General features: G+C 36.8%; 1 protein-coding gene and 2 pseudogenes across 4 annotated transcripts; 1 reads left to right on the top strand and 2 right to left on the bottom strand.

Moving 5' to 3' along the window:
- Positions 1–22807: 22807 nt before the first annotated feature.
- Positions 22808–27727, bottom strand: LOC145041172 (uncharacterized). 3 transcript variants are annotated; one of them, XM_078989123.1, is made up of 11 exons: positions 27557–27727; positions 26403–26658; positions 26220–26297; positions 25743–26110; positions 25055–25630; positions 24816–24970; positions 24513–24715; positions 24284–24423; positions 23910–24196; positions 23715–23815; positions 22808–23041 (listed from the first exon to the last, which is right to left on the bottom strand). In XM_078989123.1, the coding sequence occupies exons 2-11, from the start codon at positions 26590–26592 to the stop codon at positions 22953–22955; spliced, it is 2187 nt and encodes a 728-aa protein (XP_078845249.1). In that variant the 5' UTR covers positions 26593–26658; positions 27557–27727; the 3' UTR covers positions 22808–22952. The 3 variants fall into 3 exon arrangements, with proteins under 3 accessions (XP_078845249.1, XP_078845250.1, XP_078845248.1); XM_078989124.1 differs by lacking the exon at positions 27557–27727 and adding an exon at positions 27045–27521 and having other exon boundaries at positions 26403–26622; XM_078989122.1 differs by having other exon boundaries at positions 22809–23041; positions 26403–26622.
- A 28700-nt stretch (positions 27728–56427) lies between these two features.
- On the top strand, positions 56428–58493 carry LOC145039259 (aldehyde oxidase GLOX pseudogene; annotated as a pseudogene).
- A 1179-nt stretch (positions 58494–59672) lies between these two features.
- LOC145044327 (protein NRT1/ PTR FAMILY 4.6-like) lies at positions 59673–61013 on the bottom strand (annotated as a pseudogene). Its single transcript, XR_013681288.1, has 2 exons — positions 60647–61013; positions 59673–60574 (listed from the first exon to the last, which is right to left on the bottom strand). The product of XR_013681288.1 is annotated as a protein NRT1/ PTR FAMILY 4.6-like (transcript).
- Positions 61014–72089: the final 11076 nt, after the last annotated feature.

Below are 72089 nucleotides of genomic sequence, written 5' to 3'. Positions count from 1 at the left end.
TGAACAAACAAAACAAGTTAGTTACCTTAATGTGTATAAAAAAAAAAGAACATTACCTATATATGGACAATTGAAATAGTTAGTTACCTTAATAAGTCATTTTCCCATATATGCACCATGCCACGTAATGCCAGGTGGATGCCACATAAGCAAAAACAGGTGATAGCCGGTCATATTACCTAAATGTGAACAAACAAAACAAGTTAGTTACCTTAATATGTACAAAAAAAAGAACATTACCTATATATGGACAATTGAAATAGTTAGTTACCTTAATAAGTCATTTTCCCATATATATATATATATATATATATATATATATATATATATATATATATATATATTATTAACAAAAATTATAATAATAATAGAGAATAGAGAAATTACTATTTTAGTTTTAGTTATAATAAATTTACTTTATTTTATAATTTCACCGTATAAATTATAAATATATTATTATTATTTATAGTTGATTTCGTTAATAATAATAATAATAATAATAATAATAATAATTTATTATTATAGCTTACTTTTGGTATGATGTTTAGTTTGAACATATAAATTGCAAACTTTGTCTCGTCCATTTGACAAAGTAAAAGTAATTCTAACAATGTATTTTTGATTTTATAAATTGATAGATGTTGAAATAGGATAAGTGGAGCATATTTAAAAATAAAAGGAGGTACATTATAATATTACTTTAGAAATGCTAAATGGAGTGTTGTTGCCCATATGACAGGAACCGGAGCTGAAATTTCCAATTATACCCTCGACTACGAAGGGTAATGCAGGTGGCCAGGAAGGAGTTAATAGGAACAGCATAAAACAAAGCGGTCAGTATCGTGAGAGGAAGTGGGAAAAGCGGGCAGTCTGGGCAGGAGAGAGAAAGAGAGAGAGCTTGAAAATTATTGCTGCATACTTGGTGACGTGTTGTTTTGTGACGTCATATGCTGTCATGCTCATGTTCAGTATATACTTTTTCAATAGGAAATGATTCGTACACAACAGTTTTTATCCGTACACAACATTTTATGCTTAATAGAGTTGTACAATACAACAATTTAAAGCACAAATTGTTGTGTATGTAAAAATTTTGTCTTGGCATTATTATAACTTCATTTAACGGTAAAATCATATGTCTATTTAACTTGTCCATTTAATTATATTTAGGTTATTTAACTTGTCTATTTAATTATATTTAGGTTGTGTTTGGTAAGTCACAGTAAGCTGATAAATTAATTTTTTTCTTTTTATTTATTTATTTATTTATTTTTATGTTGTAGTGTTTTGATAAGCTAAAAAGTAGCTTATAAACTAACTTTTTAAGAAGTTACTTAAGCTATGTTTGACAGACTAGCTGAAAAGCTAGCTGACAAAACATAACGTTTGGTAAAAATTAGTTAACAAACTAGCTAAAAGATATATAACATAACATAAAAGGATATTTAAAAAAATACGTTTTTTGGAATTAAATAAGGGTATATTTGAGAATTTTTAAAAACCTCCTAAAAAGCTACTCAAAGTAGTTTTTTAAAAAGCTACTCAAAGTAGTTTTTTTTAAAAGAACTAGTTTATCTGCTACTATTTGGCTTGCCAAACATGACAAATTAAAAAAGCTAGAAAGATAAGCTAATCAACTAGCTGTGACGCGCCAAACACAACCTTAGACTAGTTTTTTGAAAAGCTACTTAGGCTGTGTTTGGCTCGCCATAACTAGCTGATAAACTAGCTTATTTTTCGAGTTTTTTATGTTGTCATGTTTGGTAAGCTAAAAAGTAGCTGATAAGCTAGAATTTTGAAAAGCTACTTAGATTAGCTTTTTAAGAGCTTTTTTAAAAATTTCCAAATACACCCCTTAATTAATTATAGAAGCACATACTCTTACATGTCCTTTTATGTAATTTTATATATTTCAGATAGCTTTTCAGCTAGTTTTACCAAACGTCATTTTTTATCAGTTAGCTTTTCAGCTATTAGCTAGCTTTTCATTTAACAGTTAGTTTTTCAGCTATCAACTAGCTTTTTAGCTAACAGTTAGCTTTTCAGCTAGCAAGTCAAACATAGCCTTAGACTAACTTTTTAGGAGCTTTTAAAAATTTTCCAATACACCCCGTAAATAATTATAAAACCACACACTCTTACATGTCTTTTTATGTAATTTTATATATTTCAGCTAGTTTTACCAAACGTTATTTTTTATCATCTATCTTTTTAGCTATCAGCTAGCTTTTTATTTAACAGTTAGTTTTTCACCTATCAACTATCTTTTCAGCTTACACCTAGCTTTTCAGCTAGTACGTTAAACATAGTCTTATAAGACAAAACTTCATAAATGGTTCCTGTGGTTTTATAAAATATGAAGTTTACTCCCTAAGTTCAGAAAACCTTACAAATGGTCTCTATGGTTTCAAAACTTTTAACAAATGATCCTTTTAGCTGACGTCGTCATCTTTTGACCATTAAAAGAAGGACATTTCCGTCATTTCACAAAACATGGACAATTTATGAAGTTTTTTGTTATATAATATATATATATATATATATATATATATATAAAAGAAAATATAACCGTTGGTTATGCTTCGGTTTTGGTTTTATTGGTTTCGTTTTCGTCGATTTCTTGGTTTGGGTTTGCTCACCCTTATCGGATACACCCGATCTTCTCAAAACTGTGTCACATATCTTACTTGCGACATGGTCTTCATTTAGGCCACCAAACCAAAAGAACAGTCGGGTCTCAAACATTCCATTGTTGTAAGACAAAAATGATTCACCACGAACCGAATAATACCCCCGGGTCTCGAACATTCCATTGCTGTAAGACAAACATGATTCACCATGAATCGAATAGTACCCCCTCCCCTTGCGACAAAAATTTATGTTGTTGGAGCATGAAAATGTTCTACAATGATGAATGATTTTGTTTTGGTAGAATATTCCCTAGTATAAGAGTATATATTCCTTCCACTAGTATATATAAAGTGGAGATGAGTGATCATTTATGTATGAGTGCACTTATGTAGACTTTAGACAAGAGAAAATTTGGATGGGGTCTCTCCCCGTCTATGAGTGTTCTTAATGTAATATGTTGTTTCTCTCTATCTATTCATCACAATTTATTCACATATTTTGTTCATCATTGTTCATACAAATATCTTCGTTCAAATTAATTTTGTCCAAACAATTTTTTGTTTACCCATTATTTCTAAAACCAATTTATTTTTTTGTTCACAATTAATTTTTTTCCATTATCCATTTATTTTAAAACCAATTAATTCCTTAATTTTTTAAACCCATTATTTTTTTAATAGAAACTTTTTAATTAAAACCAATTATTTTTTTAACACCAATTTTAATCTCATTGTTCAAAGCTTCATTATTCTTACTAATTATGAGTAAAGACACAATTATTTTAGAGATTATTGTTTGTGTGTTCTTCTTCATACCGAACGACTCACATTTGCAGCTTTTAATTTTTATGCTTTAGAGATTTAGATCCACATATTTTCATTCGGAAACTTGTCTGATTAACAATGTTTTCCGAGGTTTGGATCTTTTCCGATGTTTGCATTTTACTTCCTTTAGACTAGTTACATATGATCTCGGACCATTATTTAGACCGATTAGAGGTCTAGACCGGTTCACTTTAACCTTGATTGACGAATCATTGGTTGTGCTTCGGGAGTTCGGGTTTGCATTTCAGTTCAACATTATGGTTCTTCAACAACGAGTTTATCATATATTCTACAGTGTTTGTTCAGTTCGACAATACAACACCAAGTTTATCCATGACCCAAAAAAATATCCTCGTTTTTACGGGTAGATGCTCACATAAAGGGGGAGTGTGCGATGCTCCATCATATATGACGTATTCTCTTGCCCGATTTCATGATTATTTTTTATCTTTATCGCATTTTCGATCAAAAATAATAGGAGAATCATGAGCATCCATTTTGAGTTTATTATTGGAGTTTTGACATTTGAAAACGAATATTGATCTAGTAATGTGAAGTGGTACTGATTTTTTATCTTTACATATCGATTTTTTGTCATTACTATATGTAACGTCTGTATTTTTGGGCTTGTCATTAATAGCAATGTAATAGTCTAGGTTAACCTTTGTAACATATTTAGAAATAATAAGAATGTATTATTTGAGTATTATATGTTTTGTGCTTAGTTGTGTGGCTTAAATGAATTAAGAATAAAGATAAGCGTCAAAATAAAATGTTAAGATAATCTCGATATCTTTGGATAATGTTGTAGTAGTTGAAAAGAGGTTTCTAAATATATAAAAAATACCGAAATCCGAGTTATAACGAAGAAGTTATGATCTGTTGTATTTTCGTGACAGAACCGACACTATGTCGAATGATGTAAAATACGAATTTAAGATAGAACGATATCTAGCCTTAGTAATCTAAATGAAAGTTGAAGAGTTCGTTAAACCGAGAGCGTGCATAAAAAGAACGCCAAAATCTGACTTCGTATGAGGAAGTTATGCTTTTCTGAAGTTTCGACTTAGCAATATGCATCCCGAATACTCGATTTGAGATCAAGCGGTTTTTAGCCGAAACAATCTAAACGAGAATCGAAGATCTAGTTAATAGTAGTGAAACGATAAAAAGATAGGCGAAAACGGACGTCGGGTGAAGACATTATGAATTTATAACGGAGTTTTCCTATCCCGGCCTACTAAAAATAATATATAAGTAATATATTTATAATATATTAAAAATAAAGTTAAAATTAGCCAATGGAGACTAAACGAGAGTTTTAGATCATAATCTCACCTACGCGTCGATATAAAGAACGTCGAAAACGAAGTTCGTATGCGAAAGTTATGAATTTATGAAGTTCGGGGCGCGAAACCCCAAAACTGTCAGATACCATGACGTGGCAAGCAGTGTCACGACGTGGTAAATCTTCTGACACCTCCTGGAGTCCCCCAGACGCAACTTGCGATGACGCATGCAGTGACGACCAAGCCCACGATGTGGAAAAAGGTCCCATGATGTGGCAATGGCAAAATTTTCCCTATAAATAGATTTGAAGGGCCAGCCGTTTAGGGTTGCTATTTTCTCTCCTCTCTCTCGTTCTACCTTGATTTACGTGCAAAGAAGTACCCCCTAAGCCCCGGTATCATCCCGAGACCCGAAGCGAGTCCCAAAGCCCGAAGATCCCGAGAAAAAAAGAGTTTCCGAGCCGAAGCTCTGCCCGCGAAGAGCCCGGTTTTTGTGAAGATCTTCCAGATCTACCGAAGAGTACTACTTCTACAAGTCGTAGTGCTGTCCGATCATCTTCTGATCAAGTGAGTGTGTAGTCACTTTCTTCTAACACATAGTTATGAAGTGTTTTATACGAAATACGTGTTATGTGTATATTTTGTTGTTATATGTGTGAGTGTATATTCACTTTCTTCTATCTCATATATATAATTTATTCTCTATGAAATACGTGTTATGTGTATGTGTCTCATCTGTTGTTTGGAATATGTATTGAATGAGAATGTTATACAGGTTTTAAACTGTATAAAAATATATATTTTTATCTAATAATATGTTGGGTAGAACATGGGTAGATAGTTGATGTGTGATAAACAGATGAGAGGCCTCGATGTTGTTGTTGACCTAGTCATCTAGCGGAGTATGGATGACGACCACATACTCTTTCTAGACAGTCCCGTGGAGCGCTAACAGGTTCAAAACCTGTAGGTGTTGTGAACTATGTGTTCACTGATGTACTCTATCCCCCTCATAGTTGCCTTTAGGACATCTATTGTTGAGGAAAACCCTTTGCAGTAATGTCCATCCCGATGAAAATCCTAGATTAGGTCCCTGGTAATAGATGTTGTCTTAGGAACGTAAAGTGAGGATAACGGGAATGTGTAATCGGGTTATTGTTAGTTGGTGAAATTAAATATAATTATTTATTGTGGGTTGAAAACCCTATATGCTCATCAGGCTCCCAAGCCTGACCCACTCAGTTTTGTTGTATTACAGGTAGTGGCGCGAGAGCATAAGTTGGATGACTTATCAAGATCTTTTGATATTAGACCAGTTGTTATATGTAACTGTTGTATGGTCTACCTTCTGTTGTTGTTGCTTTTGGTCTGTTTATCGGAACATGACATCCCAAATATTTTTATATAATGAAAATGCATCTCTTGATGAAATGTTTTGATAAACTTTATTTTATCATATTTTGTTTTGGGAACAAATTTCGCAACTCTTTTAAATCAAAAATATTTACTCTGAGATTATTTTAAAAGTATAAATGAAACCGGTCTTTTCTGGCCGTGATTTTAGGGATGTCACACTATATGTTCGTCGGATTATTGTTATTTATCTTCAGACTCTACATTTTGGGATGTCTTATTTGTGTTTGCATCCCGAATTGTCAAATAATAATAAATACTAGGTTAATACCCAATATTACCCCCTTGATTAAGTGTCCTCATAACTCATTAAGTCCATTCCCTTTTTTTGGGCCAAAGCCCCACACCAAGTCCTTAACTTGAAAGTCCATATTCACAAGTCCACTATTTGCCCAATTTACTAAATTTGGCCCAACCTCCTTATTGGGCCTAACCCCATGATCCACTACCACTAATTGGCCCAAAACATCTTATTTACAAAGTCCAGCAAAGGCCCAAACCCATTAATCCATAAACAACCCAAAACCCGAAACCCATTTGTCAATAGCCCATCAGAAGATGTACGTGGGGCGTACTCCTCTGGGTACGCGGGGTGTAATCATCCAAATGGTTGGCCACCATCGGGGTGGTTGACCCAATATGTTGAGCGTACTGGATTTACGTTGGGCGTACTAGACAGTTTGTCAATCCTCATTAAGTGCTTAATGGCTTAAGCTCTTAAGCCCAAACTTCAGATCCAGAGGCCTAACATGCCTAGGATCCATAAAGTCGTGAACTTTATCACTTTGGAGGTCCATATAGTTCTAAATGCTTGGTCTTAATCCATTAACACCTTATCCTTCCATGCATGGGACACAATCAACTAGTGAGACCTCATTTTTATCACTCAAGGTCCCTTCAAAAGTCCAAAAGGACAGTCTTTTATGTCCAAAACCAAGGTTGTAAAAAACGCTCGACGTTAGCTAGTCAGTGGACTGAGGTTAAGCCATTAATCGGCTAGGCGGAGATTAATCAGGGACCATTAATTGCTAATTTGCTGAATTTTAAAAAATTAAATATGACTAATATCATATTAAAGTTCATAAATACCACTAATATCATAACAAGATGAGTTAATATGATTAATACAACGCTAATCATGCCTCAAATAGTATCCAGTGAGAAAAAAAACTTCTTCAAAATGTTAAAATTTCATCGTTTTATACTGTTTCACTCATTATGTATGTAGGGATTAATCACTAGGCGCCCTCTAATCGGTCGAGTGGCGCCTAGGGATGAAACTTTATACCTTCTGGAGCTTCTTGTGCACGAAATAACTTTAGATCTACAAGCTTGGTCGCGTCCTTCAACTCTTTGATGCAATGGTTTCCTCTTAAACACTCAAGAACACACCAAATGAGCTAAAACACACAAAGGGGAGGCTAGGGTTTTGAGAGACGAGTTTGATCTGTGGAGGCTGTCACACCCGCGTACCGGACGGCGGAAACGTCCGAGGGCTTGCGTGACTAACAATTGAATACCATAGCAATGAATATACACGAAACAAACACATACATCACCAACATTACATAGTAAAACTTACATGATTCACATCAAGTACATTGACCAAATATTACATAATCAACGGTATATTGTTTGAAAATTACAAAACATGAAGTCTTAATCACACATGATAATCATCTTCTGCTTATCGGTTACCTGAGAATACAAGTTATTTTAAAAATGGTCAACATATGAAATGTTGGTGAGTTCATAAGCATGTTTGATATAAAACGTTTCATGTTGTTGATAAAACCCAGAAAATCCGATATTTTTCGGTAAGTAAAAATTGTTTGCAACACGATGTGATGATCCAATAATGTATAGATATGTGTAATTTAGAACTTGTATATATGGTTTATTAACATTAGTATTTCTCATATAACAGTTGAAGTATGATAAAGAAATGATGTTGAGTCCCGGAAGATCCAATATTTTCCGATATAAAACAGTGTGATAGTTTTGTGAATTCGTATAAGTCTCATAGTACGACCATATGTATGAAGTCAATTTCCCAATTAATAGTGAAATGGTAATGGATCTCTATGTGAGACGTTATAACCATACATGATAATGACTATTTCGCCTGTCTTGACATTTTTACAAAAGCTGGTTTTGCTCAAGATTTTGTCACCCTAGACTGGCCGAGTCTAACTGTAGCAAAGAGCTCAGGTGTGGGGGAGTCACCAATCCCAATTATTACCCCGAAAAGTTGAATAGTAATGATCACAATCCCTTTTATAGTTTACATGGTATGAGTAAGTCCAAACAACACGAATAAGAACAATTGTGGTCCATTAATCATGTATGTTGATTTAGGTTATAGAGCACATGAGTAAGTTAGACCTTACTAGCAATTCAGATGGGCCACAAAGTCCCAATAGCATGTAAAACCATTGAGGGTCCATTAAACATGTAATTAGGGCACCAGAAGCCCAATCAACATGTATTATTATTATTGTTGGGCCTAATAATTATGATAATGGGTCACGAAGGCCCATTATGCATAATTTACAAATATTAAGCCCAATAAAGTTAGTGTTTACCCGTTTTGTATAGTATAATAATCGGAAGTTTTGTTTAAACGAATTGTTCAATCGTAAAGTCCCAAAAATAATTGTTTGGCCAATTCAGTCCCTTTTCTAATGAAAATGACTATTTTAGTCCCTTTTAATGAAAAATGACATTTTAGGCCCAAACGCTTATCCAAATAGTATTTTCAGCCCAAAATGAGGTTTTGGACAGTTTCAGACCTTTGATTTAAAAAGATTTACAATTATAGTCCATATTTTCGAAATTTTTATAATTTCAATCCAAAAATCTAAAAACTTTACATTTTTAGTCCTTCCTTGTAATAATTACATTTTCAGCCCCTGGAACTTGTTATTTATGTTTTTAAAACTCATATTTTGATAAATATATAATTTTTGTCCTTAAAATCACATTTTTCGCAATTATCGGCCTAAAAACCAAAAAGCCCAAATTTTAGCCCATTAACCTAAAATTTACCTTTTTAGTCCTTTAAAAGTCATGATTTTTATAAAAACTCATATTTTAACTAATTTGACCTTTTTAACCTTCATAAAACCGAAAATGGTATCATTTCACCCATCTTTTGTTTATTTGTCAAAAATAGGCCATAAACAAAATTTGTGTTTTGTTTTGCTCATTTCAAAATTGCATAACACTTTTATCTTGACATTAAGATGTATAAGATGTTTTAGATCACATATTTTTCCCATTATAGTTAGAAATTTTGAGTTGATCACATTTTAGCACATAATCATCACATAAAACCCAAGAAATCACACATATCATACAAATACACATAGATCTATACATTTCACTTGTATGAGTTAAGAAGAGATTTTTGATGAAATAAAGAAACTAGATCATGGATCCAAGCATCAACTTACCTAGGATGATGATTTTTGAGGAAAAACCTTCTTGAAATGCTTAAGATCTCGAAATCTAGATGAAGAAAGGAGAAGTTGTTGTGAGTTCTTGAGAGAAAACTTAAGTGAATTGTGTGTGTATGTGTGCTTCCTTCGGTTGAGAGATAAGAAGAAGAGAGGGAGGAAAGAGAGGTGAGGTGACATTGCATGGATGTCCACCATGCAATAAGGAGGTGGCATCCTCCCAAATTTCCCATACTTTCCCTTTTTGTTTTAATTCTTTTTCCATTCTTATCTCTTCTTTTCTTTTATTAAGCATGGGCCGATTTGGGCTAAGGAGAGAGGGGAGGAAAATCACTTTGGCCCATTCTTGGTTTGGTTCGAAAATATGGGGCCTAAAGTTTTTATTATTGGCCCGTTGGGCCCTTAAAGTGATCCATGACCCAAATTGTATAAATGAATGGGTTTTATGGCGCATTAAAGCCTACTAGATTAGTTATGGCCCAATAAGGTCCATTAGGGTAGTTTATTTCATTTTAGGTCCATTTTGGCCCAAAATGTTAAATTTTATGAAAGTGGATCCAATTAGAGTCCATTTAAAAATTCCAAGCCAAAATAATCAAATTATAAGCTTTTTGGCCCATTAGGCCCAATAAGGGTTTCCTAGTCCAATGGACTTAAACTATAATCCTTAGGGTTTGCAAAACCCTAAATTGACTTTCATGATGTTCTGTATAAATTTTGGGCTTTATTATTGGATCGTTGTGAAAGTTTGTTGTTGTTATATAACATAGTGCATTATCAAGTTCAAAGCTTACAACTGATATCATTGATATTGTTTACAGAGGCATAGAATTTCCTAGAAAATTTTCTAGTTATGATAGAGGCTGAGGTAAAAAGGGTATGGGTGGACATTATGTTGCTTTTATAGGCCCCAAACCCTAAATATTACGGGTTTCTTTCCTGACGCTAGTACGCCCAACGTACACAAGTGTACGCCAAGCGTACTAAGGCGGACCCTTATACGCTTAGCGTACTCCTATGTAGGTGCAGTGTACCCTCCCTTTTTGGCCCAAATTGCAAACTTGGCCCTTAAACTTGTCTTGGCTCTACATTCTAAATCCCAAGGGCTATAATCGACAAAGTAATGATAGAAGAGGGTTTGGAAATACCTGCAATATCTCAGGATGTTACATGTTCATAAACCATAATTCAAAATCAAAGTTATGTGGAAAACAATGTGGAATCTCAAATAATAAAACCGTTGATATGTGTGTGTACGTACAATCCCTCCTTCGTAATCCAACAAGCACCCTAAAAACATTTGAATCCACAACTTTAAGACAAAACTTAGCAAGTTTCCCCAAAATCCCCCATCCAAAAATACATACAATGCATGCACACATGAGCCTAAAATCCAAGTGCACCACCTCGCAAGGCCTGCAATACACCTGGACTGTTCTCCTAAGCCTACAACATATAGCTGGACCGCTCCCTTGGACCTATAGTCTGACTGGATGTGACATCCCCATTTTCACGGCCATAAAAAGACCGATTTTCTTTATGCTTTATAAAAATCAGAGTTCTTCTTTTAATAAAAATGTTGCAGAATTTGTTCCCAGAAAAACATGATAAATATGTTATTAAAACATTTTCGAAGAAACGTATTTTATTCATTTCAAAACGTTTGGGATGTCATCGTTAATACAGTAACATAAGCATAAACAGAACTTACATTTATTTACACTAGTGATCTACATCTCTTTAAATCTCTCAGTGTAATGTGACTTCATATCAACACCTGTGATGTAAATAAACTGAGTGGGTCAGGTTGGGAAACCTGGTGAGTACATAGGAATTTCAATCCCACAATGTTATACCATATATATAGTTTAAAACTCACAAAATATACAATTTCACCATATATATAAACAACTCTTATCCCACCCCATCGATCCTCACAACGAGGCTATCCATACTCTCGGACCTAAGATTAGTCGTTTTACCTACTCCATACTCCCGGATCAGAAATGAACGAATTTACCAAATCCATACTCTCGGACTAAGGACGAATGACTAATCCATACTCTCAGATTAATGATGAATGATTATGCATAATCCATACTCTCGGACTAGGGACAATGACTAATCCATACTCTCGGATTATTGATGAATGATTATGCCTAATCCATACTCTCGGACTAGGGACAATGACTATGTGTAATCCGTACTCCCAGATAAATGACATATACTAAATTATATTCTCTGAGTATAACTCACTTGTACTCGTAAGAATATACTACTCAATATTCCTCGTATTTAATTTAGGTATACTCTTTATCCTAAATTATCAAATATAATCAGGTATGTTCTTTAACACGTATTTCAGGCAACATCAATTAACTCGCACATAAACATATAATCAATACTTCAATCAATACTTGTATTAAAATCATGTTCATGAAAGGGACTATGCACTCACTTGATAGGTGGTGACTTAGTACTCGAACAACGCTTCGATACTCTCAAAACAATTTCCTTCGATAAAACCTAGTACCAATACCACTAGGGTTTAGTCTAACGATAACCGCGACAAATTAATTAGTCTGACTATTATTATTATTATATAAGCGTTAATAACACTCAATATAACTCATAATAATAGCCCAAATAATTATTTTAAGGACCTAATAACATTTCTATAATTATTTGAAAGCTATATTAAAAACCGCGTAAGCGTAGCACACTTACAGTGAATTTTATCGAAAACCGGAACTTTATTTGGAGCAGCGTTTCGAAAACGAAAGACCCTTTTTCTTGGGACTCCGGGAGCCTCAGGGCTTCCTTAGGGTGCTAGGGCTTCACCTAGACTTTATGGGACTCAAAAGGGGCTAGAGAGAGAAAGTTCTTAGAGAGAGAGTGAGAAAATGTGTGAATTGGTGAAGGAAGAAGGCTGCACCTCGCAGCTATTTATAGGTGCTGGAACCTTCGGTACGCTGGGTGTACCGCAGTCTTACACGCTGGGCGTAAGTTCGGATAAGGCGGACAGATGGCGAGCTTCGGGTGGAGCGACGTGGTTCAAGCTGGACCAAGGAGCGCTAGGCGTACGCTGCACGTACGAGACCGGATGCTGGGCGTAGCGAGGCTACGTGTCATCATCCGAAATGAGCACCATGGCCAACAAGTGACGACTGGGATCGTGCCACGTCAGCAATCTCGCAACAGGTCTCGCAAATTTACTTTCCGACTTCTAAAAATCATAACTTTTGCATACGAGCTCCGTTTTTTACGTTCTTTATATCCACGCGAAGGTGGGAACGTACTCTACAACTTTCGTTTAGACTCCATTGGCTAGTTTTGATTCGATTTAAATTTTATATTATTAACAGACCGGGACAGGATTGGTCCGTTAAATCCTCGTAACTTCTTCATTCGACGTCCGTTTTCACCCATCTTTTTCTCGTTACGCTACTTTTAATGAGATATTTGATTCTCGTTTAGGTCGTGTTGGCTAAAAACCGCTCGATCTAATATTCGAATTTTGGGTTGTACACTGCTAACTCGAAACTTCGAAAAATCATAACTTCTTCATACGAAGTAAGATTTGGGCGTTCTTTTTATCAATGTTCTTAGTTTAACATATTATATGACTTTTGTCTAGATCGCTAAGGCTAAATCTCGCTCTATCGTAAATTCACTATTTACGCTTCCCGGTATCGTGCCGGTTCCGTCGTGAAACTTCAACGGGTCATAACTTCTTCGTTATAACTCGGATTTCGGCGTTCTTTATATGTATGGAAACCTTGAGACATATTCTACAACTTGGTTAAGATTATTTATTCTAAATAATCTTTTGTCGAAAAGTCGTTTTCGACACTTATTGTCTCTAAATTGACTAGCCCGGATCTACGGGCGTTACACTGGACCACCTCATAAGGCCTACAATACACTTGGACCACCCAGGTATCTTGGCTTATAGCACAAAGCATGAGCACCTCAACCGTCGATATATGCAAACAGATAAATAATAACCATGAAAGCACAAGTAATCATAACATATCAATCAATCTAACATATCACTACAACATACCAACATACCAACATCATACATAAAAGGATGGATACATACTGCAGTACAAAGTATAGTGAGAAAACTCACCTAAACTAAACAGTGGAAGCGTAATAGCATTCTCCCTAATAAAACAACTAACCCGGACTACTTAAAGTCAAACCAAGACTATCCCTTAGCTAAATACTCGATTGTACCAAAGTTTGACCAAAAGTCAAACCGATCAAAAAGTCAATAGTCAAAGTCAACAACCAAAAGTCAACTTAGTTGGCGTCCACGTCGTGCCCAAGAATTTGTGATGTCGTGGTGCGGCCCATAGATGATCCCAAATAAACTGACCACCATATTATGCTCATGCCTTGACCATGCCGTGGTCTTCCCTGATCCAACAACCCCAAGAAGACTCAATTTATTAATTCCAAGCTTCCAATACTCATATCTGATTCCTGATAATATCTAAATGGATAAAGTTTCCAACTTTATCCATTAAGAAGCTCCAAACAAGCAAGATCTAAAACCCTAGATCATAATATTTCCAAAACACACATTTCTTCATACATGGAATAAAGAGAGCTCCTGCATGTACTCTATAGTCCACCAAATGACCAAATCTGAACCCAAAAATTACTCAAAAGATTAAGAGTTCTTCAAAATCTATGGAAAAAGCCTCAAATGGGACCAAAACTCAATAAAATGGACCAAAACACTAAATACACCTAAATCCAAAGATTAAATGCAATAAAGTTTAGAACTTTATGACTTACAAAGGTCCAAAAGGTAGATGAAAGTTGAGATCTTCAATTGTCAAGCTTCAATGACTAATCTTGTATGTAAGCCTCACTCTAAAACCACTAAAAGCACTCTAAAAATGGATAATAGGAAATGAGAGAAGCTCAAACTATGAAGAGGGAGGCTAAGGTTGCTCCCAATGAGTTCTAAAAGAGATAAAGGCTGAGAAAATGCCCTAAAACATGAATCCTTACCTATAAATATGTTGAAAACCCTAAAAATCATGGGCTTGGCCTGCCCATCTTCCACTTTGTGGAAGACAATTCTCCATTCTGTGGCGATTACCACGACGTGGAAGATAATACTCCACTTCTTGACGATGGGTTTTCACATAAATTCATTCCAAACTTCAAATAATCATAACTTCTTCGTTTTAACTCCGTTTTCGACAATCTATATATGCACACGAAGGTACTAGCGAGCCCCACAATTCTATCTAGTTACTTTTGAATAAAAACATACCGAATAAAATCATTAATTCATGCAAGAAGCCAAAATTATCACCTTTCCCATTTTACCCTTTGCTTCAAGGCACAATTTGAGAACTTTAATTATTTAACCAACATTATCAATATCCGACAGGGTCTAAAATCTATTCCTTTGATACCCAATACCTTTACTCGATCAAATTACGACCCGCTATCCCAAAATTAGAAACATTGTGGAAACTAGGTGTTACAACCTAACGGATGAAAATAGATGAATGTTAAAGGGAGGACCTTATCAACAACGAAATCTGCTCATAAAGACCCTTTATGTAAAATTGAAAGTTTAAAACGTGAAACTCTATTTTTTTTTACAAACATATGGTTTAAATTTACATTTTTCTCTCCTTATTAACATGTTTTGAACATTTCTTATTATAGAAATCACATCATAGTTTTTTATTTTCTTCATTGTAGGAGAAGAGAAATCGACTCGGTACCATACCAATATAATGTTGGGTTAATCGGATATTAAGTCAACGAGCATTTTAGGAAAGTTAGATACTTAAGTTTTGTTTTATTGTTTTAGAATTTGAGTAGGTTTCTATTTCAATTAGTATATACAATTGTAATAGTTTGCTTTTTTAATAAAGAAAGAACCCATATTTTTGGTGAATCCTTTGGAATCAAGTAAATACTCTTTTTCCCTTCCGTTCTCTTTTGACCTTTGTTTTCTTTTTCTGATTGTTCGACGGTCCTTCCAACACAAGAAAACTATTTCGTGTTTTCTGTCTACATTTGGTATCAGAGACTAGAGCTCATGAAGACGTAGGGCGGCTGGTTTGGTGTGGTTAATCAAAGTCAAGAAAATTATGGATGCACACGACATATGGGAGATGGTTGGACCGAGGGTGTGTGAAAGAATCTCTAAGATTAGGAGCAATCAACAAAGATATGGATGTCAAGACAAGAAATGAATTGACAAACAAAACATGATGTCAAGATTATGGCGGTGGAAGTTCAAATCGTGTGGCTTTGGATCTAGTCAGGGAAAGGTTGTTAATTCGGGAAAAGTCTAGATGGTAATGAACATGTCCAACGGGATGCCATGTTACATGTTATGTGTGTTGTAAATGTAAACTAAAGGGTAATCTGGAATAGTTTAAAACAGAGTAGATAAGATTAATTGTATTTATCTTATAGTTGTTGTATTTATCCAGATCCGTTTGTTATCGATCTAGCTTTGTAATTGCTATCTATATAATGACAAACACACTCCTGTGGGAGATTCAAGCCAATAATTTCTGTTCTTTAACTTGGTATCAGAGCCTAGATCCAAAGGATCCCTCTCGCTAAAACTGCTTCATATACCCTTCTTCAATCAAAAGAATTCCCATGGCTACAACACTCATCAATTCCTCCAAAATTGCCACCGCAATAACCTACAGATTGACACGCACAAATTACCTTCTGTGGAAAGCACAGGTTGTGCCGATCCTAAGAGGTGTCAAGCTTTTCGGCTATCTTGATGGCACCACTCAAGCTCCAGCAAAGAAGGTCACGATCGACACAGGAGACGTTGCCATGCAAATCGATAATCCTGCGTATGAAACATGGTTCACTCAGGATTAGGCTGTACTTGGAGGACTACTATCGTCTATGATGGAAGAAGTTCTCTCACAACTCACCCGTTGTACAGAGACATCAAATCAGTTATGGACCTCTCTCCAAACCATGTTTTCGGCACAACACAAAGGTAATTCCATCCAAATTCGTACACAATTGTCTAATACAAAGAAAAGAGACATGAGTGCCTCTGAATATTACCAGAAGATAACATCATTAGCCGATACTATGGCTAACATTGGACACCCTATGAGGAGGTCATCGGATATATCCTAGCTGGACTAGGTCCCGGGCATGGTGATTTATTTACTGCAATCACAGTATTGAGCAACAATCAGGAAGTCAAACTTTCTGAATTTTATTCATACCTTGTCGCCCATGAAGCTCAATCAGCAGCTATGAATGGATCGACATAATTTGCCTCTTCTGAAAATGCTGTTACAAAGCAAGAACCCAGCAACCCTTGAAAACCTCAAGGAAATAACTTTGGGTACAGTAACTCAAACAACAATGGCAACCAACGCAACTACCGAAATAATGGTTATCGTGGACAAGGGCGTGGGAGAGGAAGAAGAGGCCCCCGGTGTCAGGTTTGTAGCATACCGGGACACATAGCATTGAACTGTCGAAATCGTTTTAACCATGCCTATCAAAATGAAGAATATCGAGGTGGCAACAGCGTCACTTATGGAAACTACAACAATGATCCAAATTGGTACCTTGACACGGGAGCAACGAATCATCTCACAAATGACTTGAATCGCTTGTCCATACCGGAGCGCTATCATGGGAAAGACCAAGTCCAAGTAGCTAATGGCACAGGTTTGCATATCTCTCATGTTGGTCACTCTAAAATTCAAAGTTTAGGACGACCCCTCATTTTTAAAAATGTTCTTAGAGTTCCTCATATTAACAAACATCTTCTTTTAGCAAATAAACTTGTTACTGATAATCATGTGTTTATTGAACTCTATCCAAATGTTTTCTTTGTTAAGGACATATGCACGAAGAAAACGCTTCTAATCGGTAAAAGCAAACGTAGACTGTTTCTGGTGCCCATACGTCATGCTCATCGATATGTTGGTTCAAGCACTAAAGTGTCGTCATCTCAATGGCATCAGCGTCTGGGTCATCCCACTTCAACAATTGTCAAGTCTATTTTAAAATCTAATAATTTAGGTGTGTCTTTAAAGAATGAATCATTAGTTTGTGATGCGTGTCAACGTGCAAAGAGTCATCAACTTCCTTATAAAAGTTCAAGTCATGTCTCTTCGTCTCCACTTGAGTTGATTCACACTGATGTTTGGGGACCAGCTCAAGTGTTTAGTGGTGGTTTTCGATATTATGTTAGTTTTTTAGATGATTTTAGTCGTTACACTTGGATTTATTGTATTAAATCCAAATCTGATGTTGAACCAATCTTTTATAAATTCCAAAAACATGTTGAACGTTTGCTTAATAACAAAATTTGTATTGTTCAGTCTGATTGGGGTGGTGAGTATCATAAACTTCATAAATATTTTCAGCAATGTGGTATATCTCACCGAGTTTCTTGTCCGCATACCTCACAACAGAATGGTATGGCGGAACGCAAACACCGTCACATAGTCGAAACTGGCCTAGCACTTTTAGCCCACTCCTATCTCCCAGTTTGTTTTTGGGATGAAGCTTTTCTCACCGCGTGTTATTTAATCAACTGAATGCCTAGTCAAACCACTCATAACTATACTCCCATCACTCATCTCTTAAACATTACACCTGACTACAAGTTCTTGCGCACCTTTGGGTGCGCCTGCTGGCCAAGTTTGCGTAAATACAACACTCACAAGTTGTCTTTTCGATCCACCATGTGTGTCTTCTTGGGATATAGTCCTATGCATTAAGGTTACAAGTGCTTAGATAAACAAACAGGTCGTATCTACATCTCAAGGGATGTAATCTTTGATGAGTCACGATTCCCTTTTGCAAACTCATCCTCTATTCCACCGCCTCTCTCGTCTCCCACTGTGTCTTTTCCTGAGTCTGAGCCAAACATAATGCATGACCACATTAGAAAATATGACTTATCGATGCTATTAGCTAACCCTATTCATGCAGCTGCAGCACCTATGACCGCTGGCATCTCCTCTACTACGGTGTCCCAACAACCACCGCTTCCTACTATTTCACCGCCAACATCAGCCACTAATGCAGCCTCCTATACCGGCGATACATCTCCAGATGTTCCTGCTGTGCCGCCCACCCTGCCGACCACCCCTTCACCAGCAGCGCCATCCCCAGCGCCTTCTCTGGAAAATTTATCGCCGCCACCAGGCCCCTCCGGTGTCACTACTCGAGGGAAAGCAGGAAAAATTTTCCCCAAACAATTTTCTGATGGCACCATTCGGTATAATCCAAGTCGGAGAGCGTTCTTTTCCATACCAACTTCACATCAAGATGCGTTATCTGAACCTCAGTGGCGTCGAGCTATGGAAGATGAATTTACAGCCCTCTACAGGAACAAGACCTGGACATTAGTACCCAAACCGGTTGGGTCCAACGTAGTTGGGTGCAAGTGGATTTTTAAAACAAAATTAAAACCTGATGGTTCTCTGGATAAGCATAAGGTACGACTAGTTGCTCGCGGATTTACACAGCAATATGGTATCGATTATCAAGACACTTTCAGCCCCGTTGTTAAACCTGCTACTGTTCGATTAGTGATTTCACTTGCGGTTTCCAAAGGTTGGCATCTTCGTCAACTTGATGTCAACAATGCGTTTTTACATGGGCTGTTACACGAAGAAGTCTACATGAGACAGCCTCTTGGATTCGAAGACTCCCATTTTCCACATCATGTGTGCAAGCTCCACAAGGCTATTTATGGTTTAAAATAGTCTCCTCGCGCATGGTTTGCCTGTCTTAGTGACAAGTTACATCATCTTGGTTTTCGTTCCTCCAAAGCAGATTCCTCCTTGTTTGTTTTTCATCAAGGCAGACATGTCATATACATGGTTGTGTACGTGGATGATATTGTTATAGCCGGCTCCTCTACAGTTCTTGTGGATCAATTGATGCACAATCTCTCATTATCTTTTCCTATCAAGGACCTTGGTCGACTTAACTACTTTCTTGGGATTGAGGTCACTCACAATTCAGGGGGAATTACCTTGTTTCAACATAATTATGCATCTGATCTCATACATCGTGCTCATATGGAGAATTGTAAGAGTGTCTCAACTCCTATGTCAGTTATAGACAAACTTGCACAAGACTATGGAAAACCGGTAAGTGATGATGATGTCTTTAAATATAGAAGTATGGTTGGAGGTCTCCAATATCTTACTCTAACTCGCCCAGATATTTCTTTTGCAGTAAATAAGGTATGTCAGTATCTTTGCAGACCTACTGATATGCATTGGGAGGCGGTAAAACGTATTCTAAGATATGTTAAAGGCACGATTAGCACAGGGTTAAACATCAGGAAGTCAGATTCGACACTACTTAGTGTTTTCACAGATGCAGATTGGGCTGGATGTTTGGATAATCAAAGGTCAACCGGGGGATATGCGGTATTTCTAGGTCCGAATTTAATATCATGGAGTTCTCGCAAGCAACCCACAGGGTCACACTCAAGTACGGAAGCGGAGTATAAAGAGTTGGCAAACGGTACGGCTGAAGTAACTTGGATGCAATCTTTACTCAAAGATCTTGGTGTTTCTCAACCAAGACCACCTGTTTTGTGGTGTGACAATCTAGGAGCCACATACCTAACTGCGAATCCAATGTTTCACGCAAGAACAAAACATATAGAAGTTGATTTTCATTTTCTCAGAGAGAATGTGGCAATGGGAGCTTTGGATGTTCGTTTTATATCTACGAATGATCAGATAGCAGATGTTTTTACTAAACCTGTTACTCGTAACATGCTCGAGAATATGAAGTGCAATCTCAACCTCGTCACGGTCAAGATTGAGGGGGAATGTAAACTAAAGGGTAATCTGAAATAGTTTAAAATAGAGTAGATAAGATTAATTGTATTTATCTTATAGTTGTTGTATTTATCCAAATCCGTTTGTTATGGATCTAGCTTTGTAATTGCTATCTATATAATGACAAACACACTCATGCGGGAGATTCAAGCCAATAATTTCTGTTCTTTAACTGTAAACAATCAAAATGTTGATAAAAGGCTTTGGATGTGACCGTAGTGAAGTTCGGGTGTCCGGAAAAGGTCGAGAATCGAGATGGTTCAAAAAGAAGGTGTTTAAACCCTCTTGTGAATGAATGATATGACCAATCCGATTAAGGGGGTGATTGTTGGGTTAATTGGATAGTAAGTCAAGAGGCATTTTAGGAAAGTTAGATATTTGAGTTTTATTTTATTGTTTTAGTGTTTGAACATGTTTTTATTTCAGTTAGTATATCTAGTTGTAATAGTTTGCTTTTTAACAGAGAAAGAACCATGTTTTTAGTGAATCCTTTGGAATCAAGTAAATACTCTTTTATCCTTCGGTTCTCTTTTAGCCTCTATTTTCTTTTTCTGGTTGTTTGGTAGTCCTTGCCACACAAGAATACTATTTCTTGTTTGCTATCTACATATAACTTTTGATCTGAGCAGTTGATGTTGAGGTTAAATTATATTTTGAAATATAGAATCTTCTTTAATGTATTTACACAAATAAAAGTATAAAAATAATGGAAGCTTTTGTTCAACCATAGAAATGTTGTATAAAGAAACGACAGGATATACCAACATATAAGGTTGTAATTAAACATATGAACCATTTCATCTATCAAAAAATTAGCGTGTCATAACTCATAAATTACTTCATATGCTTTTCATAGAATAATGAAAATTTCATCCCCTAAAATATGTTTTTTTTTCAAAACTTAGAACGTCATTTTCAAGTTAGGCAAACGATGAATTTAAGCCAAAATAAGAACAAATTTTGGTCACGAAAACTACAGTCTTAGAAAAGAAAAAAAGGGGATCGTTTTGTATGTGCATGCAATAATTGTAGTTGAATTTGTTATTTAATAACTGTATGTCTAGAACACAAGCTTTGAGTATAAAACCATTCAAGATGTTTGTCCGTAAGAGCTAAGACTATATGGATAATTGTTTTAAAGTTTTATATTATGGAGGATGCTAATATATTTTTTTGTCTAAAAATAAATGTTTAATTTTGACATGCATGATATTGCTTGTAAGGTCACGTTCATGCTCCATTTTCAATTATTACAAAGAGATTTGATAAAGAAAAAAGAATCAAGAAAGGAATATATTACAACCTACTTAGAGGAAAAATAAAGTATTTATTGAATTTTAAAGGAGGGAGTGTTTTCTAGGTGCCTAACTATATCAGCTATTATTTTATTTTATGAATTAGTTTTAGGATACAAGAGACCAAATAGGACCGAAGATTCATTGTCTAACAATGATCTAAGATATTATTCCGTTAATTAAACATGTATCATGTCCATTGGCATCTTCAAGAGTCAAGTCATGTAAAATAATCGTCTTTATGTCAAAACGTTTTCAAAATGTCGTAGAAAGATTTATTCTGTTAATGATAATATGTGAAATTAACTGGTTGTTAGCTTTTCATACGTAAGTTATTGCAGAAAATGATAACTTGGAAATAAAAAGCTAGAAAAAACGAAATAAGACATAGTTGGAGTCAATAATTATCTCATTATTCATACTCTAAAAGTCACAAGTGTTAAAATTGAAAGTAAAAAGTATAAAGACTTGAAATATTTGCAATAATAACGTAAAGAATAGAATATTGACTCAAATGAATATGAATTATAAACTGAAACAAAATTTGAAGTACATAATGACTCTTTTTTGTGCAATTCACATCCTTAAAATCAAACAAATAATTGGAACTATTGATATGTTGAGAATTGGTGACCATAATTAATAAAGTTTAAAAGTCAACACGACTTTATTACAACGCATGAAGCATGCATCACACATTTCAACCTACTTGACAAAAACCTTCTTTCTCATAACCAATGTCAATGCCTTACACAAAAATATGTTAATCGCCGACATCTAATCAAAATTATTATAAATAATATTTTTTATTATGTTATCCAAGAACAACATATATATATATATATATATATATATATATATATATATATATATATGGACTCATTTCATTTGAATCATAGACATTGACCATGTTAAATTGATCTTTTATATATATATATATATATATATATATATATATATATATATATATATATATATATATATATATATATATATATATATATATATATATATATATATATATATATATATATATATATATATATATATATATATATGTTATGCTTATACACAATGGTATAAACATAGAAGGAGAGATAGGTTTTTGATAGGTCTCAATCCCTAACCGGGCCCCGTTTGTCCATGATGGATGGTATACTTGCAGAAATGGTCAGCAGTTCGAGTCTCAGCGATTACAGTCTGGAATTTCTTTTTCAGTTTTGATTGGACTCCGTGCTTTTATCTTTAAAGGGTGCTCGGGGACATAGGATATACCTGTGGTGCAACAATTTATGTTACTTCTTAATATCACAAATAATTAGATAAATAACCAAATTATACGCTCCTTATATCACATAAAATTGTAATAAGTTTTATTGTTGTATAAGAGGTTAAATGTGTTGCATCTATGAAACACAATTTTATAGTTTTTCCAAATTTATGCAACAAATATAACAAAGTGGTTTCTTTCCGAGACAAAAACATAAACATGGAACATTATAACCGGAAATTAGTCACCTAATGAACGGCATGACGCCAGTTAAATTGCTTATTTATACAACAATATTTCACATTTTTTTTCAACAATTTATGAAACAATGTTTCATTTTTATATTGATTTATGCAACGTTTTGAGAGATGTCAATCAATACAGTAAGCGATTGATTATTGTTATTGTTATTGATTTCTTCTAAAAAGTCGGTTTATAGCCAACAATGTTTCATACTTTCACCAATTTATACAACAATGTTTCTTTTGCTACCACTTTATGCAACCATGTTTTAACCACTGTAAAATATTGCATTTTTTGGTCCTAAAGCCAAACATTGTTGAATGAATAAACTGAGAAACAGGTGAAATATTGTTGCATACATGCGCACTTAGCCCTTTGGCATTCTACAGTATAATCATGTAGGCAAAAAAGTTTAGAAGCAGAATGCGTATTTACCTTTTTCAACGTTAATCTGTAAAGAATCTAGAGTAATAATGCCATCAGTCAATGGAAGTAGCTCCAGTTTCACACTCACTGTGGATCGACCGGGAACACACCTGCTTCCAAATAATAATAATAAAAAAAAAAAAAACCCAAATCCATTAAAAAAAATAATTAAAAAAATAAAAAGTTAAAAGAAATGAGTCTTACCCTAGAGGAACTGTACTTTTGAACCACATATGTGTGCGACCAATATCAGTATTAGAAACGGGAACTATTTGGTCACTATCAACACGACATCTTTGATCTAACACTTTAGAAACAGAGCAGAGTCTATGAAGGGCAATATCGTCATTGCTCACTCTTTCATCAAACGGGGTCATTGGTGATGCGGGTGAATAGTTTAAGGACACCATAGAAGAGGTAAACGAAGGTGGGGCAACTAATGTTAATGTTAAAGCCTCATTCGTCAAATTCGAAGCCTCAAGAGTTAAAACCTAACCACAAATGGAATTATCAATATTCAATACGATGAGCTTTTATATTAATCTTCTGTAAATATATTTTTCGAATTATTAAAAAACCTGAATTGGTAAGTTAGGGATTGTGTTGTCTGATTGGAGAGTTTTTCTTGATGTTTGAGATGCAACGCTAACAGAGATCAAAATGTCCTTTTGAATATGTGGTTGCCAGTTTGTTGGCTGCTTAAAAAACAACCTCGATTCTGCATAATATGATAAAAAAACATATATTTATAATAAAATAAGCAAAGTATTATGAAGATTCAGAAATAGGGAAGTGGATTATTATTACCAGTATAGTTGGATGTGCATGATATAAGAAGTGCATATCTATTAGAAGGTGAGAGACCACGATCCACATTGGTGAGGGTGAACACACTTGATCGTGTGCTTCCAGGTTGCAACTGTGATAACTGATAACTTCTCTTCACTTGAGCATTACAACATGAAATTGATGTAACTGGTTTCAGAATGAAGGAGTGTTCTTCACCTTTCCTGTCAAACGAAAACCTAGTCAACCAAATTGTTTTGACTTTTCACTATTTGCCAAATGTCTAAAATAACCTTCAACAAAATTTTAAGATTAAAGATTAACCTGAGGGGTAAACCTGGCAAACCATGATTATTGCCAGCTTCAATGCATGTAATTGGTAGAGAGGAAGGGGTTCCATCTTTGGAAGACTCTTCACATATAACTGATATAGAATCCAAGTATATAACAATATCTGGTGCATGTGGAGGAGAAACATTCTGCATAATCAATGATTAATTAATTAACTCCTAATATGTATATTAACTTAAGATTATATTCAACTTAGAAGAGAAAGTTTGGACCTTAATTTGAACACAAAGAAGATCTTCTGTATTGCATTCAGCAGCAAAGCAACGAATCTCTAAAGGTTTTATAATTTCAATTTTCCTTCTCCACCTTCTACCAGGTATATAAATACCTTCAAGCCCACAACAAACAGAGAATCTTTCAGGCTCAAGTAAAACACCTCTGAAAGATAAAAGCTCTTCGTTATTTCTTTCAATCCCAGGGTTACTACTTGTTATGATCTGATTCCAATCATCTGGGCCCACATTTGATCTGGTTTTAGATGGAATTGATGACATTGAATGACTTCTGAAATGACCTAATAAAAAATTCTGAGATCCAAATGAGCTTGGGGAGTTGGGTTTTGTCAATGAGCTTCGAGCATTTGGATTGTGGCTCGTTTCTGGAAATGATGATAAAAAAGTAGAATTTTTAACAGGAAGTAGCCATTTCAAGAGATCTCCATATGGGTCTTCTTTTGGTTGACTCAAGTTTTCTGAAGTCAATATTGTTGACTGATGTTTTCTGAATTGAAGGATTTCGAGAACTGGATCATTCAGAAACTCTACACCAATGTTTACCTGTAAAAGCACCTGCATCCTTCCAAACAGAAAAAACAGAATATAAATAAGTAATACAAAGATTAAAAAAAAACATTTGATTATAATGATGTTATAATTTATAAATGTTGTTTATGAAACATACCACTATGTCTCCATTAGGAAGCAAGCTACATTTGACATCATTTTTTGCAACTCCACCTGAGGTACTAGTATCAAGACTTTCTCTATCAAGTGATGTATTTATAGAACTAGAAGGGTTCTTATTAACATCTTTACTGGATTCCATCTGAAGAAAATGTCCTCCAATTGCTGCTGTTGATCCTTGAACTGTTGAATTGGTTTTCCTTTTTGACCAAAGAACTTCATCTGACTCAGCAATTCGAGCAAAAAAATGAGAATTCCTAAATCTTTTTAACAATTCTTGAGGATTTACTCTGTCTTTTTCCTTGCTGAGAGCTGAGTCACCAGCTACATTTGTGGATAAGGTTGCTAGGATATGAATTTGTTCACCTGGGTTTCAAAATATGCAATGTCTTAACACAAAATGGAAAGAAAAAAAGAGAATAAGTTGCTCACTTGAAAGATAAAAACATGACTATGTTTAGAGATGAATAGCTACCTGGAAAAACAAAGGAACGATCAAAGGATTTGAATGATAACATATCTGATTCTTCATTCCAATCATCAGGAAGCTCCTCTGTGAAAGGATTTAACAGAAATGATGATTCATATTTATGCATATAGACTATTACTGGATAGAGAAAAATAAAGTAATCAAGAAAAAAAAAGTATGAAGACATACTGCATGGAATGGTGATAAATCCTTCGTCTTCATGAACATCAAGGTGTTTATCTACAACATTTAAGCGATTATTTGTATTCCAGCCCCCCAGTATTTCTTGTCTACTCCTAGATCCTTCACTTCTTCCTTCATAATCACTGGCAGATGACCTTTTTGCTACAAGATCATCTAATTTTGCAGCTAGCTTCATGTTGTTTTATTCTGCTTGAGGTTCACTCCTCTGAAATTCAAATGATAAGCTTTCTTGAATTGACCTCTAAACAAATAGCAGGATTTTAAGCTGTTATGCATGCTCAGTTGAATATTAGTCTATGTTGTTAACAACTTAAGCTAGTCTCATGAATCAATTTATCAAGATAGAAATATAAGCTTAAACAGTTGAACCCATTTTGACACCATTTGTTATGGTCAAAATATATAACTGTATAAGGCTTTTGGAAAGTACCTAAGTGTTTGAAATTTATATGCATTAAACTTTGTCTATCCATTTATACACATTACCAAGAACACCTATATTTCTCTTAATTCTTTATTAACTTGGCAAACATTTGTTAACAGGGGCTAACCATCAAAGTTCTCACTTCTGTTTGTCTTTAATTTCATTAACCTCTCAATTAGTTTGACAATGCAGAGTATTAGTACCTATATCTACCAAAAAAGAAGTTGGTGAAATGCTGAAATATCATGGAACTTTACATCATCTGTTCTTAGAACTCAAACGCTTAGAACATTAAACACATTTTCCTTCTTAGTATTTGGCAGCTGTTACATCATCTGTTCTTACACGGGACTGATTTTGCTCCAATTCAAATCAGCTTCATTTCAGTTCCATTCAGATTGTTTCTGATTAACATAGAAACTGAGAGTAATTAACACGCCAACTAAAAGTGAGATTCTGTATCGTATGCCCTTGACACTTCCATTCAAACTATTTCTCAATCGAGTGATGTGTGACGTGCTTTAGATTATCATTATCAATCGACATTTATCGAGACCGATCTTCTTGATCCATAATACGTATTACTTAAATTATTCGAGTGGAGTAAGAATTAGGGTTTTAAGAAAGAGCTAATTACGATATATGTTTGTACGATAACACAAAATTGCATGAGAAATGTCTAGAAACGATCACAAAGGAGGGTAGGGAAGCAAACCAATCGGAGATCATGCCGGAAAAGAGAAGTCTCGCCAATCGATTCAGGTAAAATAAACTGATGCAGTGAATCTACAAGACCAGTGACAAAACTTCAAAGATTTGTAGAAGTCGTTTGGTGGAGAACCGGAGATTTCCGTATAGTCTCCACATGAACGCACTATTAAACGTTTTTCTTTCCTCGCATACTTCTATAAAAAAAAAAATTATTATATTAAATATTTTTAAGAGTGTTGAATTTAAACACGCAAATTACCTTAAATGTACTCTATTCTTTGATACAATTTTGTAGCCGTTAACCAAACTTGTAGTACATTTGCTAATTTTGCATTTCATTAGCCTATTTTGTAGCCCATTTGTTAATTTCATGTGTATGCCTTACGAGTTATGATACGAGTTACGAAATCCATTACTATTTTTGAAAACCCCTAAATTTTTGTTTAGATTATGGAAAAAGGTTGATTAACTAGATTTGTTTTTTTTTATCATATAACAATATATAAAATCAACACATTTGTATTTTACAAAAGTAACCCCTTTGCTTTGTCCCTTCAAAAATACTTGTTGAGAAAACATTGTATATAAAGTTATAAACTCATACACTGAACTAACACTCACATATAATATAAACACTGCATATAAAACAATATAATGCATGATATTAACTCATACGTCCAAATCCCAAGTCAACTAATCAAAAGTTACGTTTTCCTCTAAGGTAGTGTTTTCCCTTAAAAAACATACTTGCCAACTAGCACAAGGCACATAAGGCAAATATAGGACTTAAGAACCTAAATACCAAGTAAGATGGAACCACTACCATATATATGTACCACTCAAGGGTTTGCAAATCCTAAGAGCCTTTTTGTTAAGACATTTTAGAATTTTTCAATAACACACACTTTCTTTTTTGTTGGATATCTAAGTCTCGTACAATTGTTCGGATCATACTTTGTTACTTCGCCCATAACACCTTATGAAGGAATGTAAGGTGTACATGATTTATGGAATAACATAGCACCTTATGAGTAAATGTAATTGCAATGTGTACATGGTTTATGCAACAATTTAAATTGCCTCGTAATCGAACAATAAAATAATTAATCTCTATAAATCATTTTATACCGTTTGTCCACCAACCGTAACGGTCTCCCTGTTTTTGAGGTTATGTGAGAGAGGACCCTTCTTTGGCAATGATGCTAAGCAGCCTCTATGGAGCTAGACCGTAACTCTTTCTCATGACCATCCTTAAGGAGCTCTTAAGATTTGAACTTTGGTCAATGGGTTAGTAGGCTCATCTTCGAGAGGCCTTACCATGTGAACTTGGGTCTATAAATCACTTTGTTGTATTTAAATCAAACAATTAAGGAGGTGTTTGGGATTATTTTTAAAACAACTTATTGATTTATTAATTTTTTGAAAAGTTAAAAAAAATATTTGGCAAACTTAAAAACAATTTTGAAAATAGTTTTTTCATTAGCTTTAAAAAATACTTTTTAAAAAATATGTAAATTTTGGTTTTTTGAAATTGTTTTTGACTTTTTAACCAAAGTAACTTTTGAAATGAGTTTTTAAACCAAATACTTTTAAACTTATTGAGTTATTGACTTTTTCATCATAAAAACTAATCCAAACGGTTTTAAAAAAATTCATTTTAGAACCACACCTTTTATCTAAAAATGTTTTTAGAGTTCAAATAGCACTCTCAAACACCCCCTAAATACTGACACCCATTAAATCAGTTTGATTCATGTGAACTAAAAAAAACAAAGACTTATCACCCCTGTCATTGTATTGTCTTTAAATCACACAATTAAATACTTATACCATTTAAATCACTTTATTATATTTAAGTCTCATAGTTAAATATTCATACCTTTATCTTATTTTCTTGTATTCATATCACACAATCAAAGACTCGCAAACTTTAAGTCCCAAATTAGTGGATTATCTTTAAAATCACAATCAAAGGCTCACCCATTCATATATTAAAATTAAATTTGTATGCGGCAGTCACATTCACATATTAAAACTAAATTTGTATGCGACAGTCATAGTAGTTATCACAAAAGATAACATATATGATGTCAATATGGTACATGTGCTTGGAAAAATAAAAATACTATGTACTCACCTCAACTTATTCATATATTAAAATTAAATTTGTATGCGATAGTCATAGTAGTTATCACAAAAGATAACATATATGATGTCAATATGGTACATGTGCTTGGAAAAATAAAAATACTATGTACTCACCTCAACTTATTCATATATTAAAATTAAATTTGTATGCGATAGTCATAGTAGTTATCACAAAAGATAACATATATGATGTCAATATGTTACATGTGCTTGGAAAAATAAAAATGCCGCCCTACCTAAACCAATCATCATATCGGTCCCTAGGCCCCATTGCTGGAAAGGCTCGGCTTCAAAACCGTACGTGGAGCTTCCGCCTCATACGGCTCCTCTAGGGAGAGAAGCTGGTAAAGTAAAGACAGACTCTTTCGAAAGTAATGGTGGCTAGGAATGGCTTCAGTCAGGTCATCGATCATCACATAATAAATCAAGGGCTTTCGCCAAAAGAGGAAAACATTTTTTTTTCAAATAAAAATACTATGTACTCACCTCAACTTAGATATCTTTCACCTCAACTTAGATATCTTTTCTGACAATTTAAAAGTCATAACTTATAACTCTTTTTCATCTATAGAATATCATTTTATCATCTATGAGTCATAACTAACACATATAAGACTTATAACTTATATTTATGAAATTTACCAAAAGATCATAGTAGAAAATTATTTTAAACATCATCAAACCATAATATTAAAATGTATCAAAACCGAGTCATTGGAAAAATGGTGTATCAAATCATCATAATCACTTGGAGTTTTAAAATGTCAACATAGATGCGTGTACAATACAGCCAAGTTGGAGCATTCCATTGCCGAAAACACAACCTAAAAATATTTAATCTACATCTATAAGAATAACGCTTATTAAGTTCTACAAAGTACCACACACCACAATACACATACAATGCATACAAACTAGGGGTGAGCATGGTGCGGTTCGATGCGGTTTTGTATAAAACCGCAATCGCAACCGCAAATTGCGGTTTTTTAAAACCGAAAACCGGAAATTTCGGTTTGATCCGGTTCGGTTTTGTGATTTTCGGTTAAAAAGGTGCGGTTTTTCATGTTCAAAACATAAAATTTAGTCGACTTTCATTTATTTCAAGATTTTCGTCGTAAATAAATCACAATTTTGGTCCATATTTATTCTTTCAAGTTGCATTTTATTATGTTATATTGAATTCATTTCATTCAAATAATTAACAATATGTCTAGCATTTACTAACCACCATTTACACACCAAAAACTAAACAATAAAAATCGTAAGATGATAAAATTGATAATTTATTTTATTAATTAAATATAAGTATTATAAATATTTAAATAATATATTAAATTATGCGGTTTGCGGTTATTTCGGTTAATTTGGTGCGGTTATTAAACATAAAACCGAACCGCACCTTAATTTTTCGGTTTTTCAAAATTAAAAACCACATCATCAGTTTTTGTTTCGGTTTCGGTTATTCGGCTTCGGTTTATGTGGTTATTTCGTTTTTTTTTTTTGGTATCGCTTCGGATTCTGCTCACCCCTAATACAAATAATGCTCTCAGCTCTAGTGTCGGTCCACCCAAACAGACAGTGACTAATGGATCTAGTACACATCTAGTCATAACGACGTCTAAAAACTCTTATGCATGTCTAGTCATCCTAGCAGTTAACAGATATAGTGCATGTCTAACCTTGGCACGAGTAATCTAGGCTCTCGGCTTTGGTGTCGATCGGCAATTAACTCCTTAAACATACTATGTTGATATATCATGCAACCAATCAATCAAACAATCAACATGAAAACGAGTACACAAATTACTTGTCTAATCAACATACTATAATACCACTATATCCTATTATACAACGATACATAGCGTAACATATAATATAGATATATAACTCACATGAACTGACAACTGAAGAATCACAACTATACGCGTACACTCGCAATTCAACCTTGGTCTATAGCTCAAAATCCACCAAATTGACTAAAAGTCAAAATGATCAAAAAGTCAACATTTAACTTGGTAAAAGTCAATGATTAGTACTTAGTAGTCAACGGTTTGTTGATTGTTGACTTTCATCATTAACAGTTAACTTTTTGACCTTTAACAGTTGACCTTCTAACCAGTTTGACTTTTTGTCAAACTTTGATGGATTTGAATAAACCGAGGTTTGGCCTCTATTTTGCTATTAGGTGGTTTGTAATAGCCATATCTTTGTGTAGATTGTTATGAATTTGTGATTTCTTTATTAAAGTGAGTTTTCTCACTGTACTATAGAGGTGATAGTATTGTTACTCTGTTAGAGTACATATGTATGATTAGACTAGTATAGCCTTTTGTATGTTGATTGATAGTCATAATATGCAATGATGACTGACCGAAGAAAGGTTGTGGGTCTATAGGCGATGACTGATCGATAAAAGACCATGAGTACAGGGGTGATGACAAACTGAAGTTAGATCGTAAGTCTACAGGTGATGAAAAATCGACGATAAGTCTTGAGTCTGGTAGATTGACGAAAGGTTGTGGGCTATCAGGTGGTATACATTGTATGTGTTAAATTATGTATGTAATGAAATGTATAGTATATTGTGGAACTCACTAAACTTTGTTCTTATACTTTTAAGTTAAATATACCAATCTTTATCGCAATTGTAGAAAATATACCAATCTTTGCTGCATTTTGTCTCTCTTTATCGCAATTATAGAAAATATACCAATCTTCACTAGAAGATAACCTGTAGAAAATACGGAATAAGGGAACATAAGGCTCAACTTTTTTTTGCCTTACGTAGGAGTTCAAATGCAACGGTTTTGAACATCGCATTTGGCTTTAGTTGGCTTATGTGTATAAAATAGTGAGATAATAAATCTTCAAGAAACTAGGAGACTGGGAAACGAAGGCTTGCCTTCCATAGTTTTGATATAAATACCCACTTTATCTAGAGGTGGATCCTTGATATGCTAAGTAGGAACAGGTAGAAGAACTCTATCCGACGGATGCAATCCATATTGGCTAGCCACCCTTTCTGAACCTGCTTGTGAAAGAGTTGAGAATATGTCTTCTGTACCCAGTTCACGAGCCATCTTCTCATTACTCATGTTTTGTTAGATATTTGGTAAGTGTGGTATGTGATTGTTAATTCAGACTCTTTGCTCTTTTTGATAGATGTTATATATATGTGGTATGTGATTCTCTACAGTTGTATGCAAAGATTCCTTCTCCCACTTGACGCATCGACCTATACATGTCACTCTTTCCAATGACAATATTGTCTATATTATTGATATTGACATGTGCATGCAAAGATTCCTTCTCCTAGTTGACATCAAACTATGCATGCCAATTCTAATTAACATTGATCTATGCATGTCAAGATTCTTTATATGGCACATTTTACTAGGTTATATGTATATTAGGTTTCTTGTTGAAATTAAATGTATATGGTTTGTTTTTCTCAAACACATATGGATGTTGGAGTGACAATACGGGAATATTATTAAGTATAAATTGAAATGTGTGTTGCCCATATCAATTCATAATGGGGGGGCTGACGACAAGCATATTGTGGAGTCTTACGGACATAAGTGACGGACATAAGTGATGGATAAAAGTGACAGATAGAAATGATGAACAGAAATACATGTCCCAATGAGCATGGCCCAAAGTGCAAGTCCAAAATGCATGACCAAAAATGCATAGCGGCCTAAAATGCATGGCCCTCTCATTTTACTTTTATATTTAATTGTGTCACACTCATACAATATATATATATATATATATATATATATATATATATATATATATATATATATATTGTAACTTGTTGTTCAAAATGTGTTGGTAGAGCATATCAGAATATCTTAAGCTAAAAGATGATCACGATTCAAACTGGTTTTTTTTTTTTGGAAACGGCAAATATATTAAAAAAGAACCACTGCCAAGCAAGTAACTAGCGTAGGATCAACAACAAAAACATAAACAAAGTACAAAAGTAACAAGAACAGATACAAAGTTAACACATATGGAATGGGGATGTCACCCAATCACTCCATTTATAGATTTCACCGCTACCCCTACTTTTGATCCATAGGTACACCGATGATTTAATGAAGTCCAAACCTTTGGAAGGGCTAGTGAATATCGATTTGAATAGTCTATCATTTCGATATTTCCATAGATTCCATATCATTCCATAACTGATAGCAATAAACCAACTATTCTTTTTTGGGTTGTTCCCCTAGGTATTAATAAAACTGATTGTATCACCAAGATTTTTAAATGAGCTCTGAGATATGCCACACCATTTGAATATTTCTCTTCTTATCTCGCATGCGAATGGGCATTGCATCAAAGTGTGGTCAACACAGTCGAAACCGGAGATGCAAGATCCATAGCTTGATGATTCAATTAACACGCCCCTCTCTTGTAGTACCTTTACTGTCAGAATTCTCTTATGTACCGATCGCCAGACAAAACATATTACTTTTATTGGAATTTCTTTGTTCCACATGAGGTGAGGGGAAGAAACATGTGTTGTCACCTGTTGGTCAAATCTCCTTCTTAACGCTCCAATTGTGAACTTTCCATCAGCATCAAGTAAGTTGCTCCACCTATCTTCACCGCTTGAAAGTTGGATTGAGTTCAGATCTCTTTGATGATTGGATAGATTTGTGCTAATCCAACAGTTCTCGGGCGTGTATTCCAGTTGCCCACGAATTCACCTTCGTAAAATCTATCTGCTACTGCACATTTTTTCCTTGATTCTAAGTTAAAGAGTCTTCTTAATTCGGCTGACATGTAATTATATCTTATAAATAGCCAAGGTTTGTTGTCTGTGAAAAAGGCAAAAAAAAAAAACTCTAATATCCTACTTTCAGCTTTGACCGATTTTTCTCGTTGAAAACTGTGACATCCCCCATTTCACGGCCAGAAAATACCGATTTGTTTATGCTTTGTTTTATAAAATCAAAGTAATCATTTGATTAAAAGAGTTGGAGAATTTGTTCCCAAAATAAAATATGATAAAATAAAATTTATCAAAGCATTTCGCAGATAAATGTATTTTCATTAAATAACAAAATCTCAGGACGTCATGTTCCGATACAGACCAAAAGCATAAATAATATAAAATAGACCTCACAACAGTTATTTATAACTACTGATCTATAATCCAAAATCTCTCGTCAAGTGCTTATACTCTTGTGTCATTACCTGTAACGCAAAGAAAATTGAGTGGGTCAGGCTTGGGAGCCTGGTGAGCATATAGGGTTTTCAACCGGCAATAATATAATTATTATATTTAATCATCATACAATCAACCCAATTAGCCATGCCCATTATCTTCGCTTAATCTTCCCTAAAGATATTATCCTAAGGGTCATCTCCTATATCATATATACCTCTCATCTCCTTACATATTATTTCCTTATATGTTTTTTCCTAAGAACTTTTCCTAAGGATCATCGCCTACATCGCATAGACAATACTAATTCGGGGATCACTCCCTCAATATGTGTCTAGTAAGGGTTAGGGTATCATCGCATGATTATGCAGCCAGAACATCACCTGGAATCGTAAATCATAATAAGGGTTAGACTATCATTGCATGAATATGTTGAATTAGTGTCTAAGCCTGTAACCATATTTGGTAAATACTTGACCCGGTTATGCATAGTCCTTTTGGGTTGCCTTCACCGAAACAACTTGAATGGAGAAATAAATAGAGAAAGAGGTTATTATGATTTATTAATATGTTATAAGAATAATATATTAAAGGAGAAATCATATTTGTTTAATTAATATTGGTCAATAATTAATTAGGAATTAATTTTGTGATCAAGTGTAATTAACTAAACTAGAGGGGCTGAATTGTAATTATGTGATAGTTGCAAAATAAGGCAATGGTTATCCTTGGAGGAGGGTGGACGAATTCAAGGGATTGGATATCCTTGAAATCGTCCATATGGTCCAAGGGATAAGGGTTATCAAGGTTTATCTTATGGTTGCTTGGTGGGCAAGTAACTAGATAAGGATAATGTAACGCCCGCGTTTCCAGGTTAGGCATTATCATTGATATAATAGTCTACGTTAACCATTGTAACTCTCTTTGAAGTATTAATGATGAAATATTTGAGAATTATGTGAATTACGTGAATTATGTGTTTATTTTCTTAATTATTATAATTTAATGAATTAAGAATAAAGTAAGCGTCAAAATAAAAGTATGAGATGAGCCCGATATCTTTGCATAAATATGTAGTGGTCAAAACAAGGATTCCGAAGATATAAAGAATGCCGAAATCCGAGTTATAACGAAGAAGTTATGATTTGTCGAAGTTTCGCGACAGAACCTTAGTGATCTAAACGAAATTCATAGAGTTCGTTAAACCGAGAACGTGCATAAAAAGAACGCCAAAATCTGATTTTGTATGAGGAAGTTATGATTTTTCGAAGTTTCGACTTAGCAGTTGCAGCCCGAATACTCAATTTGAGATCGAGCAGTTTTTAGCCAAAACAATCTATATGAGAATCGAAGGTCTCGTTAATAGTAGTGAAACGATAAAAAGATAGGCGAAAACGGATGTCGGATGAAGAAGTTATGAATTTATAACAGAGTTTTCCTATCTCGGCCTACTAAAAATAAATAATAAAAATAAAGTCAAAATTTGCCGACGGAGTCTAAAAGAAAGTTGTAGATCGTAGTCTCACCTACGTGTGGATATAAAGAACGTCGAAAACGGAGTTCGTATGAGGATGATATGAATTTTTGAAGTTTATTAAATATTTTCGATATTTAATTTAAATATAAATTATCCAATATTATCCAAGGGGGGGAGTCAACGAGTTGATCCTCATTACGCCCAGCGTAATTTCAGATTACGCCCAGCGTAAATCGAAGTTCCAGCCCCTATAAAATGATGTCGAGGGCAACCGAGTTCTTTGCTCATTTCTTCCTTTTTTCTCACGTTTTTGCATCGTTTTTCGTGCAAGAATTATCTCGAAGCCCCGGTATCATTCCCGAGCCCCGAAGATCCCGAGAAGGGCAATTCCCGAGCCGAAGCTCTGCCCGCGAGGAGTCCGGTTTCTGTGAAGATCTTCCAGATCTGCCGAATAATACTACTTCTATAAGCCGTAGTGCTGTCCGATCATCTTCTGATCAAGTGAGTGTGTGGTTACTTTCTTCTAACGCATAATTATGAAGTATTTTATACGAAATACATGTTATGTGTATATTTTGTGTTATATGTGTGAATCTATATTCACTTTCTTCTATCTCATAGATACGATTTATTCTCTATGAAATACGTGTTATGTGTATGTGTCTCATCTGTTGTTTTGGAATATGGATTGAATGAGAATGCTATACAGGTTTTAAACTATGTATAAAAATATATATTTTTATCTACTAATATGTCGTGTAGAACATGGGTAAATAGTTGACGTGTGATAAACAAATGAGAGGCCTCGATGTTGTTTTTTATTCAGTCATCTAGCGGAGTTTAGATGACGACCACAGACTTTTCTAGACAGTCCTGTGGAACGCTAGCAGGTTCACCACCTGTAGGTGTTAATGAACTTGGGTGTTCATTCGCTGTACTCCATCCCCCTCATGGTTGCCTTATTTGACATATATTGCCGGGAAACCCCCGAATGCATTTGTTGTCGCCCCGATGAAATATTCTAAGACTAGGTCCCTTGTGTTAGTTGTTTTAGGGACGTAAAGTGAGAATAACGGGAATAGGTAATTGGGTTATTATTGGTTGGTGGAATTAAATATAATTATTTATTGTGGGTTGAAAACCCTATATGCTCACCAGGCTCCCAAGCCTGACCCACTCAGTTTTATTTGTATTACAGGAAGTGGCGCAAGGGCATAAGATGGATGAATCATCAAATTGTTTTGTTTACAAGTCTGTATATGTATATATTTATTGAATGAGTTGTAATGTTATCGTTTATTCTTGATGGTCTGTATCGGAACATGTCATCTCGAGTTTTGATTATATAATGAAAATACATTTTTTTTATGAAATGCTTTGGTAAATATTATTTTATCACGTTTTGTTTTTGGGAACAAATTCCGCAACTCTTTCAAATCAAAAGGATTTACTCTGAAATTATTTTAAAAGCATAAATGAAAATCGGTCTTTTATGGCCGAGATTTTGGGGATGTCACAGATAAGGACTGAAACCCTAATCCTAACCCTATATAAAGACCCCTAGGCCTTGAGAAATCGTCCCACTTCTTCCCAAGAGATCCTTAGGCCGATTTCTACCTCTCATCTTCTCTCTTTATAGCCTCTCCAATTGCATGTGGTGTTTGTGAGCCATTAGAGGCACTACACTTGTGGTGCTTGCTTTCAAGACTTAGGGTTTGAAGATTTAAGTTGTTATTACAATATAACAACAAGAGGTATGTAATCTAACCTTATATGTGAATTTCGAAAATAGCAACATACTTTAGGGTTTTATTCATGTGTTCATAAAGTTGTATACCTAATAGTGAAAACATAGATCCAAACTTAGGGTTGCATGCACACATATGATTGTTTGTATAAAATCCATCAGTGGTATCAGAGCCTTTGGTCAACTTGTTTTCAGTTAGTATTATTCAATTGTATGAACTTGACAAATTAGGGTTTATAGCCAATAAACCCTTAGAGGCTAAAGATTTCGAGATTAGGGTTTCCTAACCCTAATTTGCGAAAATCTTGAAGGGTTTTTTGAATCCCTTCCTTTTAACTCAAGATTTCGAGATATAGGGTTTGCAAGCCCTTAGATTTCGAGATTTTTCTCCTTCCCAAGATAAGATCCTAAATTTGAGGGATTTGGATAATCTCATATCTTGTAATTATCTCTTAATTGTTAAATATGGTAATTAAAGATTTTGAATTATCCCCTCCCATTATTTTCGAAAATTAGAGGGATAAAAGGGATTAGGATAATTTGATTTATTAATTGGTTCATCCTTTAAGATTTAATAATCCCTTATGATTTAATAATTTGAATTACTAGTTTAATTGGAGATAATTATTAAATCAAGAGTTTTAATGTTTAAAATTTTAATTTGAATGGTATTAAATTCCGAAAATTTTAAATTGAAGATTAAAACCCTAGTATTTTGAAATGTTTAAAATACACCCTATACTATTATATTATTACAAGCTTAATATATATATATATATATATATATATATATATATATATATATATATATATATATATATATGTATAATTAAAATGCTAGTCTTACCGTTAGTAGGCCTCATTCACGAAGCCGGTCTATAAGGTGGGTATAAGGTTGCTGCCTATAAAATAGCGCTTAATGGGTGTACACTCACACCCACCGCTTGCTTGACTGGTGGAGGGTCGTTAGCTGAATGGGTAAGATAGGGAAATCTTCTCCTCATTAATAAGTATAATGAATATAAATAAAGTAACTAAACTTTTTTTAAATTCCCAATCCTAGTTACTTTAGGCAAAAGTGAAATTGATGCAATCCCATGAAATTACACTTTACACCCTTGCTAAGAAGTTAGTGGAGCGTGTGTGGTTTACCGGCACACTAATTGGTTCTAAGCAAAGGTGGTAAAGGGTGATTCATTGTTTGTCATAGTTCGATGGAGCGTGTGTGGTTTACCGGCACATTGAATAGGTGATTGTAACAATGAAGGCACCATTTAGATTTGCATGGTTATTCACACCCACTTTGTGATCCTCAGCATCCCAGTCACAAACGAGAGGGGCATATCGAGATTTAAACATGCCATTGAAAGGTTCAATGAATCTCCAATAAAATCTAGGAATTCTCAATACATTTAAAACCTAAGCCTATGTTTTTCATGATGAAGAATTAGTGAATCGTCATTCACTTACCTCCAAATTATTTGCGTGTTGGATTACGGCATCCCTTTTCTAATATGTGAATAATGTTGTTGGATCCTAGCCCTAATTTTTCATTTTGGGTGTTTAATTATGGATTCAATTCTAATCAAACTTTGTCCTTTCTATTTGTAGATGTCTAACTCAAACAACGTTGCTGCTAACTCATTGACGCTAATGAGCCGTTGTCAAAAAGTGACTTTCGATGGATCGAACTTTAGCGAATGGATAAGATACATTTGCACTATCGCGCGTTACGAGGAAAAAGAGTATGTTCTCGATGAGTAGCTCGAGAAGATCAATCCTGAAATTGCTACTCCCGAAGAGATGGCTGTCTTTGAGACCCATGAGCGTGATGCAACGAAAGTCCATTGCATCATGATAGCCACAATGAACTCCAAATTCCAAAAGTCCTATGAGGACATTGATGGGTTTTGGTCATAAGACATCCTATGTGCTCATACAAACCCTAATGCTTGGATCTAGGTTTCTCTATTGTACATGCTTTGAATCCAAGACTATAAACCCTAATTCTAGCATGCAAGTAATCATATTAACATGTAATTAGGTTTAAGATCATACCTTGATTGTTATGTAGCAATAACAATCCCAAATCTCCTTGTATTGACTTTGGAATGCTTAGAGTCACAAGTGTCACTCCTCTAATGGTTCACAAACACCATAAGCAAGAGGATGAAGAGGAGAGAGGTTGGAGGCTGCCAAAACGTGTGTAAACCCTTACAAGAAGCTTAGCCACGTTTTTGAGCCTTAAGGGGTCTTTATATAGTTGGGCTATTAGGGTTATCTAACAAGGAAACCCTAATTTGGATGCTTAAGCCCTAAGCAACCCATAGACTCCTTTAATTAAGCCCATGGACGATTTCCTTATGGGTTTCCCATTAGAATTCGTCCATCCCTTAATACAAGGCAATCCATGGCCCAAATTGCAATTATCTTATAATTACAATTCCAGTCCCTTAAGTTTAATTAATCTTTTTTAGTCACAAAACTAATTACCAATTAATTATTGACTAATATTAATTAAACAATATGATTTCTACTTTTATATATTATTCCCATAATATATTAATAAATCATATTTAATCCTTTCTCTCCATAATTCATCCTATCAAGTTGCTTTGGTGAAGGCAACCCAAAAGGACCATGCACCATCGGGTCAAGTACATACCAAAATAGTTATGGACTTAGACGCTAATCCAACAGACATGTATCCCTACGAGATGCATATATACTTGATGGAGAGATATCACCAAAGCGCGAGGCAAGAGCGCTATGAAATCATCACGAATATGATCACTGCTAAAATGGGAAGTGGAGAGTCTAACCGTGCACTTGCAAAAGATACAAAGGTATGTTGATCGTCTTCACAAGTTGAATGTCAACTTTGGGGAAGATTTGGCTATCGACATTGTTCTTCACTCCTTGCCCTCGTGCTACAACCAATTTAGGATGACCTACCACATGAACAAGGAAGAGGTCACCCTAAGCAAACTCCAAGGGCTCCTAAGGACTGCTGAGAGCAACCTAAAAGTCAAGTCTGTTGCACCAACTCCTAATCCTCCTACTGCAACTGTTTTGGCAATTAGGCAAAGAAGGGGCAAGAAGAGGAAGGCTCCGTCAGAGAGCCACCACAAGGGAAATTCCCAAGATGGTTCCTCTTCTAGTAGGACCAAGGTTGACCCTGCTAAGCCTAACTCTAACCCAAAGGAGGCAGAGTGCCATCATTGCCACAAAATAGGGCATTGGAAGAGAAGCTGCCCGGAATATCTGCAAGCCATCAAGGATGGAAAGATCAAGCCATCTTATGCAGGTATATACACTATTAAATCTAATGATTCATCTCATGCTATTTCTTGGGTTCTTGATACAGGATGTGGTTACCACATTTGTTCTGATTTCCATGGGCTAAGAAGAAATAGGGATATGGAGCATGGAAGGATAAATCTAATCATGGGAAACAGAAGATCGTCGTCTATCAACAAGATTGGAGTGTATTCTTAAGTGCTTAGTAATGGATTAGGTTTAGATTTAAATAATTGTTGCTACTCGCCAGATATGGCAAGAAACATCATTTCTTTTCATGGTTTGTTTAGACAAGGATTTAGATATTCATTTAATAGTGAGAATGGTTCTATTTATGCTTATCTAAATGGTGTTTTATATTTTGAAGCAATGCCTTGTAATGGAATTTATGAAACTGTTATGGTTGTAGATAACCTAGGAAATTATGTGTTGTGTATAGATTCTTCCAATAGTATGGATAAATCATCCTTGTGGCATTGTCGTCTTGGACATGTTAACAAGAAGCGCATATCCCAACTCCAAAAGGATGGAGTGCTGGAGTCATTCGACCTTAGGGAAGATGACACGTGCGAATCTTGTTTACTTGGAAAGATGACCAAGTCACCTTTCACTGGTACTTGTGAGAGGGGTGAGGGTTTATTGGATCTCATACATACCGATGTATGTGGACCCTTCAGATCCACCACAAAAGATGGAAACCGCTTCTATGTGACTTTTACCGATGACTATAGTAGATATAGGTAAATTTACTTAATCAAGCACAATTCAGAAACGTTTGAAAAGTTCAAAGAATTCAAGCAAGAAGTGGAGAATCAATTGGGCAAGAAAATCAAGATTCTTCGATCCGATTGAGGAGGAGAGTACCTAAGTCTTGAATTCCACGACTATCTCAAGGAATGCGGAATAGTTTCGCAATTGACGCCACCTAGGACACCACAATTGAATGGTGTGGCAGAAAGGCGTAATCGAACCCTGTTAGACATGGTTCGTTCTATGATGAGTCGTGCTTCACTACCTATCTCATTCTGGGGGTATGCCTTAGAGACTGCCGCCCATATCCTTAACCGAGTCCCTACAAAGACGGTTTCCAAAACACCTCACGAGATGTGGACAGGGAAGGCTCCCTCGTTGACACATATCAAGGTTTGGGGTTGTGAAGTTTTCGTAAGACGAGATACTCACGACAAGCTTGAACCTCATAGTGAGCGATATATATTCATCGGCTACCCACAGAGATCCTTTGGATATCTTTTCTATAGACCGAGTGACAATGTTGTCTTCATTGCGAGAAGAGGGGTTTTCCAAGAGCGTGAACTCATAAGCCAAGGAGATAGTGAGAGGCAAATCGATCTCGAAGAGATTCAAGAATCGACCGATGAAGGAACCTCTAACGCTGGCGCTCAACCCGAGGAGGAAACTACGGTTGAACCAATTGACCAATCCTTACCTCTTAGACGTTCTGAAAGAGTTAGAGTTCAACCCCAATTGTATGGTTTTCATATACTACCGAAGGGTACACGTATATTAGTGATAGTACACTAGTAAATCTAGATGAACCTAACAGCTATAAGGAAGCCATGGCAGGCCCGGAGTCTGCTAAATGGAAAGAAGCGATGGACAGCGAGATTCAGTCCATGTATGACAACCAAGTTTGGAATTTGGTTGACAATGTGCCCGGACGTAGGACGGTTGTGTGCAAATGGATCTTGAAGAAGAAGACCGACATGGATGGGAATGTGCATACGTATAAAGCGCGATTGGTGGCGAAGGGCTTTACTCAAACTCCCGGAGTTGACTATGATGAGACCTTCTCACCAGTTGCCAAGATAAAATCTATTAGGGTGATGCTAGCCATTGCTGCATTTCATGATTATGAGATTTGGCAGATGGATGTCAAGACCACTTTCCTTATTGGGAAGTTGGCTGAGGATGTTTACATGGCTCAGCCAGAGGGTTTCTCGATACGAAGCATCCCAATAGAGTGTGCAAGCTTGAAAAGTCCATTTATGGAATTAAGCAAGCATCTCGCAGATGGAATCTTTGCTTTGATGAGAAAGTCAAAGAGTTTGGATTTATACGAAGCGAAGATGAATCATGTGTATATGTAAAGGCCAGTGGGAGTATAGTTAGTTTCCACGTTTTGTATGTTGATGACATACTGCTCATAGGAAACGACATCCCGAATCTGCAGGATGTTAAGTCCTAGCTCGGGAAGTGCTTCGCTATAAACGACCTCAGAGAGGCTTCCTATATTTTGGGAATAAGGATAGTGAGAGAACGAAGTAAGAGACTAATAGGACTTAGTCAGAACACTTACTTAGATAAAGTGCTAAAACATTTTAGTATGGAGAACTCAAAGAAGGGAGAACTACCGATACAGAGTAATGCCAAGTTGAGTAAGACTCAAAGTCCGAGTACTGAAGCTGAGATAGCAGAGATGAGCCGAGTACCCTACTCGGCGAGTCGAGTCAGGAATGGAAGGAATCTGAATATTATGAACTCGGCGAGTCAGTAGGGTGACTCGGCGAGTAGGGTTGACCTGGAAGGTTGACTTTGACCAGGACTTTGACTTTGGACCAGGGTGGACTTGGTTGTCTTTCGGGGGTCAGTTAGACTCAGTGTTGCATTGATTTTGATAGTTCGGGAAGCAAGGGGAGCAGGAGTTTCGTGAGTTGTCGGGCAGCCGCTAGTGAGGTCATCAGCAAGTTCAGCCAGTGCAGGTGAGTTTCCCTTTGTGTGAATGGGTCTAAGGCCACAATGCCGGCCCATGTAGTTATGAGTAGAAGACCCGGGGGTTAGCCCTAGGCACAGTATGCTAGTATTATTCTCAGGGCGAGGTCCTGTAATAGCGGGCGGGTGCCCAAGGAATTGTTTATATGATAGTTTATACTTGTTTTCTGTGTGATACATGTATGTGCTTGGTAGGGAGGTGAGTGTGGGCGAGGTCCTGTATCTCACCAGTAGCAGAGTGTGGATGGGGTTCCATATCTCATTAGTAGCAGAATAGGGGCGAGGCCCGAACTATAACAGGCGTGGGAGTGGGTTAGGCCCGTACCTCACTACCATCAGTAGCGTGGACGGGGTTCCATGGCTCATCAGTAGCAGGATATGGGCGAGGCCCAGGATAGGCGAGGCCTTAGGACAGAACCAGTTGTATGTGTTAGTTATGAAATGTTTATGTGTTATTATTTGTTGGCGGGCGAGGCCCTGTGACAGGCGGGGCCTAAGTAAAACAGATATGTATCCGAGCGGGGCTCGAAGCCAGGCGGGGCCGTTGTAGCGGGCGAGGCCCGAGGTAGGGGGCGAGGCCCAAGATAGGGGGTGTGGCCCAGTATGTGCAGTATGTGGTTATGCATGGTATATGGTAGGGTGGGGAACTCACTAAGCTTCGTGCTTATGGTTTTCAGTTTTGGTTTCAGGTACTTCCGGTAGCGGTGGGAAGAGCTCGGGGTGATCGCATGGCACACACCATAGATTAGACAGCCTAGGAATGTTTACTCTGATAATGAACATGTGTTTTGAAAACTTATACTCACGTTATGTTTTGGAATGATGACTTTACTTTAAGTAATGATTTATTAAAAGAAATTTTTTGGTCTTAAATTTTGGGTCGTTACAAGTTGGTATCAGAGCCTTGGTTTGAGGGATTCGGGCATACTCTCGGGTGTGCCTGAACTCAAACTGAGGGGTCGGATAAAAAGTTTTCAAAAGCGAAAAGATAGTTTTGTAAAGAGAGTTTTGAGAAAGAAAATGGTTTTATAAAAGTAAAAAGAATTCAGAAAGAAAAGAACTTTGAAAAGAGAAGAGAGGTGTGGTGCATGCAATCAACCGAGCTCAAGTAAGTACCCCAAAATACCCATACAAGTTTATGTTTTGATTATCAGTTAATAGAACAGCATGCTAGATTAGGACTAAGGATCTAGGGAGGATGCCTTATGTGCCTGTTATATGTGCTTTTGATCTGCATGATAGTGCTGAATAGTCAGTAGTAGGATAGCCTGATTAGGTTATGCCTGAGTTTATGAGTTGTGTTGTATGCTAGTTCAGATTCTTGCTATGTGGATATGACTGCTTGAGTATGTTATGGTTAGACTTTCCCCTTATCTGAATGTTGTCTGCTTTGTGCATTGTGGGATTCTAAGTGATGGGAGTTAGCCATTAGGTGGATACGTCACGTCACATGTGATCAGGGTTAAATAATCTCAGAGTGTTGGATTTGGTCCTATTGCGCAGCTCTTGTTTGAGTCCAACCGTTGTAGGAACGAGGCTTTTACTTGAAGGATTATCTGAGCCTCGTCACATGTGATAGTATCCAGGTGATGGCTAATTGGCATTGCGAGGAGGCCTTCAGCAGCTGAGGACTGGTTTGAGTTGAGTCAAAGGTTTCCCTAGGGTAAGCCTAGGAAGAGGTAGTGCTGGGAGCAGTAGAAGTAGAAAAGGGACCTGGTGGAGTCAAAGCAGTTCCTGAGGAAAGTACGGATAGATGTGGAAGGTAGTATGGGACCGTACTACTGAAAGCAGAGGATCCGTACTCGATTCAGGGAAGGCCGAGACAAGACCGGGAACTTGGTAGTGAGTATGTTTGGTCTCGCAGCAGTGAGGAGTATTCTGATAGTGGTTATGTTGTATGTTTCAGTATGGTGACATTGCAAGAGGGACCACCGGGCGGATCAGGCGCCGGAGAGGGATTGGGCTCGGGTTTAGGGGCCGAGCAGCTCGAGGAGCGGATGAGGGAGTTGATATCAGCGGAGGTTACGCGCAATATTCTAGCTCAGACTCCTGTGATCTTTGGCACAGTCAAGGAGGGTATATTGGAGATTTTGGAGGAGAGGCTGGGAGCCTTCCATACTGAGATGATGGCTTTGTTGGGAGCGCGCACCTTGACATTTCGGGAGTTCAGGGCTTGCGGGGCACCAGATCATCATGGGGCTAGGGACCCTATCGCTAGCAGCAGATGGTTGGCTGATGTTGCCAACGCATTCCGTACGAGCCGGTGTCCTGAGGAGGACAAGGTCAGACTCGCTTCCTGTCTTCTGAAGGACAGAGCGAGGGATTGGTGGGAGGAGATTGGTCACGCCTTGGGTGATGATGTCGCGTTGGACGCGATGACTTGGAGTGATTTCTCAGCGAGGTTTAGAGCGGAGTTTTCGCCGATTATTGAGGTGCAGCAGTTGGCCCGGGAGTTTTAGGATTTGACGCATACTACTGAGACGGTGGCGGAGATCACCGCCAAGTTCAGGGAGAGAGCCCTTCTTGTTCCGCAGTATGTCGCGGACGAGGAGATGAAGAAGGCACGATATCACGAGATGCTGAGGGATGACATCAGGGAGTTCGTGAGCAGGTCCGGATGTAAGACTCTAGAGGATATGATTTCTCGGGCCAGGGAGAGGGAAATTGATTTGGAGCAAATCCAGAAGAGGAAGTCGGATGAGGTTCAGGTAGCCGCGAGTTCGGGAAAAAGGCCCAAGGGATCAGAGTCGAGGTCGAGGGATTATCAGGACCGCAGTCGATGCAGAAGGTGTGGCAGGACGCACGGGGGCGCGTGCAGGAGTGGTAGTGGTGGTGAGTCTGGCTGTTTCAGGTGCGGTCGGATTGGTCATTTTAGCAGAGATTGTACTACTACCATCACTCAGGGATCAGACTTTATATGTTTTCACTGCAATCAGCGGGGCCACAAGAAGGCCCAATGCCCCAGTTTGCTTTCGGCAGGACGGGTGATGGCATCTGCCCCTGCAACTTTGAGGATCACAGACGGCCGTCAGGGCCGTGCGGAGGCGCCTACAGTTGGAGGCAGGGCTTTTCAGATGACTACTTTGGAGATGCGAGCAGCGCCGGACGTTGCAGGTATGCGACTTCCGTTTTCAGTTCTTTTATTTTGTGCATGATCATATCGTTATGGTTCTGCATCATTATCTGTGCGAGTGTTTTATTTTCGAGCGGGTTCATTGTGATCGAGTTATATGCCATTTGCATACTTTGGATATTTGGGTTAGTAGTTAAGGGACGGGTTGTATCGAAGAAGGTTACTTTGAGCGCAGTATCTGTAGCATGCCTTGGAGAGACTCGGTATGTCTTGCCAGTTCGGAGTCGTATAAGTTTTAGAATGGACAGGTTAGGTCCTTAGCTATGGTAAGCTTGGGATTCCTCAGCGGATTGATTATGGTAGCAAGGATTGGGATTTCTCTTCATCGAACATCGAGGTGTAAGCAGGATCAAAGTGGGGGAGAATCCTCCGAGTGTATAAGGGTAAGGACACGCAAATCCAGATTGGGTATATGATTTTGAGGAGGAAAGAAGGTAGTTCAGCGTTTGATGAATCGAGTAGTTCGGGGTTGGGAGTTTGAGAACTTCCCATCAATGCGTGCGTGTAAAGGGTAATGGTGGGTATGTGGTCTGGATTTAGGTTAAAGGGCCGCAAAGTAGAACTCGTGTAAGTCGGAATGGGGATCTTGAGGACAAATTGTAGGAGATGGTTTCGTGCTAGCAGTCAGTGGTGGAAGTATTGTCAGGCTATGGGTAAACCGTAGCATTCCTTAGTCGCTTCGTTAGCGGAGTTGGGGCGAGGCCCTTATTTCCTAGTGATCAGATGTGGATCAGGATGGGTAGTGGTTGAGAATGATAGGGAGTTGCCTGTATAGCCCTAGCAAGGTGAGACCTTGGGAGAGGCCGCCCCAGGATATAGTTGGGTGAGACCCGTGGGTGAGGCCCGTATGAGATTAGCAGTGTAGATGAGACCTAGGAGCAGGGTTGCTCAGTAGTATGGTCGAGCGAGGTCCCGTGGGCGAGGCCCGTGAGTTTTTAGCAGCACAGGTAGGACCTAGTAGGGACCTTAGTGTCAAGTTAGGGGATCGGGGATCCCAGGATTGTAGTGTCTGAGTGGCAGAATTGTTTGAGCAGTTGAAGGTAGTCAAGGTTCTTTGGAAGGCGCTGAGAGCGACTAGTGATGGTGTTGAGACTAGCTACCGGTGGGAGCCGGTAATCCAGATATTGATAGGTTGGTAGGGACCAGAGTGGTTTCAATTCATCGGGAAGGCAGATGAGGAATGACAGAAGTATCCAGTCTGTAGTAGTGCGGGAATAATGGATCGGCGAATATAGGATCTTCACAGTGATAGAGGAAATAGTGGCTTGTGGAGCATCGCCTTGGGAAGGAAAGGAATCACGTGAGGAAAAAGGGGGGGATTGACGGCTGAGTAAGTTGTATCTCCAGTATGTTCGGGGTTAGGATTAACCTGAGATGATTAACCGCAAGGAGTGTTGCTAGTCAGAATGACCGGGTGGAAGACCAGCGAAGGTAGGCAGCTGGTGTTGGAATATTTGGTGGGGTTTTGGAGGTAGATCGTAGGCGGTGGAGTATAGTAAACTTCGAGGACGAAGTTTAGTTTAAGTGGGGGAGAGTTGTAACACCCAAGTCTTAAAAGCCATGAAAGGAAAGAAAAGCCCTAATTTAAGGGCCGACTCGGCGAGTCCAAGGAGGGACTCGGCGAGTCCGAGCGGGATCCGGGTCTAGTGTAAGCGACCGACTCGGCGAGTCGGCCAAGGTGACTCGGTGATTCTGGTCTGTGCGTGGAAAACCCTAAATTCGGGACTTGGAGCCTATATAAATGTCTTAATCTTCTTCTTAGGGTTCCTTACTACCTCTTTAGCCCTGGATATCAAACCCTAGCCGCCACATCTCCTAGTTGAGCCTTGGAGGGTGCTTTAAAGCTTGGAAAAGGAAGAAGGAACTTGGAGGAACAAGAAGGAGCTATAGATCTGGGATTGTGAGTTCATTCTGAGCACTTGGAGGTAATAAATTAGTTCCTGGACCCTTTTTGCACCTAGATCTATGTGTGGTTGTTGGGGCTCTTTAGCCATAATGTTATTATTTTGAGTTAGAAGCCGGATCTGGAGTTGCTACTTCAGATCCAAGTGTGTTATGGCCTGGAGAAGCATAAAGTATCAACCACTAAGTCGATTTTGAAGCCCCTTGGCCTTACACTCTAGTTTATGGCATGTTTTGCCTAGATCTCCTTCTCTACACGTAAAGTTTGCAACTTTACGTGTGGAATAGGCTTGGGAAGGGTGGATCTATAGTTTGGAGTCCATGCATGACTCAAAAATCCTCTGCATGTAAGGAGAACTGAAGGGACTAGGTGAGTCCTTTGAGTGGACTCGGCGAGTAGCATGAAGTTGTGGAGAAACTCGACGAGTGGGATGAACAACTCGTCGAGTCGTATGAAGATTGCCTTGGACTCGGCGAGTATGTTCTTGGACTCGGCGATTCAGGTCGCGAAACCCCAAACCCTTCGAGTTGTGACTCGACTCAGTGAGTCGGGTGGAGACTCAGTGAGTTGGACAGGTCTGGACTCAGAAATCGGTAGACTCGGCGAGTCATGGACTGACTCGGTGATTCAAGTCGGGAATGGAAGGAATCTGAATATTATGAACTCGGCGAGTCAGTAGGGTGACTCGGCGAGTAGGGTTGACCTGGAAGGTTGACTTTGACCAGGACTTTGACTTTGGACCAGGGTGGACTTGGTTGTCTTTCGGGGGTCAGTTAGACTCAGTGTTGCATTGATTTTGGTAGTTCGGGAAGCAAGGGGAGCAGGAGTTTCGTGAGTTGTCGGGCAGCCGCTAGTGAGGTCATCAGCAAGTTCAGCCAGTGCAGGTGAGTTTCCCTTTGTGTGAATGGGTCTAAGGCCACAATGCCGGCCCATGTAGTTATGAGTAGAAGACCCGGGGGTTAGCCCTAGGCACAATATGCTAGTATTATTCTCAGGGCAAGGTCCTATAATAGCGGGCGGGTGCCCAAGGAATTGTTTATATGATAGTTTATACTTGTTGTCTGTGTGATACATGTATGTGCTTGGTAGGGAGGTGAGTGTGGGCGAGGTCCTGTATCTCACCAGTAGCAGAGTGTGGATGGGGTTCCATATCTCATTAGTAGCAGAATAGGGGCGAGACCCGAACTAGAACAAGCGTGGGAGTGGGTTAGGCCCGTACCTCACTACCATCAGTAGCGTGGACGGGGTTCCATGGCTCATCAGTAGCAGGATATGGGCGAGGCCCAGGATAGGCGAGGCCTTAGGACAGAACCAGTTGTATGTGTTAGTTATGAAATGTTTATGTGTTATTATTTGTTGGCGGGCGAGGCCCTGTAACAGGCGGTGCCTAAGTAAAATAGATATGTATCCGAGCGGGGCTCGAAGCCAGGCGGGGCCTGGAGCGGCGGGGCCGTTGTAGCGGGCGAGGCCCGAGGTAGGGGCGAGGCCCAAGATAGGGGGCGTGGTCCAGTATGTGCAGTATGTGGTTACGCATGGTATGTGGTGGGGTGGGGAACTCACTAAGCTTCGTGCTTACGGTTTTCAGTTTTGGTTTCAGGTACTTCCGGTAGCGGTGGGAAGAGCTCGGGGTGATCGCATGGCACACACCATAGATTAGACAGCCTGGGAATGTTTACTCTGATAATGAACATGTGTTTTGAAAACTTATACTCACGTTATGTTTTGGAATGATGACTTTACTTTAAGTAATGATTTATTAAAAGAAATTTTTTGGTCTTAAATTTTGGGTCGTTACAAGATCCGCTTACGAAGGGACTGAGTAGGGTTAAGCACTTGCAGCACGCTAGGAGCATTGGGCTGAAGGATGATATTAGTTTAGATTAGATAGTTTTAGAAACGTATAATGGATAAATGTAATTGACATTTGATGATTAAATAAAGGAGTATTGTTTATAAGTAAGGTTACTATCTTATGTGAATTGTTTAACTGTTGTTTCAAATTTACATGTTTTGACTTCCTGGATAATTGAGTTATTAAAAATAATCGAATTATTCGAATAGTCCACAATCGTTAATATGTTGGAATTAGGTATGAATGAAGATTGTCATGAATTGGTATGTAGAGTGTCTATAAGGTATTAGACATAGCAAAGGTTTGCTGCAACATTCATGAGTGCTTATGAACAAGTTTTGAGCATTGGAATAAAGCCACGCTTGCTGGAATCATTTTATGGAATATGAAAAAAAAATGATCGCAAGACGATAATATCATATGGTCTTAAAACCGAGATATATGGTTTATTGTTTACTAATTGGTTGTACATTGATAATGTGAAACCACATCAGTAAATTGATGTTATAAAACACATTGTTGTGTATGGTTGATTATTAAATAGTAAATGCATATAAGTCGAAGTTTATATGTTACTTTTATCCTAAGAGGGTAAAAGCGATATTACGGCCGCTCGATGATTTGATTTGACTTATGTGTCGGGCCCGGTCAGGACTGAATTGATGTGTTCAATTAAGTTCTATGTCAAATGAATCTGAGATCGAGAAACTAAATGTTGGACAACAAGTTCCATGAAATTGTCCGCACAATATCTAAACAAAGGACTGTATGATCCCTTATCTAAAGGACAAATTATTGATAAGATCAGAGTACGACAGCATCTTTGAGAGCTACGATTGTTGATCAAGTTGTATGTTATATTTGTGGTTACTAGACTTATCCAAGTGGGAGACTGTTGGATTAGTGTCTAAGCCCGTAACCATATTTGGTAAATACTTGACCCGGTTATGCATGGTCCTTTTGGGTTGCCTTCACCAAAGCAACTTGAATGGAGACATAAATAGAGAAAGAGGTTATTATGATTTATTAATATGTTATAAGAATAATATATTAAAGGAGAAATCATATTTGTTTAATTAATATTGGTCAATAATTAATTAGGAATTAATTTTGTGATCAAGTGTAATTAACTAAACTAGAGGGGCTGAATAGTAATTATGTGATAGTTGCAAAATAAGGCAATGGTTATCCTTGGAGGAGGGTGGACGAATTCAAGGGATTGGATATCCTTGAAATCGTCCATATGGTCCAAGGGATAAGGTTTATCAAGGCTTATCTTATGGTTGCTTGGTGGGCAAGTAACTAGATAAGGATAAGGACTGAAACCCTAATCGTAACCCTATATAAAGACCCCTAAGCCTTGAGAAATCGTCCCACTTGTTCCCAATAGATCCCTAGGCCGATTTCTACCTCTCCTCTTCTCTCTCTATAGCCTCTCCAATTGTTTGTGGTGTTTGTGAGCCATTAGAGGCACTACACTTGTGGTGCTTGCTTTCAAGACTTAGGGTTTGAAGATTTAAGTTGTTATTACAATATAACAACAACAGGTATGAAATCTAACCTTATATGTGAATTTCGAAAATAGCAACATACTTTAGGGTTTTATTCATGTGTTCATAAAGTTGTATACCTAGGATTGTTTGTATAAAATCCATGTTTTATACCTAGGATTGTTTGTATACCTAGGATGTGTTCATAAAGTTGTATACTTTAGGGTTTTATTCACGTGTTCATAAAGTTATAGGGTTGCATGCACACATAGGATTGTTTGTATAAAATCCATCAGAATACGCAGCCACAACATCACCTGGACTCGTAATTCATAATAAGGGTTAGACTATCATCGCATGAATACGCAACCACAACATCGTCTGGACTCGTAATTCATTACCTATCTATCACCACCTAATTATCATCACCATTATATCCTCACCTATCTCTTATTACATTATTTCATCACACACCAACTATTTCATCTACCCATGTTCTACCCAACATATTTGTAGATATAAATTATATATAGTTTAAAGCATATACAAACCTATATAAAACATTCATCCAACATCCATCTCAAATAAACAAACCGTATATAAACACATAACATGTATTTCATAGCAAATACTTCATATCTGTGTGTTAGAGGAAAGCAACTACACACTCACACCAAACATATACTTAATACATTCAAACAATAGTTGTATTAAAATCGTGTTTATGAAAGGGATTATACACTCACCTGATTAGACGATGCTCGGACAGCACTACGACTTGTAAAAGTAGTATTCTTCGGTAGATATAGAAGATCTTCACACACCTGGTTTCTCGTGGACAAAGCTTCGGCTCAGAAACTCTTTTCTTCTCAGGATCTTCGAGCGTCGAGACTCACTTCGGGTCTCGAGATGATATCGGGGCTTCAGGGGTATTTCTTTGCACGTGATGCAATACGCGTGAGAGATGAGAGAATGAGCAAACAAACTCGGCTGGTCCTTGAATTCTATTTATAGAGCAAATTTCTCATTTTCCACGTCGTGGGCACTTCTTCCACGTCGTGGGCTTGGTCATCATTGCATGCGTCATCGTCCACTTGCTCTATCAGGCTCCAGAAGGTGTCAAAATCCATGCCACGTCGTGGGCATTGTTTCCACGTCGTGGTCTCTGACAGTTTTGGGGTTTCGCGCCGCAAACTTCAGAAATTCATAACTTTCGCATACAAACTCCGTTTTCGATGTTATTTATATCGACGCGTAGGTAAAAACAAGACCTACAACGCTTGTTTAGACTCCGTTGGATAATTTTGAATTTATTTTTAATATATTATAAATATATTACTTTTATATTATGTTTAGTAGGTCGGGACAGTAAAACTCCATTAGAAATTCATAACTTCTTCATCCGACGTCCGTTTTTGGCTCCAGAAGGTGTCAAAATCCATGCCACGTCGTGGGCATTGTTTCCACGTCGTGGTCTCTGACAGTTTTGGGGTTTCGCGCCGCGAACTTCAGAAATTCATAATTTCGCATACGAACTCCATTTTCAATGTTATTTATATCGACGCGTAGGTAAAAACAAGACCTACAACGCTCGTTTAGACTCCGTTGGATGATTTTGAATTTATTTTTAATATATTATAAATATATTACTCTTATATTATCTTTAGTAGGTCGGGACAGTAAAACTCCATTAGAAATTCATAACTTCTTCATCCGACGTCCGTTTTTGTCTGTCTTTTTATTGTTGGAATACTATCGATGAGATCTTCGATTCTCGTTTAGGTTTTTTCAGCTAAAAATCACTCGATCTCATATTCGAGTATTCGGGCTGCATACCGCTAAGTCGAAACTTCGGAAAATCATACTTTCCTCATACGAAGTCAGATTTTGGCGTTCTTTTTATGAACGTTCTCGGTTTAACAAACTCTACAACATTCATTTAGATCACTAAGGATAAATACCGCTCCATCGTAAATTCACTTTTTACGTCATACAACGTTGTGTCGGTTCTGTCGCGAAACTTGAACACGTCATAACTTCTTCGTTATAACTCGGATTTCAACGTTCTTTATATGTACGAAATCCTTGTAACATATACTATACTACAACTTAGTTAAGACTAATCCTCCCAAATAATCTTCTATCAAAAAATCATTTTCAACACTTATTGTCTCTTAATTGACTAGCCCCGGATCTACTGGCGTTACAAAAACTGACTTTACCATTGGAGTGTAATCTTGGGTCCCCACATGAGATTGTTTCAGGTATCACCGGAGTCAAAGCTGAACGAAGGACAAAGCGAAGATTCATGGCATGTCTCTTTATCTCAACCGTCTTGTGAACCCAGGTATTCATCAATCTTATTATATATATTGATGATACGACAACACATACAAAATATCAATGGGGCTACTCAATATTGGACACACTACACACTACGCTATATCATACTTCCTTCTCATACTAAGTCCATGATTCTTCCTAACTTGATCGTCGATACGTATCCTCTTACCACTCTTTAGATACTACAAACGATATTTATCTTAGCAATCGATAACTTGCCCTCCAACATCGAATCACCAAGACGAAACCAAACATCATCAATTGGCACTCTTTTTTTTTTATTACATTAGTATAGTTGTGATTATTTTAGATCACCTCGTTTAATATGTTGCTCAGATTTGACAAATCAATATGGAATTTGAAGAAAATCGCACGTAGTATGTCTATTATGAAACCAAACATCATCAGTTGCCACTTTTTTTTTATTACATTAGTATAGTTGTGATTATTTTAGATCACCGTCGTTCGTTGTTTAATATGCTGCTCAAATTTGACAAATCTATATGAAATTTGAAGAAAATCACACATAGTATATCTATTATAGAAACCAAATTTTCAGTACTTAATTTATTGCTTAATATCCGATCATAAATGTAACAAAATGATGACAATTCTAGATAGAACAATTGGGCTACCAGAAGGGCAGGCCGGACTTGCATGCCTCGTGATTGCATACCAAGCCCAAGACGGCATAGTTTACTTTCCATATATTCAAATTGGGTTTGAGTTAATTCCCATAAATATTAGTTATTTAACTTAGATTTGATAGTTACATAATTTCCAAAATTGTACTTTTTTATTTTAATGATTACTGATCTTCATAAATTTACATTTAAGCCGTGAACTTCCTATATATACGTTCTGAGTCATGAGCTGGTGTGTTCATTTTTTATTTTATTTTTATAATTTATAATTATAAATTGTTCTAGATCAAAAAATGTTATAAATTTCATATATTTAGCACGATTAATTATTAATCTTTCTGAGAATTTTGATAATACCGCTAAGCGTTTATATCATGATGAACTTAACTTTATATTAGCCGTTAATAAGCTTTCTTTCGGATTTGGCTCCAGTAATGTAACGATCCACACATTTTGCCAACTATAGTTGAATATTTTATATTAGTTTATAATCGTGGAAACTAAAAAATATGAAATTAATTAAATTTTTATAATAAAAATTTATAATAATTAATCAATTATTTTAAATAAACTATTAATTAAAAGATATATCAAGATTTTAAAGTTATTATAATTTCAGATTTAACATATAGTTAAAAAAAATTGAATTTTCAAATAAATTGTTTAATATATATATATATATATATATATATATATATATATATATATATATATATATATATATATATATATATATATATATATATAAAAGAAGCCATTTATTAGAATATAGAATTTATTTTAACGATAACAAAAAAAGTAATTATTGATCGGATCTTTTGTAAAATCTTCTTTCTGATTAATTATCATTTTGAAAATAAAGGGGTATATATATATACAGTTATGCACACACGCACAGTTACATAAACCCTAAAACCCTCCGGAGTCCTTTAATTACCTCCCAGAGATTATAAAGCCGATTAAAGGGTCCCAAGAACACCCAAGAAAATCTTATTACAAGTTATAAATGGCGGCAATATTGTTCAAGAATCAATCTTTCTTCTTGCTCATTACTAGTTTCTCTCTCCTCCATCTTTGTCTCGCCGATCACCATCATCACCACCGCCACCACCATCATCATTTTCATCTCCATCGACACCACCGAGGCCATACTCATATTCATACTCCACCTCCTCCTCCGCCTATACCCCCAACACCACCCACACTGCCTACACCGCCCATACCACCGCCTACACCACCTCCCACACAGTCTACAACGCCGATAATGGCGCCTACACCGTCCACAGTAGTGCCTACGCAGCCAACACCGGCGATACTGGCTACACCGCCCATGCCGGCCGCAGGGCCTACACAGATCATTGTCAGCGGACGCGATGACCCTTTCTTGCCACCCAAAATTAGAAGAGCGATTGAACCCAAAAAACCGTTGGGAAATTGGGTTCTTCTGCAAAGAAGTATAGGGATTTCTGCCATGCACTTGCAGCTTCTACACAATAACAAAGTCGTTATCTTTGATCGGACCGATTTTGGACCATCAAATCTCAGTCTCCCGTTCGGAGAACCTTGCCGGATCAACGACGAAGTGGTTAGACCTGATTGCACCGCTCACTCCATCCTCTACGACGTTCCTTCAAATACATTCCGACCACTTACTGTACAAACCGATATATGGTGTTCATCAGGCTCCGTCGATCCCAGCGGCACACTTGTGCAAACAGGAGGCTACCACGCCGGCGACCACAAAATACGTCTCTTCACTCCATGCCGAGATAATTCTTGTGATTGGGTTGAATTGGAAAGGAATTTAACTGTTCAACGTTGGTATGCGTCAAATCATATTCTCCCCGACGGGAACATTATCATCGTCGGTGGCCGGAGAGCTTACAGCTATGAGTTTTATCCAAGAAACCCAATTGGGTCTTCTTCTTTAAATTTGTTTAATCTCACGTTCTTGATAGAAACAACAGATTTTCAAGAAGAGAACAATCTGTATCCGTTTCTTCACCTCTTGCCGGACGGAAATCTGTTCATCTTTGCGAATCAACGTTCGATATCGCTGGATTACGTACACGGCCGAGTTGTTCGCGAGTTTCCGCCGATTCCCGGAGAAAAAAGATCATACCCATCAACGGGTTCGTCAGTTTTGTTACCGATTTCGCTCAACGAAAATGCCAGATCTCCGCCAGTGGAGGTTATGATTTGCGGCGGCGCAAGAGGAGGGTCGTTTCCGATGGCGGAGCAAGGTGTGTACATGGCAGCTGCAAGAACCTGCGGACGTATGGATCTGAATGCTCCTCAGCCCAGTTGGACCATGGAGATGATGCCCCTCCGCCGGGTAATGCCGGATATGATCGTTTTACCGACCGGCGACATCATCATCATTAACGGAGCGGCGAGAGGTACCGCCGGTTGGGAGAACGCGGTTGAACCGGTTTTGCACCCGATTCTTTACGAGCCAAGAAAGAGACTATTTACTGTGCTCAACCCCACCAAAAGACCTAGGATGTACCACTCAGCAGCCACGTTACTTCCAGATGGCAGAATCTTAGTCGGTGGAAGTAACCCACACGTGTCATACGAGTTCACCGGAAACTACCCAACTGATTTGAGTTTGGAGGCCTTTTCGCCGCCGTACATGGACGGGAGATTCGCTTATTACAGGCCTTCAATCTTGTCCGTTGAATATGGTATCGATGAGGGTATAATCTACGGTCAATATTTCACCATAACGTTGACTATGTCCTTGACTGGTTTAGATCTAAGGGTCATCGTATCGTTGGTTGCACCCTCATTTGCGACTCACTCATTCGCGATGAATCAACGGGTGCTATTTTTACACGTGGCTTCCGTGGAACAGTATTCTGTGTTTGGGTATAGGGTTACAGTACGTGCGCCTTCATCCCCAAATGTTGCACCGCCGGGGTATTATATGTTGTTTGTGGTACACGATGGGGTACCAGGTCAATCCGTTTGGGTCAATTTACAATCAAATTAGTTTTGGAAAATTCTTTTTGTTTTCATTTTGAATTCTTTGGTGTTAAGTTGATGAAAAATATACTAATTAGTTTTGAAATTAGTTTGTCTATCCTAATTAATCAAACTTTAATGTGGTTTCAATTTGTTTTGTGTTAATAAAAGCAAATAAAACCCATATCTTCCATATAAATTAACACCGGAATGGTATAAAACGATTTAATTATCGGGTTGGTTGGTTTTTTATTTTGTTTTGTTCCGATCAAATTCCAAGTAGATACATATCCTTAGAAAGTAATGTGAATGGAGAATAATTTCCAAGGTTAAAAAAAACTACTGTTTGTAAAAGCCATTTTGTTTCCCAGTATTACGTGTCATTATCATTTATAGCTAAAGTTATATTTTGACATACCAGCTTAAGAAACCCAAGCAACACAAAGAAAATAGTAAACCATAAGGATCAATGCAAAATTGTCTTTAAAATTTGAAACTTTGATTTGGAAAACTCGGAATGTGAAGATATAGATGAACGGCTAAGATACTCTCGTCAGATATTTTTTTATAAGATTTTAGAGATGTTTTAGGGTTTGTTTGATTTCAGTCGAGTCTGATGAGATTTTTTTTTTTTAGACTCAGTCATGGGTAAGCAAAACCTCTAACTCACATAAAAGATTAATAGTTGATTCGGTCCATACGTGATTCTTTCAAATTTTTGCAATTTGCCTTCATCGAACACACCCTTCTAAGCTTGCAAGTTGCAACCGTCTCCTTCCCGACTCCCTTGATGATCTTTGCATCCAATTTTTATTTTCCATATTTTGTATTTTTTTTATAATTATTCAATATATCTGTTAACATATTTTATCAAATAAATAAATATATTTTATCCGACATAAGATATAGCAAAATGGCAATATGATAATATCACTATATTATTATTTTCATCAGAAAAATCAAAGTGCAAAGTTTCATAACTCATCACTCTTCTCACTAGTATCAACTATTATAGAGCCTATCTTCTCACTAGTCATATCTAATTCAATAAACCATTATGATAGAGCCGATTACTTTAAAAACAAAGTATTGGAAAAGAGTCAAAGACAATTATACTAACACATCAACGACTGATTTTTTTTGTTAATTAAACGAATTCATGAGAATTTTGAAAATTAAATATCATTTACTAGAAATTCATATGATCTTAAATGTTTCCTGATATTGATTTGTAATTGTAACGATTCGCCCAAAAAAGATAATTTCCAAATTCAACAAACTCAAAACACATAATAACCAGTAAAACCTGTCAAGATGATGGTGATTCAAGTTCTCACCGGAGAACCATGGCTGCCGGTGGTATCTGGCGCCAGTAACACCATTAACAACCGAGACGATCACGCCACTAAGAAAATAACCCATGGACAAAGACGCCCAAGAAAACGAAGTAGCCAAAGATCTCATTCTAACGGGCGCTTCTGTAAACGAAAACTCCATCAATCCTGCCAACACGAAAAGATCAGCAGATCCCAAAAACAAATACTGAAACGAAATCCACAGGAACGAAATAGGCAGTAGTGCCACCATCGCAACTTTGGAAACTTTCTTGCGTTGGAGCTCGACTAGAGCTGCGACAGCCATGGCTAAAATGAAGAAACATAGACCCAAGCCAATTCCTTGGAGATGAGACACGCCCATCTCAAATTTTTTCCATTTTCGTGCAAATGGGATTATAATATGATCGTAGAGTGGTGTCATGATCATCAAGAAGACGATTGGGAAAACAGGTAGCGACGCAGGTGGGACTTTGAACGAGCCAAGCATCGTGTTCATTGTCGCGGCTTGTTGGACGGAGAACGTAGAGAGTTGAGCTAAACAGCAATTAAGTATAATGGTGCAAAATATAGGAAGAATTTGCAGCATGATCTTGACATCTTCTACCTCTTGAATAGAGCACGCGAGTAATCTATTGGCTGGTTTGTTTTCAACCGCGCGGTTTAACCACTCGAGGGTGTTTGAAAGTCTTGCTCTGTTTGTCTCATTCTCTTTCGTCTGCTGCTCATCGGAGTTGGCGACCTTAGAAACATTTAAAGATGCTGCGCACACCACCTGTTCGATGAAATGCCAGATTCAGTCTTCAAACACGAATACAAACTCATAGCTAGTGTATCGAGTTATTACCTTAAACATGGTTGCGAGAGGGGTTCCATTGGGTATCCTGCAACGATAGAAGACTGAACCAGCAAGGAGGATAACAATTGACAACAAGATGGCTATGGTTGAAATGCCAAAACCCCATTGCCACCCTACATTATCTTCGATCCATAACACCAAGGTGACAACAATTAGACCACCACATATTAAACAAAATATGAAATAATTGAAAAAGGTTGATCTTTGCTTCCTTCCTTTGGGGGTATTTTCGTCAAATTGTTCGGCTCCTAGTGTTGGTAATGATCTCTTTATACCCTCAACACCAATAGCCACAAGGTAGAGACCTAAGAACAACATGGAGGCTTTTCCACCATGAACTTGTATGCAAGGAAGGGTTTTGGATGTGTCACATGTTGGGCGTTTGAGGTAGGGTGATAGAGGTAGGAATGTTAGAATTATCAAACCCTGTATAATTAACTAGTTAATTCCTGTATATTGTTTGAAAGCAAAATATAAGTTTGGACTTTGGATGAGCTATTTGAAAATAATAATATGAAAACCAACGTCTAGGGCTTTAGGAGTTTCTTGTTTTTAACCCCGTTAAGAAAAAACTCTAAAACAAAACACTTCGTTTGATAATAAGATCTTTTAGCTTTTACTTTAAACAAAAAACTTCAAACCCGAATGCTACTTCAAGTAGTATATAACAAAGACTTTTATATTTTTGCAAATGGACTCAATTACCATTTTTTAAAAATTATGTTTCTATTTTATATTTCTCAAAGATATCATTTTATGTAATTTTAATTGTTTTAAAAGTTTACAACTACTTTTTCCCAAAATCATATAAAAATAAAATCTATAGGTTCATTTTACGGCTACCAGCTTAGTTTTGCCGAACACACCCCTATTGTTAGAAAAGCGGTTTCTTGATATAAAAAAGTGTAAAATTATATAAGAAATTGTTGTAAGAAGAGTGATCCAAATAAATTTAAAAGTACTAAAAACTCGACATCTTCGCTCATCAAGTAAATGTAGTAGCTAGTAAAGAAAGCATTTGATAAAAAGCCACTAATGAGTGCAAGGAAAAATGCGGTGGCCATAAAGTTTGTGACATCAATGGCGGATCTTGATGGAGAAAGTTGCATATACTTTGACAGATACAAGACGACGATATTGTTTGCATTTGCCAAAAAGGCCAAAATTTCTAGAATTTAAACAACTGCATATATATATATATATATATATATATATATATATATATATATATATATATATATATATATATATATATAGGTTCATTTGAGACCATTCTAATTTTGTAACACCGTGAGATCAAATCTAAAAATAATTTTAAAATGCAAAATAAATGGAAAAATCCAAAAATTCTTTTTTTAAATATTATTTTCGGAACTTGAATTAACTAAAAAAATAAAAAATATATATAAAAAAAAATTCCGTTATTTTTTTTTTTGAAAAATACGTTAAATATTCTAAATAGAATATTACACTGACATATTCTAAAAAATAATTTTAAAATGCAAAATAAATGGAAAAATCTAAAAATTCTTTTTTTAAATATTATTTTCGGAACTTGAATTAACTAAAAAAAATAAAAAAAAAATCTATTTTTTTTTAAAAATACCTGAAATATTCTAAATAGAATATTACACTGTACATATTCTAAAAATAATTTTAAAATGCAAAATAAATGGAAAAATCAAAAAATTCTTTTTTTAAATATTATTTTCGGAACATGAATTAACTAAAAAAAATAAAAATAAAATAAAAAAATGCGTCTCACGGTCTCACAAAATATAGGTGGTCTTAAATGAACCTAACCCTATATATATATATATATATATATATATATATATATATATATATATATATATATATATATATATATATATATATATATATATATATATAGGGTTAAGTTCAAATGAGAACACTATTTAGTGTGAGAACGTGAGAACACTACTTTATGTTACTATTCTACTATGAAATTTGTATATACAACTATATGATATTCTTCATCAACAAATATACAAACAATCACACATTAATATTCACATTAAAATTTTGTATGTACAACTTTATGACATTATTCATCACCGAATATATGAACAATCACATATTTAACATTCACATTAGAATTTACTAAATTACTACACACACACACACACATATATATATATATATATATATATATAAATTTTATAGTAGAATAGCAATATAAAATTGAATATATTCATATTATAATTACTACAATAATATACATATTAAATTCATAGTAGAATAGTATCATAAAGTAGTGTTCTCACGTTCTCACATTAAATAATGTTCTCATTTGAACTTAACCCTATATATATATATATATATATATATATATATATATATATATATATATATATATATATATATATATATATATATATATATATAGAGAGAGAGAGAGAGAGAAAAGCTGGTTCAATTGAGAAAAAAAAGTTGAGAATAGGGGAATCATTCTCAGCCAATCATTTATTTTTCCCGCAAAAACTTTCAACATACCGGCGGAAATAAGAAAAGAATGCACATGTGTTTTCCAACAAAACATGTTTACTTAAACTATGCTAAGCATTACCTTAATATATACAAAAACATAGTTTTTTCGTTTTTTTTTTTTTTAATTTTTTTTAATTTTTAAGAAGTTATTTTTATCGAAAAATAATTTTAAATATATACCAAAATTCATGATTTTTTATTCTCTAAAAATAGACATCCATGTTGATATAGTTTTAAGATAAAATAATTTTTTTTTAAATATTTTCAGCTATCTTTATTCATAAGTGAATAAAAATAAATCTGATTTTTACTACAGTATATTCGTTATTCACTTATGAATAAAAACTATGATTAATTTTTTTTATAATTTAAGTATCATTCATATATGAATATAACATATATTAAACATAATACATTCATATTTAAATATTAGACGATGCATTCATTTGTAAATATTAGATAGTATATTCACTTGTGAATGTTAGATGGTATACTCATTTATGAATATTATATGATATTTTCATATGTGAATATTATATAGTATTACATAGTATATCACATGAGAATAGTACATAGTATATTCACTTGTGAATATTAGATCGTATATTCATTTATGAATAATAGTTGGTATATTCATATGTAAATATTGCACAGTATATTCATATATGAATATTACAATGTGTTTTCAGAAATATATATAATTTTTATATGTTATTCACATATGAATAACATACAGACTTGCATATTTGTTTTGTGTTTTAATAATCACATATTGATTCAGGTGAGAAAACATATTCATATGTGAATATAACGTGGTAATTTAGTTTATGCATTTCATCAAACAGTTGGAGTGCATACAAGTTAACTTTTTTAAAAATGTGATAAATATGATACCTTGACTACTTAAATCTTACAAAATAGTAGATTGGTAGAGAAATATATGAAAATTTAAAACAAAAAATGATTTGATCTTTTTCTAACCTTAATTTCGATGTTTTATTTGATGAACGATATTGAATGAATGATACGAATTGAATTTTTTGTTGATTATCAATGATGTTGTTATAATGATGTTGGGAGTATAATTAATCGTAGATGTTGAAGATATGTTCGTATTCAAACAGAATTGAAGGTTGGATTGAAAGAGCAAAAAACGAATAAATTTCAATTGTTCGTATTTGTGATTGAAGGCTACTATATCATATTTACAAGTTTGTCACCGTGTCCTTTATGTTTAGAGGCTAATTAAATGAGTGGCTAAGAATGATTCCCCCATTCTCAACCTTTTTTATTTTCTCAATTGAACCCAGACACATGCACACACATACACACACACACACATATATATATATATATACACACACACACACACATACACACGCCACTATGGCGATCTCTTTGTGCATGTCTGAACCTACAATTTACATAGTCTTCCCACACATGTATCTCGTGCAATACTTCCTCCTGCAATAAATTTAAAGCAAAATATATGGATATAATATGCAAAATATACAAAGAATCGAATCAAATTTCACATAAGAAAACAATAAGATATTACCATTTCCCCACTTGAGTGTAGATTGCAGGGTGAGATGAACGAAGATAAAATGTGCGTAGTTTTGAATAAAATGGTTGGATCATGAATGTTATTTTCAAATGAACTCGGGATCAACTCAATGTACAAGAAAAAAGAGTGACAGAATAATATAATAGAATATATTGGAAGATGCACATAATATTATATGGAACAAATTACCCGAATGGTCATTTAGGTTTTGGATTTTTTCCCTAATGTAGTCCCTACGGTACTTTTTCCCCTGAAATAGTACCTACGGACCATAAGTTTCACGCGTTTGGTCCCCAAGTTGGATGTCCGTCCATTCCAACGTTAAGCTGCCCCCATGTGACTTGCACATGAGGGTATTTATGTCACTTTACCCTAAAGGACATTTTCTGGACATATAAATTAATAGTTATATCCATTAAGGTGGCGGAGTTTAGTTTCAGACATTGACTTTACACTCTATCTCTTTCTACAAGAAAACCTTTTGATCATCCCATCTTCTTCAATCGTGAGTTCTTATCGTCGTCTGACAAAATAGTTCAACTGATTGAAGGGTGTATCGAGGAAAATGGTGCTCACATTGTGGTCTTTACGTCCACGCTACACCCAACCACTTGACCTACGTAAAGAATATGGTAAGCACAGACCTTGTAAAGCTAGGTTTTGACGAAATGTAATTTTGCTTTCCTCCATCATTAACATTTTATTGTTCTTGAATTTTCACATCGGGTTCTATTTCAAGCTTTTGCACATTCAAGATAAATCATGGGGATTCATTCACAAATACGGTATCTGGAAGGTCATATATAGATGAGCTTGTGGATCACTTTGATTTTGTGGACATGGATGTGTTTTCGGTCCACGAGTTATATGATATGATGGCCGTTTTAGGGTACAATGATGGAGGTATAATGTTTTACCATTTTATTATCCCATACACATACATGGATAGTGGATTGTTCCCCCTTGGCACCGATCAGGAAGTCATTCAACTGGCAAGGTATGTGCTTAATCATAAGGAAATTAATTTGTACATCGAGCATGGAAATAATAGAGTAGTCCCTTGATTTAAGTCCCCATTGAAGGTTCATATTGAGGAAGTTGAAGGGAATCATTCTCCTGAAATGAATAGGGTTAGAATGAAAAGGAAATCAGTTGGGTCATGTAGTAAAAAGTTGGATTTGAATGAGTCCATTGATTTGCCAAAGTTGATTGTACCATATGAACATGTGATCAACAAAAAACACTTAGTTGATCGAGAGAGTGATCCCTTTAAGCGGTACAGTTTGAGGATAACCATGGTAAAAAAAGCTGTTAACATAGGGGATGATCACCAACCAAAAGGGGATGTTGATCCACTGGATGATTATAAGGTAATGAGGGATGTAGACGCAGAATATGGTGGGGGAAAATCTACATGATGTTGAGTTTTTTGAGGATGAATACAGTGGAAGTAAGGAAAGTGTTAGTGAGGGTCCTTGGAGTGAGGGTAGTAGGAGTGAGGGTAATATGACAGATGATAGGGATGAGCATGGGACGGAACCGGTACCAACCCGTACCATTCCCGATTTCCCGAAAACCGAATTTTATCAAAAGTCAATCCCGAGTACCGAACTGAATTAACATCACTGGTACCGGTACCGGGAATGGTACCGATGTTCGGTACTAGTACTGATACCGGTGGTACCAAATCCCGAATGTCATGTATTTGGAGTACCGAATACCGTCTCATATTTTTAAATTCGGTACGATTTGGTACCGGTTCCGGTACGGTACCGGTATGGGATCGGTATTTGGGACAAACTGCTCATCCCTAACAGATGATGAGATTAAGGATGAAGACTTCTTTGTGGATTTAGAAAATATTGTAGATGATGTGGATATTGATATGAAAGAATTTCATATACATGTTGATGAAGATGTTGAGTGGGTTCAAAAAATGACCAAAGAAGCAAGTGGTAGTGGTGTTGACTTTAATGAAGGTGAAGATTTGGAAGTCACAGACCCATAATCGTTTGAGTCACCTATTGTAGGTGAAGATAACAACAGAGAGAGGATGTTATGAGACATAAGAAATGCAAAAAGTTGTTCTGAGGGTGTAGTTAATCCAAAGGCTTTCACATTAGGATAGAAGTTCAAAACAAAGAAGGATGTGAAATAATATATAAACAACATGCAGTAGAAACCAAAAGGGATTTACATTTTGAAAAAAAATGACAAAACAAGGATTAGGACTAAGTGTAGAGGAGTGGTCTCAAATATGAGTGGCGGGCCATGGACAAAGTCAATGACTGGATTCAAGGACAAAACAGTAAATATGAAAGAGGGTAAATGTCCTTGGGTTATACTAGTGTCAAGACCTAAAGAGACAGATGACTGAGTGGTGAACATCGATGTGTGCAATCAAGAACCATTAAATCTTGCCCATATGTTGACTCAGCATTCGTTATTTTGGATAGTTCAGGATTTTCGGTGAGACAGCACTACAAGAGTCAATACCTTAGTTCAGACCGACATTGCGAGGTGAGTTATCCTCACTATATCAACAAGGTCTAAGGCACCAAGGTTGGCCCTTTATCGGATTTGTATCTGGGTATTTTCTTGATATGTTTATTGATCTACTAGATTTGCATCCTGGTAGTTAGGATGGTGTTATGTCTAGTGATTAGGTTTAGGTCGATATCCTGGTATATATGATGATGCTATGTTTGTGACCGGTTTGGTCGGTATCCTGGTTATAGGATGGTTGTTGTATTAGTGATCTGTTAGATCCGTATGATTATCTGTTATATACATGCTAGCGTATGATATTTATGTGCACATGATTGTTTGATTGGTATGGGGGTTGGGTTGACGCATGTACTGCTTTGTGTTGTAGGCCAACATACCTAGGGGAGACTGAATAGACTACAGACCCAGGAGGGCACATAGTCAGGCCGAAAGCTCGACGAGTGGTCCGGATAGGTTGAAGGCCCCGAAAGGGCGGTCCAGACGAGACGATGCTCAAAAAGTGGGCCACATAGACTGAAGGCCCGATGCGGGTGGTCCAGTCATATTGTAGACTCAGAGAGTGGATCAGGTGGACTGAAGGCCCAGTGTGGGCAGACCGGTCACACTATAGACTCGAGATGCATGATTGTTCTGTGTTTGTTATATGATATGTTTGTGGCTGTATGCGGTTGTTTTTTTTTTTTTTTTTTTGGGGGGGGGGGTAACTCACTAAGCCTTCGAGCTTACATTTATCCATTATTATTTCAGATAAAACGGATGACCGTGGGAAGGCGAAGGCGTCGCCGTACACTTCCTTGATTTATGACTTTGATTTCTGGGAACTCTGATGTTTAAACTATTTTGAAAACAAATTATAATAACTAGATGGTTTTAAATGTTTTAAAAATGTAAAGCCCCGTTTATTTATTAAATCAATAAATAAAAAATAAGCGAATAGTAGCCCTAAAATAAATAATTATATATGCGGGGTGTTGGGTTCGAGGAGTAATTGCTATATTTTTTTTAGAAGTTGGGGGCTAAAAACGTGAGTTTGGGACTCATTTTATTATATTTATGAAGAGAGGGGCTCCATGGTAATTATTTGAACTTAATTTGAAAGGAGATTGGATGGGAGGGACCAATCCCGCCATCATGACAAAATGTTTGTGGGTGACGGGTATATAAACACGTTATGAAACCCTAGACCCAAGGGGCAGTGCAGCCGCCATCGTCGGACTCTTCAGCCTACACCCTCTCATCGATACCTCCATCCAGCCGCCCCCTCTCCGCCGATCTTTGGTGCCATTTCCCTTTGTTGTTCAAGTCGCAACCATCCCCGATGAAGTCGCCAATCGCCGGAGACCTCCAACGATGCTTGCCATGTCCTGAGATATCGAAGTCTGTTGGGTGTATCGGAAGTGATGGCCGATATGGTCATTTCCGGTGGAGGTGCGACCACCATAGTAGAGAACCTAGACCGCCGAGTGTGTTGTGCTTCGTCATCGTGGCTTCTGGGAACCCGATGGTGGCTATAAGCGGAATGGGAAGCGTTGATGTGTGGGAGGTGATCGATGGGGTTCTTGTCGCTACTTCACTGCAGCCGTTGAAGATTAAGCGGATGGTGAGCGACCTCGGTTCTATGTTGCTGTTGCGACGGTATTCCGATGAGATGTACCGGTTCCAATCGATGCTCCTCGGGGTTTGTTCAGACCGTCATCACTGCCGCCACTCCAAGGCGTCGTTGCTACGGCCGCCGACCTTGCTGTCGTCAACCACCGATGTTGGGCGATGCTTGGTGTGCGTATTTCATGTGTGACTTAACTTCAGTCAATTATTTGGTGTTCATATGTATTGTGGGTTATTTGTCTAGCCGGAAATCGCAAGGCTACCGCCTTACACCACCACCGGCCACCATTTGGGTGGCTATGCGTGTGTATGTGTATGTTAAAGAGTGTGTGCGTGATTCTGGATTTGTGTTGTAATCTGTAATAGTATCAGAATAATGAAAGAACTCGAAAACCACCACCTTAGGGTGGTGGTTGCCGCCTCTTGCCGCCACCAGCCGCCGTGTCGGGTGGCGGTGTGCTTGTCTTGTGAGTTGACTCGATTGGGGATGCTAGAAACCCTAATGGGCTCAAAGGAGCTCTAATGGGCCCAATGAAGCTTAATGGACTCTAATGGACCGAATTAAACCCATATGGGCCTAATAAGATTTTAGTGGCTTAATAGGCCCAATAAAGCCCTGATTTACATAAAAGGCCAACAAATTGAGAAATGAGCTAATATTTGGATTGGAAAACCCTAATGCTAATGAAACCCTAACTTTAAGAATCAATCGGGTCACACACACGAGAATTATTTAATAACTTAAGATATTAAATAATAATCATTGGCAAACTAACATAAAACATAATGGACTTAATGGATTAAGTCCTTAATGGGTTAAGAAAGAAACACTTAACCCTAATCATCATTTCATGTGAAAACTCTAATTTGGGATTATGGGCTTGGACTTATCGAGACCCACATTTGGGCCATTGGAATGGAATTGTGTGATTAAGCCCAATCACACCATATGACTTATTTAAAAGAATGATGGACTTAATGGATTAAGTCCTTAGAGGAATAATTCCTTAATGGGTTAAGTAGGAAACTTAACCTTAATCGGCATTTTATGTGAAACCCTGACTTCACTTGGGTTTATTGTTGGGCCTTTCTATTGGGCCTTAATAATTGGATTATTAATGGACCATCCAAGAATAATTATATGGACTAAAATGATTACATGGGCCTAGGGTAAGGGGTTGGGCCCAATTTGGAAATTTGGGCCATAGATGGACCATAGTTGGGCCTTAATGATTGTACGATGTTGGGCCTTAGAATAAGACCATGCATAGGCCTGGGCCCAATTTGGAAAATTGGGCCATATGTTGGGCTTTGATTCCTAGTTCGCTTTGGGCCTATGGTTTGGGCCTTGGGCTTGAATAAAGCCAATCTTAGGGTAATGTAGTAATTATCTAAGTATGTATTTATGGTTATGTGTTGGGACCCAATTATTAATTGGGTGTTATTTTGGTGTTGACAGTTCGGGAATCTGTCATCCGGCAGCTGTGGTTGAGTTTGCGGGACTTCAGCAGTGTGGGGTTGTGACTACGGGACTTCAACAGTATGAGGTGAGTTACCTTCCAGTAGCGGTGGGTCTAAGGCCACAATGTCGGCCCACCAGTAGGAGATGTATGATAGATGATTGTCTTTGTGATATCATCTAGGTTTGCTACTACCTGATATGTTATATGCTAGCATGAGATGTTGTATGTAATAGTAGTGGAGTTCGGTTATTAGGACCGAAGGGTAGTCAGACACCCCATATACGTCTGATAGTATGTGATGATATGTGGCATGCTGGCTTGTTATGTTTTATGCGATAGAGGTAGTAGGAGGGGACTAGTCCCCGAGGTTCGGTTGTTAGGACCGAAGGGTAGTTCAGACATCCCAGATATGTCTGATAATATGTTTATGTTATGTTATATGTGATAGTAGTAGTAGGGGTGAAATAGTCCCCTAGGTTCGGTTGTTAGGACCGATGGGTAGTCAGCGCCCCAGAATGGCTCGACATGGGTAGTCAGCACCCCAAAATGGCTTGACGGGGGTAGTCAGCACCCTAGAATGGCTTGACACGGGTAGGTCGGCACCTCAGAAAGGCCATACCGGGTAGGTCGGGCACCCCATAAATGCCTGACAATATATGTATGTTATGTGATTATATGGTATGTGGTATGATGGGGGAGCTCACTAAGCTTTGTGCTTACGGTTTTCAGTTTTGGTTTCAGGTACTTCGTGTCTAAAGGAAAGGAGCCGGCTTGATCGCAGCGCATCACACTATGGTTTTCCGCACATGAGATCTTTGGGATTACACTTTGATATTATTTTATGATAACACGTTTGATTATTTCTACTTTGGTTTTGACATGACATGATGTTACGGATGTTTTATCACACTGTTGGTTTTATAATGACATATTTTAAAATGAAATTTTTGGCCTGTATTTTTGGGATGTTACAAAAAAGTTTTAAATTGGCTCGAATTTTATGCGTGTTACATCATATGTCATATTACCCTCACTCCAAGGATCCTCACTAACACTTTCCTTACTTCTTTTGTATTCATCCTCAAAAAAACTCAACATCATGTAGATTTTTCCCCTACCATATTCTGCGTCTACATCCCCCATTACCTCATAATCATCCACTGGATCAACATCCCCCTTCGGTTGGTGATCATCCCCTGTGTCAACAGCTTTCTTACCATGGTTATCCTCAAATTGTACCCCTTAAAGGGATCACTCTCTCGATCAACTGAGTGTGTTTTTGTTGATCACATGTTTATATGGTACAATCAACTTTGACAAATCAGTGGACTCATTCAAATCCAACTTTTTACTACATGACCCAAATGATAACCATATTCATTTCAGGAGAACGGTTCCCTTGAACTTCCTCAATACGAACCTTCAATGGGGACTTAAAGTAAGGGACTACTCTAGTATTTCCATGCTCGATGTACAAATTAATTTCCTTATAATTAAGCACATACCTTGCCACCTGAATGACTTCCTGATCGGTGCCAAGGGGTAACAATCCACTATCCAAGTTTGTGTCTGGGATCATGAAATGGTAAAACATTATACCTCCATCATTATACCTTAAAACTGCAACCATATCATCTAACTCATGGACTGAAAACACATCCATGTCCATAAAATAAAAGTGACCCACAAGCCCATCTATGTATGACCTTCTAGATACTGTATTTGTGAACGAACCCCCATGATTTATCTTGAATGTGCAAAAGCTTGAAATAGAACC

This window comes from Lactuca saligna, chromosome 4 (genome assembly GCF_052625555.1).
Source record: "Lactuca saligna cultivar CGN05327 chromosome 4, ASM5262555v1, whole genome shotgun sequence".
NCBI classification, from domain to species: domain Eukaryota; kingdom Viridiplantae; phylum Streptophyta; class Magnoliopsida; order Asterales; family Asteraceae; genus Lactuca; species Lactuca saligna.
Note: the sequence above shows the minus strand (reverse complement) of the source record. Positions and strands in the feature narration are given on the sequence as shown.

Coding starts and splice junctions, on each gene's coding strand:
- LOC145041172 (XM_078989123.1), bottom strand. CDS start 26,592: ATGAAGCTAGCTGCAAAATTAGATGATCTTGTAGCAAAAAGGTCATCT. Junction 24,716..24,815: donor TTGCCAGGTTTACCCCTCAG/GTTAATCTTTAA, acceptor TTCGTTTGACAG/GAAAGGTGAAGAACACTCCT. Junction 24,197..24,283: donor TCCCTAACTTACCAATTCAG/GTTTTTTAATAA, acceptor ATTTGTGGTTAG/GTTTTAACTCTTGAGGCTTC.